Raw genomic sequence first — 72,089 nt, 5'->3', positions numbered from 1 at the left:
GGCATGCTATCAAAACAGGGAGGGTGTCTAACATCCTCTGGACAATCCAGCAGAAATAAACAACAATTTTCTGACCTTCTGGAGGCCATTCAAAGCCCTAAGTCACTGGCTGTTGTAAAATTTCCCATATAGTCTAAATAAGTTACCCCACAAAGCAGAGGTAATCATTTCACAGATGCTGTGGCCAAGAAGGCTGCCCTAAAAAATACACCCAACATGCAAACATAATATTTTACAATTTACAAATTAATTTCTCTTTTGAAGAAAGCCCAAATGGGTGCACCTTAAACTAAGCAGACCTTTTGGGAAACAAAAGGAAGAATTTATTCTCCTAAAGCCCAATTATGGTATGGACTTAATGAACAGTGAATCTTACCTATAGGACTTCAGTATACATTTTTACAATATGTCCATTAATGAACACTATGGGGCCCAGAAAAGTTGGTAGCCTGGGGAAAACAGTATTTCTGGAAACCTTCCTGTACAATAACTTAGCAGGTCTAGTCTCCTCATGCCACCTGTCCTAAACACAACTCAGGGAAACTGATACATGGTCTGCCTGGACATTTTCCTTTACCCCTACAGCCTTTTAGGTATAGCAAATACACTTTATCCAACTGTCACTATCTCAAAGCTAAAAATGTATTCTTGTTTTGATATGCACATTTTCTCACTGGGTGGATGCCTTTCAATGCACAAAGGCCACAACCTTGACAGTAGGAAAAATACTTTTGGAGAAAATTATTCCCACTTGGGGAATTCCACGTGAGCTTCACGGTGATCATAGAACTCACTTCATGGAAGAAATTATACAATTTATTTTTTATGTTTGACCTGTCTATCAGCATTTCCATTGTGCAATCTCTAGAATATCAGATTGCTAGAATGCACCAATGGCAAAATCAAACTCAAATGGTAATTTTAACCAAAGTATTTAGTCTTCTTGGGAAACATCAATCGTCTCCTCTTAAAATAGTCACTGGGATATTCATGCATTAAGAAGTAGAAAGGGACACTGGTCTCAAAAGAGGATATTACACATTTTTGTTAAGGCCTAATAAAATTTATTTAAAAAGTAAAACACTAACTAACAGTCCTTTCACAGTGTGTTCACAGGAGAACAGGATCAAATACATCATGATTTACAACACGGAGACTTTGTTTACTGGAAAAAACATCAAATAAGTGATTCCCTACAGGCACAATGGAAGGGATTTTATCAGGTATTATTAATCAATCCTTGCACAGCTAACCTCAAAGGCACTGACTCACAGATTCATATTTCTCTTTTAAAACAAGGCAAATTCACCTGAGTGGACTTATTCCATCGCTTGAGATCTTCAGATAAAGATAACTTCATCTTCCAACCAGGAAGACAAGTAAACAAAATCTGGGTAGATTGCTCTACCTCAAGATTCCAGACCATGTCTGTAAAATTTTAAGATGTTAGTTTCAATAAATCTTTACATTTCTTTTATACTTGCTATGCTTCTTGCAGTTTTAAGAATTTATGTATGCTAGATATGTGATGCCACCTGAATGTGAGCCTTTATATTTTTCAGACTTTTGTTACTAATTTGGGGAATATTTGTACTTATAGGTCTTTACCAGACTATAAGACTCATCGCCTAGCTAAAACTACAAAATGATGCTCATTTGCTTTTCTATCCTCACTTCCTGCCTCCCCAATCTTTGGATTAGGGTTAGGGTTAGGGCTAGAGTTAGGGTTAGGGCTAGGGTTAGGGCTAGGGTTAGGGTTAGGGTTAGGGCTATGGTTAGGGTTAGGGTTGGGGTTAGGGTTAGGGTTAGGGTTAGGGTTGAGGTTAGGTTTAGGGTTGGGGGTTAGGGTTGGGTTGTGGTTAGGGGTTTTGGTTAGGCATTAGGTGTTAAGGGTTACGGTTCCAATTCACTATTGGAGAATAGAAATGCTACTGACTTTTGTGTGTTAATTTGTATCCTGCTACTTTGCTGAAATCATTTATCAATTCCAAGAGTTTTTTTCAGAGAAGCTGCAGACTGTTCAATATATAGGATCATGTCATCTGCAAAGAGGGATTGTATGACTTCATCTTTTCCAATCTGGAAGAACTTTATTTTTTTCTCTTCTCTGATTGCTCTGGCTAGTACTTCCAACACTACATTGAATAGGAGGGGTGAGAGTGAGCATCCTTGTCTAGTTCCTGTTCTTAAAGGAAAAGCTTTCAACTTTTGCTCATTCAAGATGATATTAGCAGTGGGTTTATCATATATGGCTTTAATTATGTTGAGATACTTTCTATCTATACCTAACTTATAGAGAGTCTTTGTCATGAATAAGTGTTGAAACCGGGAGGGAGAAGAAGACATAACAATTACAATTCCTTGAAGTTGACACAAGCATATAGAAAGGACATTGTTGGGTGGGAGGGGAAAGAGGGAGGAGGGAGGGAGGTTTCGGTAATGGGCCACAATAATCAACCACATTGTATATCGACAAAATAAAATTAAGAAAAAAAATGAATAAGTGTTGAATTTTATCAAATGCTTTTTCAGCATCTATAGAGATGATCGTATGGTCCTTGTGTTTGATTTTATTGATATGGTGTATCACATTTATTGATTTGCATATGTTGAACCAACCTTGCATCCCTGGAATGAATCCCATTTTATCATGGTGTATAATTTTGCATGTGTGTTGCTGTATTCTGTTAGCATCTATATTCATCTATATTCATCAAGGATATTGGCCTGTAGTTTTCTTTTTTAGTTGTATTTGTACCTAGATTTGGTATCAGGGTGATGTTTGCTTCATATAATGAGTTTGGGAGAATTGCGTCTATTTCAATCTTTTGGAATAGTTTGTAGAGAATTGTTGTCACTTCCTCTTTGAATGTTTGGTAAAATTCTGCTGTGAATCCGTCTGGTCCTGTGCTTTCCTTTGTTGGGAGCCTTCTGATAACAGCTTCAATCTATTTTATCTTTATTGGTCTGTTCAGATTTTTCTACATCATCTTGGCTCAGTTTTGGTAGTTTGTGTGTGTCCAGAAATTTATCCATTTCCTCCAGATTTTCAAATTTGTTGGCATATAGTTGTTTATATTAGTCTCAAATGATTCCTTGTATTTCAGATATATCAGTTGTAATATCACCTATTTCATTTCTAATTTTTGTTATTTGGATCTTCTCTCTTCTCTTTTTAGTTAGCCGTGCTAATGGTTTGTCAATTTTATTTATCTTTTCAAAACCCCAACTTTTTGATTCATTGATCTTTTGTATTGTTTTTTGGGTTTCAATTTCATTAAGTTCTGCTCTGATCTTAATGACTTCTTTCCATCTGCTGACTTTGGGTTTGGATTGTTCTTGTTTTCTAGTTCTTTAAGGTGAAATATTAGGTTGTTCACTTGCGATCTTTTCATTCTCCTGAAGTAAGCATTTAATGTGATAAATTTCCCCCTTAATACTGCTTTTCCAGTATCCCACAGGTTTTGGTATGATGTATGATTATTTTCATTATTTTCAATAAATTTTTTGATTTCCTGTTTGATTTCTTCTTGGACCCATATGTCAGTAAGTAGAATGCTGTTTAATTTCCATGTGTTTGTATAGTTTCCAGAATTTAGTTTTTTATTGATTTCTAATTTTAATCCATTGTGGTCTGAAAAAATACATGGGATAATTCCAATTTCTTCAAATTTGTTGAGACTTGATTTGGGACCTAACATGTGATCTGTCCCAGAGAATGATCCATGTGCCGATGAGAAGAATGAATATTCTGAGGTTGTTGGGTGGAATGTTCTGTAGATATCTGCAAAGTCCAATTGGTCTAGAGTGTTGTTTAGATCTTGTGTTTCTCTACTTATTCTTTGCCTAGATGATCTGTCCAATATTGATAGTGGGGTGTTCAGGTCCCCTGCTATTATGGTATTAGTGTCTGTTTCCTTCTTTAGGTGTAACTGAGTTTGCTTTATAAATCGGGCTGCTCTGACATTGGATGTGTATATATTTATGATTGTTATGTCTTCTTCATGGATCAATCCTTTTATCATTAAAAGGAAGTAGTGGCCCTCATTATCTCTTTTTATGGTTTTTAGTTTCAAGTCTATCTTATCAGATATAAGAAAAGCTATTCCATCTCATTTTTCATTTCTGTTTGCATGGTAAATCTTTTTCCATCCTTTCACTCTTAGTCTATGTGAGTCTTTATGGTGAGGCGAGTGTCTTGAAAGCAGCATATAGCTGGGTCCTCCTTTTTAATCCAGTGAGCCAGTCTGTGCCTTTTGATTGGGGAATTTAATGCTTTTACATTAAGAGTTGTTATTGAGAGGTGTTGATTTACTCCTAGCATTTTATTGAGTTTGGATGTCTTAAGTGTCTTATGTTCCTTTCTTTCTGATTTGCTGTTGGTTTTCTGTATTTGTTGGTTCTCTGGATCATAGATAAACTTTTTTTTTCTCTTCATTGTTGCCATTTTTATTTTACTAGTGGGTTTTGATTTTTCCTGAGTTTTTATGGCAGTGGTAGTTATTTTTCAGGTACCAAACCCAGAACTCTTTTGAGGATTTCTTGTAAGGGTGGTTGTGTAGTAGTGAACTCCCACAGTTTTTGTTTGTCTGAGAAATTTACTATTTGCCCTTCATGTTGTAAGGATAGCCTTGAGGGGTGGAGTATTCTTAGCTGGCAATCTCTGCCTTTTAGTATTTTGAATATATTATCCCATTCCTTTCTGACTTTTAGGGTTTGTGATGAAAAGTCTGATGTTAGTCTGATTGGGACTCCCTTGTAGGTGATTTGATGCTTCTTGCTTGCAGCTTTGAGTTTTGCCAATTTGACTATGACATGACTTGGAGAGGATCTTTTTGGGTTGAATACATTTGGGGATCTTTGAGCTTCCTGAATCTGAAGATCTGTGTCTTTTCCTACACCTGGGAAGTTTTCTGCCACTATTATATTAAATATGTTGAATATTTTAAAATATGAATATTTTAAATATGAAAATATGAATATTTGAAAATATGTTGAAAAAATCTCCTTTTTTCCTCTCTTTCTGGAAAACCCATGACTCAGATATTTGAGCACTTAAGGTTGTCTGATATCTCTGTTAGATTTTCTTCAATGTTTTTCATTCTTTTTTCTTTTTCTTTTCTTTTTTTTGTCAGCCTGTGTTATTTCAAACAGCCCATCTTCAAGGTCAGAAGTGCTCTCTTCTGCTTCTGCAAGCCTGCTGGTTAAACTCTCTGTTGTGTTTTTTATTTCATTGAATGAATTCTTCAGCTTGGCAAGCTCTGCTACATTCTTTTTCAGGATATTGATTTCCTTGTACATTTCTTCTTTCAGGTCCTGTATACTTTTCCTCATTTCATCGTGTTGTCTAGCTGAGTTTTCTTGTATCTCATTTAGTTTCCTTAAAATTATCACTTGAAATTCCTTGTCAGACATTTCAAGAGCTTCTTGTTCTATAGGATCTAGAGCTTGAGAGTTATTACCCTTTGGTGGTGTACTTTCTTGATTTTTCATATTTCTGGTATCTTTTCTTTGATGTTTAGTTATTGTGGCAGGGGATTTCACAGTACACTGGTTTGACACTACTGTCTGCCTAGGATGCTGCTGGGGCTGACAATTTGGTATGGCTGCCTCAGTTTCTACTCGGTTGCCCATAGTGCCTTGGGTGTGTGGTCGCCTCGGGTCTTGGGCCTCTCCAGGGAGGTGCCTCTCTGGTCAGTGTGCACTCAGCTGGGTTGGGGATGGGGTCGGGCGGCAGCAGTGAGGCCTACCTGCTGGGTCACATGCTGGCACCGCAGGGCGTGTGCTCTCCATGGATCTTCCGCTTCTCTGGCTGGGCATCTCTCTGATCTGTGTGCCCTTGGCTGGGCTGGGGATCCCTTTTAATTTATTGATACTTACTTTATGGCCTATCATATAGTTTATCTTGGTGAATGTTCCATGTGTTCTGCTTTGGTTGGGTGGAGTGCTCTATAAATGTCAATTATCTCAAGATGGATTACAGTGCTAAGTACTCTATATTCCTATTGATTTTTCTGTCCACTTATTTTATCAATTACTGAGATATCGTGTAGAAGTATCCAAAGATAATTGTTGATTTTTCTATTTCTCTTTTTACTTCTGTCAGTTTTTGAATCATATACTTTTAAATTCTGTTATTTGATGTCTCCTTGATGAATTGTGCACTTCATATTATGAAATGCCCCTCTTTATCCTTCATATATCTTGGTATTTTTTTCTAAAAACTTTATTTATCTTTGATTATACATATTTATGGGGTACAGAGTTGACTCTCAGTATTTGTGTATAGTATGTGATGATCAAATCAAACTTATTAGCATATTCATCACTACAAATAGTAATTACTCTTTGTGTCTCTTATCCAGTTGCTCCCTAACTCCCCGTACCTCTTTTCCACCTCTAGTGACTTTAGGTCTGTTCTCTCCTTCTGAAAGTTCAACATATTATTGTAGTCTGTCTCTGTCTTTCTTTCTAAGTTCCCACTTATGAATGAGGAAATGCAGTATTTCTCTCTCTGTGCCTGGCTTATTTCATTTAACATAAGTTTCTCCAAGCTCATCCATGTTGCTGCAAATGGTAGAATTTCATTCTTTTTTATGGCTGCCTATTATTGCATTGTGTATACATACCACATTTTCCTTATCCAGTCACCCAATCGGTGGAAATTTAGGTTGGTTCCAAGTCTTGGAACTGCTATAATAGAGCTGCTATAAACATGGGAATGCAGATATCCCTTCAACATGATAATTTCCATTCCTTTGGGTATATATCCAGTAGTGGGACTGCTGGATCATATAGTACCTCTATCTGTAGTTGTTTGAGAAAACTCCATAGTGTTTTCCATAATGATTGCACAAGTTTACAGTCCCACCAACAGTGTAGAAGAGTTCCCTTTTCTCCACATCCTCACCAGAATTTGTTACTGTCAGTCTTTTTGATATTAGCCAAACTGGGGTGAGATGATATCTCAATGTGGATTTGACTTGCATTTCCCTGATGCTTATTGATGTTGAACATTTTTTCATTTGTATGTTCTTCCTGTTGTCCATTTGTATGTTCTCCTTTCAAAAATTTCTATTCAGCTCCTTTGCCCATTTTTTAAATAGGATTATTTGGGGGGGGTTTTGCTTTGTTTTGTTTTTTTACAGTGAAGTTGTTTGAGTTCCTTGTGTATTCTGTATATTAATCCCTTGTTGGATGTATAGTTCGGAAATATTTTCTCCAATTTTGTCGGTTGTCTTTTCACTTTGTTCATTGTTTCCTTTGCTGTTCAGATTTTGTTTGATATAATAACATTTGTCTATTTTTTCTTTTGTTGCTTGTGCTTTATTTTGAAGTGTTTGTCTGGTATAGATAAAACCACTCTAACTTACTTGTGACTAGCTAGTTCTTCATGTTATATTCTCTTCTATTCTTTTAGTTTAAATCTTTCTGTATATTTATACTTAATGGGTTTCTTGTAATAGCATATAGTTGAATCTTGCTTTTCTATCCAATCTTATACTATATGACTTTTAATTGAAGTGTTTAAACCACTTATACTTAATGTAATTACCAATGTGGTTAGGTTTAAATCTATCATGTGGCTACCTGTTTTATACTGATTTCTTCTTTGCTGTATCCTTTCTCAAACTAAACATTCTCTTTTTCTATATATTTTTCTAATACAATATACAAAATGATACTGAAATTTAGTTAGCTTTGGATCTTTTTTAATCAGTTAGAACCATTTCCCTTTTTATATGAGGTATTTGTACATGTTCACTTCATATTTACATTTTGAAACTGTTTTTCTTAGCTATTTGTCTGAACTCATTGCATAAAAGATGAACCTTTACTCACCAAATGTGTCTGTGCCTTTATATCATTTTCTTTTTATCTACAGAAGTTTTAAATTTTATGTAGTGATCATTTTTAATCTTTTCCTTTAACACTACAGGCCTTCAGTTTTACTTTTTTATAGTATTTCAGGGGTTTTATTCTTAAACTTAATTAATCTGGTATCTATTTTGAAATATGGTTTAAGATGCAGATCTCAATTTATCTTTTACTAATATACTTGTGTTTACAAAGACAACATTTGTAAAGGTGCTATACAGTGTCTATAGAAGGACTATTTTTCGAAGATGCCAGCATGCTTTGTAAATTATTTTGTTTTTTGTTCTATTTTGGATTAATATGATCTGTAATAATGATCATGATAATGGTACTGACAATGAAGAATAGCTGTTGATTATTAAGCACTTATTAATTCTTAAGCACTTTATAAATATTTTACATGCCATACTTCTTTTAAATCTGATAACATCACAAGGCAAGAATTATTATTGTTCTATATTTTACAGATAAGAAAACAAAATTTAATTTAACCAATTTGTTCAACATCATATAGCTGATAAGTAGCAGAGCAGTAATCAAAAGCTACAAAAACCTATATATGTAAGTAGTTTGGTCTATTGCCTCCGAGAGAGCTACCCCATACTTCCACACTTCAGACTTCTCTGTCCATTCAGAAGGATATCCATGTCATTTAAAATTATAGTCCAGAAAATTTATATTTGTTTTCATGCAAATATACGTTATGGCTACATATAAAAAAATTCAAAGTAGAAAGTAACCCGACGTGCTTAGGATGAGCTCTGTTTTATGCATTTGTGTGCCCCCCCCCACCATGCAGCAGGCAAAGTAGGTACACAAAGAAGGTGGTTTGTACAATACAAATTTGTTGTATAAATGATTGAATCAATTTTCCCAAGTGAGTGACTTAAAGTATAATTCATGGAATAGTTAATATGTGTAAATGACATAAATGATTCAGATACTCAGTTCAGCACCTGGCATATAATAAAGGTTAATATATTTGTTACTCTATAAACACAGTGGGATTGTGGGAAGTAAAACTGGTATTAAACTTGTTAAACTACCACTTAGCACCTTTAAAATAATATCTAAACTATAAAATAACTCTTGCTGTATCCAAGGAGCTTTTTGGTAGTTTGGCTAAGATATATCTTTATGAACACCCTAGCACCATTTCATTGATTATATGTGCTTACTCTTTAAAAACTGAGTTAATGTAAAATGTAACATTAAATGTTTTTATGTCTCAGTAGATTCATAAACTAAAAACTAACAAAAATGCAAGCATTTGTTCATTCACTGCAATTGTGTTCAGAACAAATGAGGGAATTTGTAAAATTAAAATTCTTACTAATGTCTTTGAAATGATAATGATTGTGAAAGTAAACCGTGAGAAAATATTTGTTTTAGTCATTAAGAATCATTGGCTTAAGTAATATCTTAAGACAGAAAGGAGAGTGCCGAATATTGAAGCTAGGTATATTTTTAAAAAAAAAGAAAGGAAGACAGTAATTATAAATAAAATCCAGTCATTTAGTTTTTAGGTTGTTAATAGTAGCTGGATATTTGCTGTTACTGGTGAGATCATTCTAACACTGATGTGCAGAAGGGACCACGTCTCCATGAAGAAATTTTTCTCTGACAGTCCTACAAGTACCTAAACCCTTGGAGAAGGTGGATGGGATGGGGGCTTGTGGGGAGGTGAGAGCAGTAGGACATGGTGGTTTGTTTGAAGAAGGTAAGTCAAAATCAAAAGTATAGCATCTTATAGAATCAAAGGTCATTTCAGTATTGGAAATGGTTTAAAATTGAAAAAAAGGAGACATGAGTGTGGAACAAATTTTCAGTTTGTGAAATCTTCATAGTAATTTCCTCTAAAGCAAGACATTTCTAAAATATATTATTATATTTTCTGTTAAACTTTCCAACCTGCTGGGAAAGTCTCTGTGAAGAAGAATGGCAGAAAAGAAAGGTGGTGAATGAATTGAGAGACAACATTACAGAATAATTTCTCACCTTTGGTGTAAAGGTTCACGTGTTTGTCCATTCACACTTGTTAAGTACTTACTTATCAAGTGACAATTATTTGACAGCCTCTATGCCAGACACTCCAGACAGAAATGTGGATATGAAAAGCACAGAGAGTCCCCAACCTGGCACAGGTGACTTACATAAGCTGCCAATTATAGTGCAGTGAGTCTGCTTCTATAATTAAGGTATGTACATGTTTTAAAGGGTGTACAGGGATAGGAGTGACTAATTCTGTGTGAAATGGTGTGGAGTACCAGAGAGAAATCAACAGGACTCAGGTCATGGATAAAAAAATGAGTAATAAAGAGTTGGACAAATAGGGCTTTGTCTGTAGTCCACATCTAGTGGGTCAGGAGCAGGTGAGGTGGCAGAAGCGTGGTGGACACACATAGACATGTCAGTCAGAGGAAATGGGCAACTGAAGCTTGGGGACCAGGACTGCAAAAAGAGGGAAAATTCCTGGAAAACAAGAGACCAGAGAAGGACTCCCAAATCTCTCTACCTGCACCTCTGACTTTCTGCTGACCTAAATTGCATGGAGTGGATCCAAAGCTCCTCAGACAGTGATGGAAACTCAAACTGTTACTGGAGCACAGTCCCCAAAGAGAACACACATGTCACATCCAGTCAAGACTATCCCCTGCTGAGATGGAAAAGACAACACAAATCAGAAAAATAAAGAACCTCTAGTCTCGAGACTTGACATTCATAATGGCCAGGTTAGAGTCAACATCACTCAACATGCAGAGATCTGGGGAAATGAGCACAATCTCAAGAATCAACTGAGATTGAACCCAAGGTGACCAAATGTTTTAACTCGTAGACAAGGATTTAAAATCAGCTATTATGACTGTCCTCAATGAAATAAAATATGTTCCAAATGAATACGACAATCTCATCAGAGAAGTAGAAACAAACAGAAACCCCAAATAGGAATTTTAAAAATAATAAAGAAAAATAATATTTGGAACAGAGCCTGAGGGACCTGTTAGGTAACTATAAGTGACTCAATTTATTCGTGGCCTAAATGAAGTCTCAAAGGAGAGAAGAGAGACAATGGGCAGAAAAAAAATCTGAAAAATTATGACCCAGCTATCCCACTGCTGGGAATATACCAAGAGGAATGGAAATCATCAAGTTGAAGGTATACCTGTTCCCCAATGTTCATCGCAGCACTTTTTACAATAGCCAAGAGTAGGAACCAGCCCAGATGTCCATCATCGGATGAGTGGATACAGAAAATGTGGTATATCTACAGAATGGAATACTACTCAGCTATAAAAACGAATGAAATACTGCCATTTGCAACAACATGGATGGACTTTGAGAGAATTATATTAAGTGAAACAAGTCAGGCACAGAGGGAGAAATACCATATGTTCTCACTTATTGGTGGGAGCTAAAAATAAAAATATTCACACACACACACACACACACACAAATTTGGGGGGAGGAAGAAAACATAACAACTACAATTACTTGAAGTTGATACGACAAGCAAACAGAAAGGACATTGTTGGGTGGGAGGGAGGAGAGGGAGGAGGGAGGGACGTTTCAGTAATTGGCCACAATAATCAACCACATTGTATATCGACAAAAAAAAAAAGAAAAAATAAAAAAAATTATGATTAAAATTTTCCTAAATTTGGTAAAAACCAGAAATTTAAGTTAAAAGATACTCAGTGAATACAGACCACTACAAATGAAGAAGCCAATAACAGGGCATATCACTGTCAATCTGTTGAAAGTCACAGATGAAGCAAAAACCTTGAAAGAGCAAGAGAAAAATTAACACATCACATACCGAGAGCAACTGAAATGATCCCAGATGGAAACACACAGAAGGAAATGAAAAGCACCAGAAATGGCAGATATCTTGGTAAATGCAGAACACCAGTTTCCATTTTTGTCCTAATTTCTTTATAAAATATGTGAATGTTTTAAACAAAAATTACAACTTCATTTTGTGGGGTTTATGGCACATGTGGATTGTAATTTAGAAAGCTTCTATAGCAACTACAGCAGAAAGGATTGAAGAGTTATGAAACTATGTGTTTGCCAGGTATCTACCTTTTAGTTGAACTCATACAATATTTAATGTTATTAGAGTAGAAAAATAACAAGTATTATTGTAATCCTAAGAGTAATCATCAAAAGATAAAATAAAATAAAATAAAATAATATGAAGGGGTATAGCTAAAAAACCAACAGAAAAATTTAAATGAAACTCTAAAAAACATTTGAATAATCAAAATAAAATTTGGGAAAGAAGGAAGAGATGTACAAAAACAGAGGGGACAAACAGAAAACAAATGATAAAACACAAATTTATGTAGATAAATAATTACATTAAATGTACCGGACTAAACATTTTATTTCAAGACAGAGATTATCAGAATGTATTTCAAAAATCAACTACATGCTGTATACAAGACATACACTTTAAATCTAAATATACAGCTGAGAGAACATAAATAGAAAGTTAGACCATGTAAAAATAAGCATAAAAAGGCTGGAGTATATATTTTAATTTCAAGCAGATGGATTTCAGGATAAAATGTTTTGCCAGTAATAAAAAAGCACTTTACATAATGATAACAGGTCAATTTATTAAAAAGCCATAACAATTACAATTATGTATGCACCTAATCACAAAGCTTCAAATGCATGAGGCAAAAACTGTCAATATTAATAGAAGAATGGACAATTCTACAACCATAGCAGAAGATTTATCATCCCTCTCAGCAATTGATAGAACACCTGCACAGTGAGCCAGCAAAGACACAGAATGTCCGGACAAAGCTATCAACCACCTTGACTTAATTAATAATTATATGTACTAGGATAGATTGTATACTAAGACAGAAAATAAATCCAAATAAAACTAAAAGGCTGAGATCATGCAAAGTACATTATCTGAGCATAGCATCCCGCTCCTGAGACCTAGCTGTTCCATTCCTAAAAATAATAAAATTAAAATAGAAAGCAATAATAATTACTAGGAAAGCCAAAATATTTGGAAAGTAAACAGCATACTTCTAAATAATGTATGGATCAAAGAAGAATCACAATGAAAATCTGAAACTATGTTGAACTGAGTAAAAATGAAAACATGACACCACAATTTGTGCGAGGCAGCTAAAGGCATTATTTAGAGACATATTTATAACATTAAATACTTACATTAGAAGATAGCAAAGATCCAAAATCAATTATACTCATATGATTTCTCATGATAGGACATTAGAAAAATAAATTAAACCCAAACTAAATAAGAGGATGAAAAGATTAAAAGTAAGAATGTCTTAGTTCATGTTGTGTTCCTATAGCAGAGTACCTGAAAGTGGGTAATTTACAAAGAAAAGAGGTTATTTAGCTCTTGGTTCTGCTGGCAGGGAAGCTTAAGACTGGGTGACTCCATCTGGGGCTTCTGGAGAGGGCCTCCTGCTGAGCTGAAATGTGGCAGAGAAACAGAAGGGAAAATGGGCACGTGTGAAAACTGCAAACAGGAGTGGCAACCTTGCTTTATAAAAACCTGCCCTCCTGGGAACTAACCATTCCCACAAGAAGCAATGAAGTCTCTTGAGAAAGACACTAACCCATCTTAATGACCTAATCACCTCTTAAAGGCATCACCCCCTAATGCTGCCACACTGGGGGCCAAGCCTCAACAAGAGTTTTGGTGGAGATGAACCATATTCAAACCACAGCAAAGAGGAAAAGTCAATTAAGTAGAAAATTTTTTAAATAGCTAATGTAATCTTTAGAAAGAAGAACAAAGCTGGAGGCATCACACTTCCTGATTTCAAAATATATTATAAAGCTGCAGTAATTAAGACAGTATGGTACTGGCATAAAAACAGACACAAAGACCAATGGAACAGAATAAAGAGCCCAGATGTAAACCTACACATCAACAGTCGGCTGTTCTTGTACCAAGAACACACAATGGAGAAAGGACAGTCTCTTAAACAAATTGTGCTGGGTAAATGAGATATCCACATGCAAAAGAATGGAATCGGACACTCTTCTTACACCATACACAAAGGTCAACTCAAAATGGATTAGAGATTTAAGTGTAATACCCGAAACTAAAACTAGAAGAAAACATAAAGGAAAAGCTTTATGATATTGGTTTAGGCAATGACTTTCTGATTATGACACCAAAAAGCACAAGCAACAAAAGCAAAAATAGACGAAAGAGACTAGATTAAACTAAACAGCTTCTGCACAGCAAAGGATCTGCCTTTATGTTTTGTTGATTGATCCTTTGCTGTGCAGAAGCTGTTTAGTTTAATCTAGTCTCTTTCATCTATTTTTGCTTTTGTTGCTTGTGCTTTTTGAAAGGCAGCCTAAAAATTGGAAGAAAATATTGTGAACCATATATTTATAAGGGATTAATATCCAGTATATATAAGTAACTCATATAACTCAATAAAAACAAACAATTCAACAACAACAAAACCCCAAATAACTTGATTAAAACACTAGGCAAAGAAATTGAATAGACATTCAAAGAAGACACACAAATCACCAAGTATATAAAAGAATGGCTGACATCACTAATCATTAGGAAAATGCAAATTAAAGCCACAATGAGATGTCACCTCCCACCTATTAGAATGGCTATCATCCAAAAGACAAGAGATAAAAAGAGCTGGCAGGATGTGGGGAAGCAGGAATCCTTGTGTACTGTTGGTGTGAATGTAAAATGATGTAGCTGCTGTGGAAAACAGTATGGAGGTTCCTCAAAAAGTGAAAATAGAGCTACCGTATGATCCAGCAATGACAATTCTAGGTATATATCCAAACTAATTAAAATCAGGATCTCAAAGAGGTATCTTCATTCCCATGTTCATTACAGCATTATTCTTAGTAGCCAAGATATGCAAACAACCTCAATGTCCATCGACAGATGAATGGATACAGAAAATGCAGTATATACACACAATGGAATACCATTCAGCCGAGAAAAGAAGGAAATCCTGCCATATGCGACAACATGGGTGAACCTTGAGGACATCATGATAAATGAAATAAGCCAGGAATAGAAAGACAAATACAGTATAATCTCACTTGTATGTGGAAGCTAAAAAACAGAGAGTAGAATGGTGGTTTCCAGCGACCGAGAGGGGGCAGAACACGGGGAGCAGCTGTTGCACAGGTGCGATGTTTCAGTCACTGAAGGTGAGCAAGTTCTAGAGACCTGCGGGACGGCACTGCGCCTACAGTCAACAGCTGTTTGTGTTGTTCACATAAAACCTTACAAGAGTAGATCTCACGTTGTATTCCTATCACAATAAAAAGAAGAAAATCATCGAAGTCAAAATTTGTTCTTTGAAATGACTAACAAGATGTATAAACTTGTAACCAAAATGATCAAGGGGAAAAGAGCAAACATAAAAATGATCAAAATCAGCAACATATACTGTACTTATATTAAAAGAATAATAAGAGAATATTTTATCAAAATTTATGCCATTAAATTTAATTACTGAAGATAATACCCCTCATGAATAAAAAACTAAAATTCGAAACAAAATTTTAGTCAATTGCATCCAGCAACATATAAAAGCAATAATTTCTTATGATGATCAAGATTCTAGCACTGCAAGCTTACTTTAACATCTGAAAAGCAAAGAATTTCATTCTGTTAATAGAATAAAGGAGAAAAGTGACTTATTCAACAGGTAAAATAAAAATTCAATTGCCAAAAAAAACAAAAACAAAAAACTTTTCACAAAATAGGAATCAGGAGCCAGGCAGGAATGTTCAGCCTCCTCAAACACTGCACCTGAGGTCCTTGCCAGTGTCGTACAAATAAAGAGAAAAGCATGATGATTGCATATGAAGGAGAAAAGGTGTCTTTATCTGCAGATGACATGATCACACATGTAGAAAACCTGATGGATTCTACTCTAAATACCAGAGGCACTGAGGGAGTTTAGCAGGATACACGCCACAAGTCCAGAACGTGAAAAGTGTTTCTGTATTTCTATACTTGTGCTAGTACAAACAATTGGAAAATGACACAAATAAAACCTTTTCATCCCCAATAGCACCACAAAATGTACAGTATTTTAAAATAAATTTAACAAGTCATGTGGAAGCTATGTTCACCAGAAATACAAAAATATTGTATGAGAAAGTCAGGAAGAACAAACCGCTCGTGCTCGCATGGACGTGGCGAGCCTCAAGGACGGCTGCTGAGGAGTCAGATGAGAGAGACTGCGGGAGTCACTCCGTGTGCACCTACGATTGTGCAATGTCAGAACCACAGAGAGGAGGCGGGTCGGTGGCTGTCAGGCCACATGTCCACGGAGGCCTCGCCTGCAAACGGGGTGAGGAAATGACCTAGGCTGGCTGCGGTATTCCACAGCGTGATGTCTCCTGACCGTGTAAAGCTGCCAAGGTCCATCCAACTGTGCATTTAAAATTGATGAGACTTCTTTATAAAGTACACCTCAATAAAGCTGAAAAGATTTAAAGGAGTAGAAAGTAACTTTTTGATTTCCACTCAATGAAAGCATTTTTCTGTTATTTAGTACCCTTCTTCATATAATATTCAGCTATTTAATATGAAAAATTGAAATTATAAATACTCCTCATATTAGAATTACAAAACTATACAGAAGATTTTTTTTTTTTTTTTGCAGATGGAAAAAGCATTAATAGGTAAAACCAATATAAATGGATTTAAAAAAATTTTTTGTTAAGGACAAAAAAATTCAAGCTTAGCAGAGAACAATGAGATGTGCATGGACATATTAAATTAAATAGACGATTATTGTGTGTGTGTCCTTTTTAAATAATTTAATTACAGTTTGATTCTTGAGCACCAGAAAGTATTTCCGGTTGTCACATCTAAGAAAACCACAAGAAGCTGCGAGACTGAACTGTCTTTGTTTGAGCCAATTTAACACTCTTTACTAAAATGTTCAATATTTTGCAAATCAATCTTTTGAACTTCACAGCATAAAACATGGCTCAAGCGCATGAAAACATGGGTACAGGGCATCACCCTCCTGATCCCACTGTCCACTTTGTGTGGATGGTTCCACCGTAGGTGGCTAAGTCTAGAGATGATGGAAACTAGAAAGTGAAGTAGTCTATGGAGATAAATGTGAAACTCGACATCGTAGAGGATCTCACGCAGCTGTCGCAGAGAGTGGGGCAGAAATGTGCCCTCAATCAAGGCAGACACACGCAAAAAATAACACACCAAAACTTCACATTAGATGGATGAAAATGCATAAATAATGTGATTTCTGTCTTGGGAAAACCCATTTAAATTTCTTGTATCATTAGCATCTACTAAGAATTGAATGGTTTCTTCCTAGGAGATCACAGGATTTTTGTCACTTTGATCTCTGCAGGACTATCTTTAAAGTTCCTGTACAACACTGAATAATCATGTAACTTATTTAAATTTTATTGAAAACCCTAAAATATTCTATTTGAGAAATGAGATTTTTTCCTTTTATATATGAATATTCCAATAGTACAACAGTACTCTAGCCTAAATTAGAAAATGGAACAATTGGGGTATTGTCTCCAAAATTTTGTTTAGTTAAAACAAAAGACATTTTATTTAATTAGCAGGCACACTAATTTGTAAATTGTAATCATACAAACGTGCTATCACTGACATTTCCAGGGTCACTTTATACTGGAAAGCATGACTGCAGTATTTCTAATTCCTGTATCGTATTTAAACAGAGGAAGCTCAGGGAAGATGCCACCTGGGCACCACTGAGCACTATCCAGATGCAGAAAGGGCCAAGGACAGACCACACAAAGGTGGTTGCCTTCTCTGACCCTGCCCAGCAGGGCCCGAGATGACCTCACAGGACCTTGCGGAGACACACAGGAGGATGGCCTCAGGCTCCTCCCTGGTTGGTGTGTCCTGTGCCTCTGTCCCACATTAGGAAATGCACTTGAGATGTCACCAGGTGGCAGGATCAGGCCAGGAGCCCTGTGACTGGCTCTACCTGCACTGTTGCTGCCTCGGGCCTATTTTCTTCACCAGTGACATGGTAAGAGGAAAGAGTTGGTAAGAGGAAGGAGTTGCGGGCTAGGGACACAACTAGCCACAGAATTGCGCTGCTCTGTGGTTCTGGCAGAGAACATCGAACTTTAACTTCTCTGGGCTTTCCTGACTGCTCTGATTTGTTTCAAGGACTTTGGCCAGAACACATGGCAGAGCAGAGCAAGGCCCTGGGGCGCCCTGCACATGTCCACCAGCCCACAGGGCCTTGGTGTGAGGCGTGGAAGATGTGGAAGGCTTTTGAGGGGCTAAGGGACTAAAATGCAATGTATTTCCATAATCATTGCATCACGTGTCTAGTTTAGTATGAGCTGAAATGTAGGACTGGTAATTTCAGCAAAATCACACTAGCTATTAATAGACCAGTTTTACAAAAAACGCCAGCATGAAACCTGCCCATCATCCTCTCCCTGACCCCATATCAAATTCAACGAGGAACTCGTAGTTTTTCCTAGGCCCTTGCCTTTGCCCAGAGCATGGGTTCTGGCCGTGCATCCTGAGTTTTCCTGACCCTGTGCTGCAACCCTCTTTATCTTGCACGCAGCCCACATGAGACCCCTTCCCTCTGCCAGGGCACTCCGGACCTGCTGGAAGAAAACCACCTCTTGTTGCCCACGTGCTCCTCCCCAGGGGCCTCACTGGCCCCCTTCCCTGCACAATTCGTCTGTGCTGGATACGCCAGGTGTCCATCCACCCCATTGCAGGGGTAGTCTCCCGGAGCTGTGTACCTGTAACAAAGTGAGCCAGAACATAAGAGAACGCCCTGTTTAAGAGTAGGTCAGGATCTCTCTGCACAGCCTCCCTGGCCGCAAGGGTCACCCAGCAAGCCACTGTGCATGGGGCGTCCCCTGCTCTGCAAGTGTGGAGATGTTCAACGTCCAACAGCTGGGACAGAGCTCCATGTGCAGACCTCGAGCAGTCCAGGTGAAGGAGGCACAGAGCGGCACTCGTGGGGCACCCAATCTCGAGACAGGCCTGGGACCACATCTCTAGTGTGATGAGCTCTATGAGCAGAGAGGGGGACACGTGCTTAAAGGGGACCTTTGAGGATGCAGGGAGTGTGGGCAGGGAAGGGACAGGAAGAAGTGACCTGGGAGAGGAAGCCCATGAACCCCACACAGAGGAAGCAGGTGGGGAGAGGTGGCACAGGTGGCCAAGAGGGGCCCAGAAAAATGGGAAAACAGGAAACCAGGACAAGACAGAAGGTCCAAGGGGTGATGAGATGCCCTGCGTGGCCACGGGGTGCAGGGCTGTGGGTTTGGAGGAGCCGAGGAGCCCTCAGCTGCTCAGGCCTGGACTCCGCCCTCCATCCTGCAACCATGGGAGCAGCACTGCTGGTAATGTCACTGCAGAATTTGACCGCACTTTAGTCAAAAAGAAACAAAGTCTTCTGGCTGGAGCAGTCGGGCTATTTTATGTTCATTTTTCTTTTTTGTAACATAAATTTACACAAACTCATAGCTGCTTCCTCTCCCCACCAGGGTCCTCCTGGTGTGCGTGCCCACTCCCCGCATGTGGCTTCCTTTGAGAGGCCTCTATGAGGGCGATGTGTCTACTGTTTCTGAAACAGGAGGGCTTTTCCAGAAGCATGGGCCTTTGGCTGCCCCGTGAGTCTGCATCCATCTGGAGGCCGTGGTGTTCTGAGAGCTGGAGGGCTCTGCCCCACCTGGCCATTTCGACACTGTCCTCCACATGCTTTGGGTAAAGTGCACGTTCCTGGGAACTGGCCACGTGACTGACCCTCCTTCCTTTCCAATTCCATGTCGGGGTGAGTCTCCCGGTCATGCAGAGAGACTCTGGCACAGACACCACACCCAATGCAGGTCCTCCAAGGCTTGGGTGGTGCTGCCCTGGCTTATCAGCTCTGGATGGAGAGAAACTTCCAGTTTCTGCCATGTGGTCTCATCCTCCGGGGCTGAGGACAGGTGGGAGCTGCCGTGAGCGCAACCATGGGTCAGGGGGCTGCTGTGGCCGTGCATAGCTCAGAAAGGGTGGGCTGGGTTAGTCCCCGCTCTTTCCTCCTCCCCCCAGCTTTTAATTTTGCTTCTTCCTATCCACTGAAAGAAGCGGTTAAGAATCCACCCGTAAGCCAAAATGTAAAGGTAGGAATTTGCCAATTGAGGAAAAATTTACTGTTTTTTAAAAAATTGAAAAATCAGCAGTATTATGACTAGTTTGAATCACATACAGTAGGTTTATATAGGAAAACATTATAATTTGTAAAATTTACTTCACTTAAAGCAATAAAGATTATACTTAAGAATGCAAATTACTTTAAAAATTTCAAATGATCCCTGAAACTGTGCCTCTTCAAGGCCAAATTCTGTTCTAGCAATTAATTCTTCAGAAATGAGCAGAGTTTCCAAAACGTGTGTACATTTGGTGTTTTTGTCAGTGATGTGTGTGACACTGGGATGCTGGAAGAGGCTAAGTGTGCAGCAGAGGGGCTGGCAGATGAATACCTGGCCAGGCTGGATGTAGGAGTGTGCTGGCCAGACTGCGGACAGGCTGTGGAGTCCAAAACACATGCATGTAAATGTGCAGGTCTGCAGCCACACACACACACAGGTACTAGAAAGAGACCTCTGAATGGGGCCGGGTGTCCTAGAGACTGGGCTGGAAGGACAGAGTAAGGTATGTGGATTTCAACTTCTTTATATTTACTGGCACTGACATTTTAAAAATGAATTCTATCACAAAAGCAGGCAGCCAATCAGTCTTACATTGTCCTCTATATTGCTTTAAAAGCTGTGCCTTTTAACCCAACAGAAAATGGGCTAAATTCTGAGAAAACTGTCATTGTAATAGTGAATCCCTTCTGGTGCCATAATCCTGTAAGGGTCTGTAGCAAGTCTGGAGCGTTCTTGTCCACATCTCGTGCTTTGGCGCAGCTCCCCCAGTGCCTCCCAGCCCAGGGCCCTGGGGGCTGTGAACGCATGGCTGTGGCCGTCTCGTCCCTTGATTCTGATCCCTGGACAGAGTGACTGGGGGCGGCCCCCGGGATCTGCACTTTTCCTGTAGCACAGTGCGATGTCATGATGTTGAGTGGAGACGGAGCTGCCTGTGGCTGACTCGGCAGGCACCGAGTTCTGTTTCTTTCCACCCCAATCCCTCCTGCCTCCGTGACCTGTTTTCTCTCCCCTGTGATTCAGGATTCTGGGCCTGCTCCTTCCTGCCAAGGCCTAAGTTTTCAGAGATGCTGCAGCCTGCACTGACCATCCTCACCTGCCCACCCACCCTCGTGTCTCCCATATGCTGTTCCGTCTTCCTGCCCCTCTGGCTTCATCACTTTCTTTCCCAACATTACCCACGACCTCTTTTCCAGCTCCTATCACCTGTCAGGGGAGGTCGGCATGCTGTGTCCCCCAGGGTGTCTCCACATGTGGGAACGGAGGCATCTGCTCATGAAGTCCCAGCACAGCTACAACTAATCGGGTGCAAGGTCTGTGACTGCCACAGCGAGGAAGGCTGTTGCCAGTGATGGGCTTAGTGGATGAGGGGAGCCACTGGGGACCACCTGCCTGCCACCATTCACCCTGTAAGTGACCTCAGGTTGTATAAGAAGCTTTCTGCAGACACAAGGTATCCAGGGCTAACGGGGAATGAGGATCCCCATGGGCGTGCCAGACGTGTTTCTCACCATGCACAAGTCTGTGGGTTCCTAAGAAGAAATTTGAACTGAGTTTGCTGGAAGATGGGTTCATGGTTCATGTTTTGATGACACTAGCAAAGTTGTCATTCCAAACAGCTTACTTTTAAAATAATAAACTGTGCGAAACAATGAGCAGAAAAGCCCAGGTCAAAAGGTCCCCTTCCCCAGGTCCCTGGTGACGCTCCTCAGAATCTCTTGATTCAGGGATGTGTCATCAAAGGGATGCACCTGGGGAAGGGAACCGCTCATGAGCTTTCCCCAAATGCTTGACAGTCTCGTAAGGATTTACAGGAGAGACTACAGAGTGTGTTGGGTCCCAATGTATTCATGTCTGCCAGCGCCCCCCGTCAAGCCCAGTGGATGGTCACAACCCAGTTATCCACGAGATGCTCCTGACAGAAAGCTGCACGTGCGGACACAAGGAGACAGACAGGGAGAGCTTGTGAAGCATTGTTACATCAACCAAAAGCTGCAGATATTTAGATGCCAGTTAAGGACGAGTGGAAAAGCAGAGCAGGTGCATCTCACAGCACGACATAGCACAACACAGCACGACACAGCACAGTGCAGCACAACAAAGCACAACCCAGCACGGTGCAGCACAACAAAGCACAACCCAGCACCGTGCAGCGCAACACAGCACGTCACAGTACAGTGCAGCACAGCACACATGACACAACACAGTGCAGTACAACATAGCACACTGCAGCACAACACAGCATGGCAGCACAGTGCAGTGCAACACAGCATAGTGCAGTGCAACACAGCATACTGCAGCACAACACAGCACAGTGTTGCACAACACAGCATGACAGAACAGTGCAGTGAAGCACAACACAGCACAACACAGCACGACACAGCACAGTACAGTACAACACAGCACAACAGCACAAGGCAGCGGAACGCAGCACAGTGCAGCACGATGCAACACGACACAGCACAGTACAGCACGACATAGTACAACACAGCACAGTGCTGTACAGTACAGTGTAATATGATATAGAACAACACAACACAGCACAGCACATGCAATACAGCACAGCATGGGCAGTACAGGACAGGATGATACAATATGGTGCAGTACAACACAGCACAGAACAGTGCCCTACAGTACCACACACAACACAACACAATGCAGGTTTGCCAGTACACGTGAGACTCCCCATACAGTGTATATAATACAGTACAGCTTACGTAATACAGAATTCATAAGATGATACCACCAAGGTCAAGTGTGTGGATCCCTGGACCATGGGGCATCAGGACAGCCCCAGGCTGAGACTGACCTCTGGGGAAAGGGCCAGGGAAGAGGGCCACCAGCAGCAGTAAACCACAGTCACATGTCTTGCTGTGCCCCACGGGGAGCTCTGGGCCAGGTCCTGCAGTTGCTGCCCATCAGCGGGATGGGTCTGGAGCAGACGTTGAACCCCGTCTGTAAAGTGGAAACACTTACTTCATTGAATTTTGGTGAGGAATGGATGAGTTAGTAGATAAGAGTTTCCATAAACACTAGGGAGCCTTGCAGGGTGGGTGCTGGGGCTCAGGAAGTCACTGCACCTGCCCCTGCACAGTGAACAGCACCCGTGGCTAGCAGAGGCGCCTGCACTGGACGGTGCCACCAGGACTGTGCCTTCCTCAGTGCCAGGCCCGGGCCCGAGTGAGTGGCCCTTCCCTGAGGCGGCCGCCCCCCAGGAACAAGAGGGCTGCGCTGCTGGCCGTAAGGGCAGAAAGCCCCAGGATCGTACTGCTGGTGCAGCAAGAATTCATGTTTTCTTGTTTCTATCATTTTAATTTTCCAAGATCCAAGAGACCAACGTAATTGTAATTTGTGTTGTTTTGGTGACTTGGGCTTGAAGACTCCTAATTACAATGTATGACAGTGGTTTGTGAAAGAACGCTGTGCATGAGCTGCCCTGGGATGTCCATTCTCACTGACATAAACAAAACTGAAAACAAACAAACAACTTCATGAAGATTGCCCACAATTTACACATGTACCCTGTGACCGTATGGAATAACAGGGCCGCATGGCTGAGTGGGTATCTGTCGTCTGGGGACCTCTGTCCTAAAGCTCTGCGCTGTCCCAGGGCCCTGTGGGGGGCACTGACTACTGAGTGTGGGGCTGTTCTCTGAGAGTCCCAAGTCCATGGCAGAGGGGAAGGGGTGGGCTGTGGTTGTCCTGGGCACTATTAGCTCAGGGAGGAGGGGTGGGAGCAGATGGCACCCCCCAGGCCAGGGGCGAGGACACATGCCCCATGCTGCAGCTCCCTGGCTTTCTGCAGACCCTTCTCCACTTTCCTGGGGGATGCGGCCCTGTACCCAGCGAGCTGACAACCACGAAGGCACCAGTTGTGGCTCGTGCGGGGTCATTAGCAGGGGCGGAGACCTCGGCTCCAGGGAACGGTCCCCATGGGTGGCGGTGGCCCCTCCCCAGGACGCGGTGGAAACTTCTGGGGCACAGTGGAGGCAGAATCCTGGGCCTCTGGGGGCTGCACCCGGAAAGCCTGGAGCTGTCGCCGCGTGGTCCCTCCTCCTCCCAGAGCAGTGCCACGTGGGGAGGCGCAGGCAGTGCTGGTTTCATGATTTTGGGGTCACAGGGCAGCTCGGGGGGGGGGTCCTCATGTCCTGCTCTTCTGTTTGCCCAGGGGTCAGGCCGGGAGCAGGTGAGCACTCACCCGACAGTGCTGTTCTGACAAGGCTCCCACCCAAGGTCCCGGCGATGCTCAAAGCCGCTCTCCAAACACCTCGCTGGAGCCTCGGTGGTCCCAGCCCCACTGCACACCCCGGCGAGCTCTCAGCTCCCTGGCGCTGGGCCTCCCCGACCCCTGCACAGAGACCTTGGGGTGGCTGCCCTGCTGCGGGGTCTGACGGCGCCGGGCCTCGGGCAGGTCTGCAAACAGGGTTAGGGTGTTGTCTTTACAACACCCAGCTCTTCGCTTTTCCTCCTAGTAGGACGAGGGGCACTATCTTGCGACCTGGGTCTGAGGCAGGCCTGAGGCCCCGGGGCTCCCAGCTGCTACCCTCAGACCCCACGGCAGAGCCCCTCTCAGATCCCCGCTGAGGCCGTTCCCACCTGAATTCTCATGGCCTGAGGACTCCACCACCTTCTCTGCTCACCCAGACGTGTCTCCTCCTTCGCACCACGTGGAAACACCACTTCATGATCTGAGCATCCAGTTACGATGTCAGCTGAGTCCCGCATCGTGTTCCCATGTGCGCACTCTCTCTCTTACAGATGTCTGTTGTCTTTACTGCTCACCTCTTTTTATTTCTTATTTCTTACTTCTCATAAATAAGATGCGAAGGACGCAGAAGGGGTGCTCCTGCCGTCCCAAGCAGACCCTGAATCTCCACAGCAAGGAGTTTGGTGCAAGCAGTTTATTGGGGAGGTGCTTCTTGGGAGCTACAAGAGAGAGGGGGACTCAGACAGAGAAGGCAGAAAGCCAGTAAACATCGCGTTCACAGGGGTTAGCGCTGTGGGCACCCAGGGCTCAGTCCTGCCAGGGGTCCACTGAGAAACTGGGACCCCAGCCCAGCCACGTCTGCTGTGCATGGAGGAGAGCAGGGCACTTATCCCCACACCCACCCCTCCCGGGCTGGGCACCACTTGAGGCCACCAAAGCCCATGCCCATCCCACCTGCCCCTCCAAGAAACAAATGCATTTGGTGGCCAAGACATGCCTCAGAGAGAGGGAGAAACGGGCCTGTCCTCTGTGTCCAGAATGGGCCGGGGGGTGGGGGGACCTTCAACAGCAGATCCATTTATGCCCCTTAACATGTCAGGAAGCTAACGTGACTCTGACTTGCCATGGATTCCTTAAGATGGTGACTCCAAACCAAAGCAATCAAATGCATCTCATCCCACGTCATGCGTGGGCTCCTCCAGGGGCTGGCGGGGCCTGCACTTGCATGGTCTGGGTTCCTGATCAGGGAGCTGCGCAGACTGTCCCTCCTGAGTCTGTGGTCACCTGGGGGCCTGCTCCAGGTCACCCTAAAACCACCAGGCATGCTCCAAGACGTGCCTTCCTGCCCTGCACACAGTAGCTCACCCAGAATATTGGGTGATTGAGCTCAGGAGCACAGTAACTCCCTTCCGGGACCTGGGCCATCCAGGATGTCCATGTAGCAACTGTGTCTGCAGGTCAGTGGGACACTTACCATGTTCCCTGGTGGAAGTTCAAGGAAGGGAGAAGGGAACACAACTCCCCACCTGGGCTTGGTGAGCAAACCCATCCCAGCCCTCTCAGTTCCAGGCCTGTGTGTTCAGCTGCCAGGCATAGCCCACACCCTTGCCACTGGCTCAGGAGCTTACGGGACAGCAGCTCTGTCCACAGCACATCGTCCCGTGGTGCCAGAGCTGTCACTTCTACAGATGGTCCAGGTGATAAACACTGTGGCAGACCCTATGGACTGCACGGCCACACGCCTGCTTTGCAGAGTGGCCTGTGGTCCTGTGTGGTGCAGGTGGGGCCCGGCAGGAAGGCTCCTCTGTGTACCGGTGTTTACAGTGTTCAGACGGTGCTCTCAATGTGTGTAAGTCCAAGGAGGAGGAAGCCTTGCCCCTCCAGGGAAGGAGGGGTTTACATGACCAATCTGCTACCCGTGGCTGGTGGTCTCCAGGGAAAACACCTGCCAAAGGTGAGCACAGGCATCTGCTGCTGCAGGCTGGACACGCCCCTGTCCTGGTCAGGTTGGCCTCCCTGCCCCGTGGCTGCACCACTCCTGAACCAACTGCCCAGGCATCGGCAGCATTAACAGCCTCCCTTCACCCCACCGGTGTGGGAGGGAGTCTTGCTCTGGGGCTGGAGGAGGACCACGCACACGGCCCCCTACCCTGGACACAGGAGGAGGCTTTTGCTACAGCTTCTTCCCATAGCAACCTGCGGCTCATACAGCGTCTCTTCTGAACAGGCCCCTTTTGTGACTGAGTCTCAGCTCCATCTTCTGTAAACTGGGATGATGGCATTATTCACTTCGTGGCTGTTTTGGGAGAACAAATGAGCTAATTCATGCTGAGTGCTTTCAACAGTGAATTCCTGATACATAGCGGGTACTTAAAATCCTGTTTTGGCAAATCATTTAATCATGTGAAAATTGTTGCAATAGGACGTTGAATCTAAACCCATGATACCCACTTGTGAAAAATTCAGATGTATGCACAGAAAAACAGATAGGAAAAGGAATGCACAAAAGAGCTGACAGAGGTTAAAATATTTGGCATAACTATAGGATTTTTCTTTATTTTTTTATTTTGTTTCATATTCTACATTTTCTGAATTGAACAGTATGATACTTACAATCAGGAAAAAAAAATACAGAAATACTAGTAAATGCCGTAGAACAGTCAAGTAAAAGGAGGACTGGAAGATTCGTTGACTTTAACAAGCAGATGATCTTTAAAACGCTTTTCAAAAATAAAAACCAGTAAAGTAATGGGGCAGAAAATAAATGAAATAGGATGAAGGGTGTGAGGAAGGGTGAAATGCCTAACTGGAGAGACCCATGGAGCTATGGACACGTGTGAAACATGTGTACAGACATGCAAACACAGCCATTCCTGCGGCACACACATGCAGTGTCCGTGTGTCCAAACATTCACACGTGCAGACACGTATGAGGTACTCAGGGATCACTGCTGATCAGGAATTTTAATTAACAGAAAGAGATGATAAAATCATTTTAATCAATATATTTACATAGGTGTAAAATAATTTATAACTGTTTCTATCTAAAATATTTATATATTTAGATTTAAACAAAGACATAAAATGAAAATACTCTAGAGACATCCATACACAGACATGATCTAGGTATGGTGCAGATATAGACAGAGAGAGGGGAGTCTGCTGGGTTCAATTTGGACAGATTTTATGGGGGGAAACAGGAGGCAGGGTCTGCATGGGGAACGGACAGAGGCAGCTGGACGTGCTGGGTGTGAAGACCTGGCAGAGCCCCCAGCAGTTGGCCGGCACCCCTCGCCCAGTAGGGGGCACAGCTACTCCCAGGATCTTGTGTGCTCTTCTGGAAGTCCCTGAGCTAGAGATGGAAGCAGCTGAGTGTGAAGAGTCTGGACAGCAAAGGCCAAATGTACGGTTTCTCTGCACTTAACGGGGAGATCACTGAGGCTTCAGGCAGGAGCCTGGGGTGATGAACAGCCATGCAGGCATGGCCAGGCCTCCTGGGCACCCATGCCACAGGGAAGCAGGTCATCCTGTCTAGTCACCAGCTGTCACTGAACTCTCAGTGCTGCAATGCCAGGCAGTGGTCACTCAAGGACAGTGATCTCTCCCTGGTGAGGATGGAGCCAGCCAATGGGGCCAGTGTTTGTGAACCACAGCCTGTGCACCAGAAAAGAGGAGTTGCTGGAGGAGGGGCAGGTACCCAAGAGCCATCACCTGCGATGCTGAGCCAGGAGCCCTCATCTATGACACTGAGGAGACAGGAACCTTCACCTGCGATGCTGAGTCAGGAGCCCTCACCTGTGATGCTGAGTCAGGAGCCCTTGCCCATATCACTGAGTGGCGCCTCTGGGCCAGGATAGCCGTGCCCCCATCTGTGATTTGTAGTGTGGCTATTTAACTGTGAGTAGGTCAATCTGTGAAGCTTGAACATTTTCTTTCTCTTTTTAAAGAAAATAAGGTGAAAATATCTGTCTTTTAGCTTTTAATTTGTATTCACCTTTTAGAAAAAATTACTTGAATTTCATATAGTTTTTTAACTTACAGAAAAGCCATAAGAAAGGTAGCAGGAACTGACGTGTATTGCATATTTACAAGCTGTTTGTGTGTGTGTTGGGTGGCCTGTGTGATCACATTTACACAGTAGAAGACACGTAACTTTTAAACAGAATTGGATATTGGTCTCAATATTTTTCTGTAAATGGACATGTGAACTTGAAGCAAGTGTACGATTCATTCCTTATTGCTCGTCAGCATGCCCTCCTGACATTACAATCCTGGTGCTTGGGCCGGCCCTATGGCTCACTCGGGAGAGTGCAGTGCTGATGGTGCCAAGGCCGTGGGTTTGGATCCCATATAGGGATGGTTGGTGCGCTCACTGGCTGAGCATGGTGTAGACGGCGCTGAGCCAAGGGTGGCAATCCCCTTACCGGTCAGAAGAAAAAAAGATCCTGGTGCTTCAAGGGAACATACACAGCACTTTAAGTGCTAAAGTGGTTTTTCAGATACTAAATAAATCACCCAGGTCACCAGTGGAAACAGTATTTATAATCACCATCCACCATTTCTGGGGAAACACAGGTTTGTCTCAGCAGAGCTGTTCATGACACAGGGAATGGGGGGGGACTGGCCGTGGACTTGTGAAGCGATTCCCTGAAGTTCTGTGATGGAACAGGGAAAATGGTCATCCCCTGCCCTGCAGCCTGCCAGGGACCGGGAAGGGAAGGCTCGTGGCAGGATCTCTAGTGTCACTGGCTTTAATCAAGCTTTTTGCTGCCATTGTTCACAGATGGGGAGACACATGTGAAGGGGAAAGTTTCTCCCCAGAGACTGTTGTCCCAATTCCTGGCCTGCCCTTTGTGTTCTCATCACTATGGGCGTCCCCTGGTGAGTCTCAAAGCCACTTCCCTTTTGCTGGTCTGAAGGCCAATCCTAACCTACTTAAATATGTTCCAGAACTGAAAGAAAACAGTGGATATACGGGGTGAAAGAAATGAGGATCTTAGCAGAGAAATGAAAAATTAAGGAAAGAAATAAAGAATCAAAGAGAAATTCTGGAATTTAAAAGTACAATGTTTGAATTAAACAATTCACTAGATGCTTTTAACAGCAACTGGAGACAGCAGATAAGAGGCCAGGGAACTTGAAGCCAATCTGCAGAAATTGTCCAAACTGAGTAAAAGAGGAAAACACAGGTAAAAATAGAATGGACAGAGCCTGTCAGACCACGATAAGCCATTTAACATACAGAACTGAATACACAGGAGGACAGAGGAGAGACAATGGGGCAGGAAAAAACCCACAACAGAACCAAAATTTCCCTCAGTTGGTGGAAAACATCAAGCCACAGAAGCAAGAAGCTGGGAAAGCTGCAGGAAGACAATGAACAGGCACACGTCAGACCCCGTGAGGAAAACCGAAAGTGAAAAAGTCCTCAAAGCAGCCAAGGAAAAGATGATTCCAAACCAGGGCTTCAGCGGTGCTGGTGATGAGTGGGAGACAAAGCGTCGAGTCCACAAAGCAAGAAAGGAGGAAAGTGAGCACAGAACGCGGTAACGTGACCACAGTCTTCACCATGGAGGAGCCTCACGGACACTCTCGGATAAACAGATACAAGGAGAACCTGGAACCCGCTCACTCACCTCGCGAGGACACTGCAGAACGCTCTTCAGGCTGACGGGCGATGACCAGAATGAAACAGCAGACCAGCGACGCCAACCACGACAGGAACGACGGCGTGTGCATGACATTAGTCCTCCACCGTCTGTAATAATTAAGAGTGAGTGTTGTAATCATTAGAACAACTACTAACCAAAAGAAAAACTGATGTAGTGCCCGGAAAAAATAGTTCACTCCAAAAAGAAGCAGAATAGAAGGAAAAAACAAAAACAGGAACATTTGAAAACTAACAGGAAGATGGAAGATGTAAAATCAACCATACCAAAGATATAATAAAACGTAAATCACCCAAAGGCTTCAATTATTAGCAATGATTTTCAGACTGGGTAGCAGATCTCACTACAAAAATCCACTTACACAAAGACACAGGAGGCCAAAGGGAAAAGAATGGGGGAGAATATGCCACGTGCTATGCACTGAGTGTCTGCGTCCCCACAATTTCTATGTTGAGCACCTAATTTCCAAGGTGATGTTATCAGGAGGTGATTAGGTCCTGAGGGTGGAGCTGACATGAACAGGATTAGTGCCCTGCAGTAAGGAACGAGGACTGACGCTGTCCCTCCCTGCTGTGTAAGGACACAGCGAGAAGAGAAGCTGCCCCTCTGCAAACCAGGGAGCCGGTCTTCCGGCAGCGGCTTATGTCCTGCACTCACCCGACAGCTGCCTCACTGTTGAGCCAATGCCCTGGCCGGGAGGCATCCAATAAAGGGCCATTTTGATTAGGAGAAAGAGGAGAGGGACATGGTGAAGAGGCAGCCCCTCCCTGGCCCTGTGGTTCCCTGCTCAGGACAGCTGACCTGGCTCAGGCTGCTCCCACCTCTCCAAGAGCCACCCCGGGCCTCTGCTTCTACACTTGGCTCCCTATGTGTCTGTCCCTAGAAATCTTTAACCCAGAACCAAACTGGGATCTCAATAAAGGAAAAAATTTCTATCAAGCAGAAGACAGGCTGTCTTGCTTTTTTCCTGGAAAAACATACCCCAATCCATCTTCCCACGAGCAGTTTCTACACCCTGTGTGTCCTCCCTCAAACCACGGCCCAGTCCTGTGCACAGCACTGAGACCCAGAGGCCATGAGAGTCTGCTAAAAACAGCTCTCAACATTCCCTGCTCTGAACTGGGTGCCCAAGGTGACCTCACTGTGACCTTGGAACACCTCAACTCCCCTCCCGGGCCTCAGTTTCCCCACTTGTAAAAGGATGAGGGTGGACTAGATGCCATCTTATTCTCTGCCCCCAAGTGAGACAAAATCAGAGAGAGCAACATGCATCAAACTCTGGGAGCTCCTGCCGCCCCGCACAGGCAGGGCCCTTCACTGGAGCCTGACATGGGATTCGTGTTGTGGAGGCAACCTGGCGCAGTACCATACTGGGGCAAGACGCTGGGGCTAAATCCCGTGAAGAATGATAAGGTCCAGGCTCCACGCCTGACCCTCTTGGGGGTCATTTACACACACTTGGTCCCAGCACCCACTGGAGGACAAGGGCACATTCTTCAAGCAGGACCAACCATGCCGGGCCCCAGGGAGTCCTAGGGTTGGGGGGAGAGTCTCTTGCCCTGACACCCAGCAGGCAGGGCATGCCACCACCCTGCCATGGTCCCTCCCTCGGGTCTCCTCCCCAGGCCCTGCAGGACCCAGTCCACAAGGGTGGGTTGAGCAGGCACTAGACAGGCCTCTGACCCCTGACTCCAGTCCAAAGGGAAAGTACAAGGACCAAGGCTTGGGGCCTCTCTCCCGCCGGCCGCAGGGAAGGGCAGGTGGGCCGCCTCCACGTGCCCTCACCCAGGGGTCAGGTTAGTTCCTTGATCCTCCACCTCAGCCAGGGACCCCCACCCCACCAGCAAGTCCAGGGCTTCACACTTACGGACGAGTCCAGGACAGAGGAACTTCAGGGGCACCTGGGGAACAGCTCTGCTTGGGAACCTGTAGGGCGCCCCCGAAACCTCGGGGACTTCACGCCCAAGCACTGCTGCCACCCCCAGGAACTCTCTAGGGCCATCCTCACACCTCCAGCACCACCCCTGCCCAGAAGGTCCCCCCGGGTCTGGGGCTGCTCACCCCCACGGCTCTCCCGCTCCTGGGCTTCGATCCCAAGGCCTTCGGGTTGAGACCCTACGAATCGGTGGCCTCACCCCGCTCATCCCCTGACCCCGGCTCCCTGGTCCCTCAACCTCCAGTCCCCCAGTCCCCCCAACCCCCGGCTCCCTGAACCCCAGCTCCCCAGTCCCCTCAACCACCGCCTCCCCAGTAAACCCACCCCCGGCTCCCAGGCTCCCCAGTCCCCCCATCCCCTGCTCCCTGTCCCCCGACCCCCGGCTCTCAGGCTCCCCAGTCACCCCAAACCCCCGGGTCCGCAGTCCCAGCCCCCTGCTCCCTGGCTCCCGGATTCCCTAGTCCCCCTGACTCCAGGCTCCCCGGCTCCCCAGTCCCCCCGGCTCCCCAGATCCCCAGTCCCCTCAACCCCCGGCTCCCCAGTCCCCCCGGCCCCCGGCTCCCAGGCTCCCCGGCTCCCCAGTCCCCCCGACTCCCGCCTCCCGGCTCCCGGCTCCCCTGTCCCCCCGGCTCCCGGCTTCCCAGTCCCCACGACCCCCGGCCCTCCTCACCGGTCCAGGAGTCTCCGAAGACGCAGGGCAGCACAAGCGCCAGCAGCACGAACAGCGGGGCCGCCACGTAGCCCTCCGCGTTCCGCCTCCAGTCGCCGCCATGGCCGCCGCCGCCGCCGTAAGAACCGCACTAGGGAGGCCGGGAGACCGCGGCGGCGGGCACTGCGGCACGTGACCACGGCGCGCGCGCTCCCAGCCTGGAGAGGCGAGTCCTGGCGTTGCTAGGATACGGGGGCGGGGCCTGCCAGGAAGGGCGGAGCCTGGTGCGTTTAACCGGGTTCTTTCAACAAGTTACAGAGTGACAGGGAACTTCACGCTGAGAGTCACACGTTGTCCTCTATTGTGTGAAGGTGAGAAAGGAAAATAAAAAATGATAGAAAACGGGTGGAAATGGTAAACTTTATTTATTTATTTTTTATTTTATTTCATTTTTTTTTAAAGATGACCGGTAAGGGGATCTTAACCCTTGACCTGGTGTTGTCAGCACCACTCTCTCCCAGGTGAGCCACGGGTCGGCCCCTGTAAACTTTATAGTACGTAAATTTTATCACAATTAAGAGAAAAAAATAATTAAGTCACGGAGAGGGAGCTAATAAAAATACCTGGATGGCAGTTAAAATTGAATCTCAGAGAACGAGGAGGTTTCACAGGATAAGCATCCTGTGCAATATTCACATATTTATAAAAAAAAGTTAACACCAAGGTCAAGGGTTCGAGTTCTGTACTGGCCAGCTGCCAGAAACAAAAATAATAAAATTATATATATAAAGAAAGTGTGTTAGTCCGTTTCTGTTGCTTATAACAGAATACCTGAAACTGGGTAATTTGCAATGAAACAATATTTATTGCCTGCATTTTTGGAGGCTGGGAAGTCAGGAGTCCAGGGAACAGATCTAGTCAGGGCCTTGTTCATGGTGACTCCACACAGTGACGCAGACTGTCACATGGCAAAATGGCAGAAGCAGAGAGACACTAACCTCCTCACTGGCTCTCCTTTTAAAGCCCTCAGAACCATGCCCATGACCACCAGTTAACCATCAATGGATTAATCTATTTACTAGGGCATGGTCCTCACAGTCTAATCACCTCTTCAAGGCCCCACCTTTCAATGACCATAATAGGATCTCCCACCCTCTGAACACTGTCAGTGGGGATTAAGCCTCAAGGAACTTTGAGGGGACATCCAATCCACAGCAGAAAGTGTTCACTATTCATCTGAAATTCCAGTTCAAGTGGTCACCAGTCCCGTATTTTTTCTGGCAACCCTACCCCACTTTTACAACAAATATTTAAACAAATGACAAAATAATTTCAAATGATAGTGCAAAAACAGGGTGATGGGGCTGGCCCATGGCTCACTTAGAAGAGTGTGGTGCTGATAACACCAAGGCGGCCATGGGTTCAGATCCCTATATAGGGATGGCTGATTAGCTCACTTGGGAGAGTGTGGTGCTGACAACACCAAGTCAAGGGTTAAGATCTCCTTACCGGTCATCTTTAAAAAAACAACAAAAACAACAAGAAAAACCAGGGTGATGTACCTTCGTGACCTTGGATTGGACAATGGTTTCTTAGATAACACCCCAGAAGCACAAGCAACAAATAAAAAATAAACTGGACTTCATCAAAATTATAAATTTTCGTCCTTCACAAGTTGAATTTCTGAAAACCAATTCATAGAATGAGAGAAAATATTTGCAAATCCTATATCTGATAAGAGATTTATATCTAGAATATATAAAGAACACTTACAAGTCAATAATAAAGACAACCCGATTAAAAAATGGACAAAGGATCTGAACACACATTTTGTCAAAGAAGATATAGGAATAGTGTGTAAGCTCATGAGAAGATGCTCAGCATCACTGGCCATCAGGGAAATGCAAATCAAAACCTCAGTGAGACACCACTTCACAGCACACACTGAAGCACAGAGAAGTTAAGTTACTTGACGAGGGTCACACAGCAGCAAAATCAAGACTCAGACTCGGGCAGTCTGGCCCCACAGAGTGTTGCCTCCGCCTTCTCCGTGCTCTGCTCAGAGTGCCCGGCTGGCCCCTTCCTCCTCAGCCAGCGTCCTTTGGGTCCTTTGGTCGTAACCCTCCCTCTGCACAGCATGAGTTTTAACCCTGGAGTCAGCCCCAGCCAAGCTCCACCTCCATCTCTGCTACTTACCGGCTGTGTAATCTTGGTCAAGTTATTCATTAGGTCTAGTCCTCAGTTTCCTCATCTGTAAGATAGGCTTAATTCTATTTCACAGACCTGCTGTGAGAATTAGTTGAGCTGATGTGGGTAAAATGCCTGACGTGTAGTAGGCACTTGATACCACTCCTTGTAGGTGTCTCATTACATATTGTTCATCTCTGAGACCCATAAGCCAGCACAGGGGGAGAGTTACTGGCAGGCAAATGTTTTGTGTGTAGATGTATCTTTTCTGGGGACAGAGTCCATAGCTTTTATCATATAGAAAGATTGTGACGCCAGATGCTGCCAAGCGTGTGGAGCAACTGCACCTCCTGTACTGTGACATGTGGGATGTAAATGGCACAACCGCTTCAGAAAAACATTTGACAGCTTTATGTAAACTACATTTCACTCCTAGGAGTTTACCCATGAGGAATAAAATCATGTCCATAAAAGGACTTGAAGAAGAATGCTAATAGCCGCTTTACTCATAAAGGTAGAAACTGGAAACAGCTCAGGTGTCTATCAATAGGAAAAGGACAGACAAGCTGCGTGTAGCCATATGGTGGCACAGGACTCACGAACACGCTGAGCCGGTGGCCTGTGGCCCCGCTGCTCCTGTCGGAGGCTGAGGGTCACTGGAGCCAGGAGTTCTGGGCTGCAGGGCGCTATGCTATCGGGGGTCCACAGTAGGTGACCTCCTCGGAGCAGGGACCACCCAGTTGACCAAAGAGGGGTGACCCGGCCTGGGTTAGAAGCAGAGCAGGTCAGAACTCCCAGGCACCCATGAATAGCCACTGCACTCCAGCCCGGGCAATACAGGTGACCCCTCTCTAAGAAAACACAAAACACAAAAAAAGCACCTCCCCACCCCAAAAAAAGGTGAGTAGAATGAAATTTACACAGAAGACTATATACTGCAATATTCCATTTACATGAAATTCTAGAACAGCTAGAAGACAAAACTAGTCCACGGTATAGAAAAAAGTCAGAGCAGCGGTTCCTTCTGGGCAGTGAGTGGGTAGAAGACAAAGGGTTGCCATGAAGGAACTTTCTGGGGTAACGAAAATGTTCTATATCTTGGTAACTGATTGAGTCACACAGGTCAAATTCAGTGATGACGCACTCAAGATTTGTGCATTTTGTACTTATTTAAAGAAAGAATTATATTAATGTTAATTAATTAATTTATTTATTTTCGGTAGGTAGCTGGCTGGTATGGGAATCCAAACCCTGGATTTACTTCATCAAAGCAAAAAAAAATATTGCAGTTAATTTATTTTTATTATTATTTTTCTGTTCTAAGATGTGGGTTGGGGTGAGGGAAGGGGGACAGGCCTGGCTCACAGGTGGCTCCTTTGCTGGCCTGGCTGTGGAGGGCAGGGGGGCCTGGCTGGGACCCACGGGACCACAACTCAGGAGCCCGGGGGCATCTGCAGCCGGCTGGGTCATCACTGGGCTACATGCGGACCCAGAAAAAGTTTTGTAAGCAGAGGATAGGATGTGAGAAATTCTGACATATCCTCCACATTTTTAACCTTCTTTTCTGTGTCTTTCATTTTAGGTGCTTATCTGAATGTTGCCGTGGGTCGTTTCCTCTGAGTGTCTGGTTTGCTGACCCTTTAAACTTGCTTAATCGACTGTTAAACCCTTTCATTGAGTTCTAAATTTCTATGACTTCATTTTTCATTTTTAGAAATTCTGTTTGTTTTTCAAATTACCTTGGCCACATTTTTGCAGTTTTCTCTTCTCTGGGGATGTTTATTAGCTCGTCTCTTCCTTAGCAGAGCAAGCCTCGTTCTTGATAATCTGTGTCCTCGGACCACATCGGCTGACGTCTGGGCGTGTGTTTCTGTTATCGGTGGTTCTGGTTTGTCCTCAGGCTGACTTGTTCCCACGTGTACTCGACAGTGCCACGACCACTGTGCTTGAGCAATTACCTGTGGGACACTCAGAATAAAGGTGGCTCTCTCCAGAGAGGATTTGTGTTTGCTTCTGCCAAGGGTCTCCTAGAACACTACTGACCTGAGCCAGTGTGGAAGCAAATTCACAGCCTGAGGTCTCTTGGCCCCGCCAGTGACAGGAATTCAGGCTTCAAATATGCAGGAGGACTGAGTGTGTTCACAATTTCCAAGAAGCCTGCACCCCACATGACCACCAACTTGTGGGATGGACAGATCCTGGAGTGTCAGTGTGGGGCAGGGTTGACTTCTGGTCTGCTCCTTCCTTCTTACCCGGTGCTGTAGACCTTCAGGGTCCTCGCTTCCTATCAGGAGGCCCCCGCTTTGCACAGCTGCCGTGCCCTGAGCGCAAGGTGGCTGGGACAAGAAAACACTCTCGGGGCAGGAGCCGCTTCCTGGACCGCTGCGGTCTGGCTTCTTTCAGATTTTGTCCTGGTCACTCTCGACTATCTGTCAACTTCTCCGTGCTTTTAAGATTTAAAAAATATTTTTTCCAGCCGTTTTAGCTGTTTTCAGTAGGAGTGTTCATCCCGAGAATTTAGCCTGCCATATTCCCTAAAAACAGAACTCATCCTCCCCTACTTCTCAAATTAGTCTTCACCCACCCCCGAAAAACAGTTCAAATCTCACATGTGGGCGTAAGGAATTTTGGCCCAAATTCAGCACCTTATTTTAAAGCTGCTGTCTTTTCCCTGTGTCTAAAAATGCCCTGAGGCTGAGAAGTTCCCCAGGGTGACAGGGCACCAGCTGGGAGGCCAAGGGGCCTGGAGCCCTTGCAGCCCAAAGCTACTGTGATGTGTGTCAGCGGAGATCAGCTAAACTGGGAAAAGGAAAGTGGTCAAAGTGATGAATCACACCACAGCCTCTGTGGTAGGGCGACTGGTGACAGGGGTTTTCCTGCCTTTCTAATACTTCAATGTTTCTTCCAGCTTTACTTGTTTAATGGATATGTGTCATACTAATATTAAAAACATGAAAACAAAACGCAAAACTGAATTCATAGCAGCAAAGAAAAGGCCCCACCAGCCAGCAGCCTTGAACTCTAATTCCAGTGGACAAGTTTGAGCAGATCCTTTCGCAGCTCCGCTGGTGAACAGAGGCCGCACTCCTGTGAAAGATGGGGGAGCTTGGGGGTTTGGGCTGGCAGGGGATCAGAGGACATAGTGTTGTGTCATGCACGATCCAAGGTAGCACATGCCGAGCAGAGCGGAGTCACTCTGTTCACTCTCTGCTCTGAGCTCCGAGTAGTCCAGGAGTCCGGGGTGCACTCGGCAGAGGTGGTGGGAGGGAAAACGTGGGGCCTGGGAGCTGAGTTCCAGTAGAGGCTGGCTCTGCCCAGGACATCGGGTTTCCATCGCCAATGCCATCTGCCCTGTCACTCCTCCAGGAGAGGTAACAGGGAGAGGGCAGAGAGGCTGCTCCCTCCGCAGGACCAGGGAGTGAGCTGGGAGAAGGGACAGTTTCCCTGAGAAGTTCTGGAAAGGTCTCCTTTCCACTGTCCCCTTCCTAAGCCCCAGAGCTGAGAATCCTCCCTCCTTCTGCCCTGTCCTTTCCCCAGCATGTGTTTATTGAATGTCTCTGCGCTGATGGGCAGGGTGGGGGAGGCGGGAGGCCAGGGAGGGGGACCCAGCCTGTGCAGACCCTCCGGTGCTGAGTGTCTGTCTGTTCTTCAGTCTCAGAGCCCTGGAAAGCCACTGCTATGTTGTTAGCAGAGAGAGACAGAGACAGAGACAGAGAGAAACAGACAGAGTACGACAGAGACACACACATACTCAGAGACAGAGATACAGAGACAGAGAGAGACAAAGACAGACACAGACAGAGACAGAAAGACAGAGACAGAAAGAGACAGAGAGAGACACACACACAGAGACAGAAAGGTCTCAATGACACTCGGGTCTCTGAACCCCACATGTGGGAGTCACTGAGCATCGCCTTTCCGGGGCTTTGGCTGGGGTGGGGACCAGGCAGATGCCTGCCCTGGGGAAGGGGCAGGTGGTGTGAGGTGGGAGCAGGCTGGGCCTGAGATGGGGGTGCAGCCTGGGTCTCAGCATCTTCACCTCCTCTCTGTCATCACAGCCTTGGGGCTGGCAGGGACAGTCATTAGAACTGGAATGTTCTCTGCAGAAAACCCAAGAAGACGGCTGGGGAAGGAGAGTCTGTGCTGTGCTGGCGTTTCCTCCCGTTTCACTCACTGACTAGGGAATGTGAGACTGTGGCCGAGCCTTGGAGGCACCTGCCTTCCAGCCCTGCTTGACCAGCCTCTGCCCGGGGGGAGGGGAGGCCCTGGAGGGACATGGGAGGGGAGGGAGGCCTGCAGCTGTCCCAGAGCCCACCTCTGCCTCCATTTATATCAGCGCCTGCTCATGTCTGACTCATTAGATAAGCCATGGCTTCCAGCTGGTGGGGAGATACCTGATAGCACAGGATGAGGACCGAGGGAATCATTCATGAGTCTGGACAGGAATTATAAAGCCATTGTGCTCTCTTATTGGGGTTCCTCACCTGTTTCATTGCCAGGCACTTGTGCAGCTGCAGGCAAGGTGTGAGGCCTTGCAGGGAGGGGAGTGGGCCAGGGTGATACCAGGGCCCTGGCACCGGGCAGGGATAGCCGCAGGCAGGGCTGTGAAGCCACGCTAATGGGCACTTATACGGGACACCTGCAGAACAAGCTCCCAGACGTGCGCCCCGGAGCTGGAGAGCCACCAATCTCACTCTCCTCATTGGTGACGGGTGATGTGCCGGGTTTGCAGTTTGCAGGACCAGCAGCCTGGCCAGAGAGGTCAGGGCCCACATCAGCTGTGCAGAGGAGCTGGCAGGCACAGTTCTCCCAGGTGCATTTTGAGCAGACCCCTCCCCACGTCTTCCAGAGAGTTAGTGCTGCCCGTTCTTTGGTCTGAGATGGGCACAGAAGCCTTTTGGGGTCACTGAGAGGGGTCAAGGGCAAGAGGTGCTCTGCTGTGTCCCTTAGTCAAAGCTTTGAGCCCCTCCAGAGTTCAGCCCCTTTACCTAGCAAAAGAAGACACTGGGAAATCTCCAAGATGACAGCCACTGTCTTCCAAGGATCTGTGTACGGTTCAGACACTTGGATGTTGGGTGCCTCCACAGCAGAGGCTGCTCTGGCCCTGAGTGGAGATGTTGACAAGGTGAGCACTGACAATGTTAATCTCATTGCCCTGGATGGTCTCAGAAGAGGAGAGGAACTCAGGGGGAGCTGGGAGCCACGCACCACCCTTCCTGCCTGCTCTGTGGAAGGATGGACGGCCCGAGGTGACCTGTGCCCCGGGTCGCCAGGAAGCACACAGCATTCTGTGCTCTCCCAACTCCTGGGCCTGCTGGAGAAGAGCCACCAGCAGGTGTGGTCTGTCCTCAGGAAGACCCATGTTCAGAGCAAGATGCTGGGGACCCAGCCCACATGCTGCGGCAGAGGGCCCAAGGTCATGTCTATGGCCGCTGCCGGCACGGGCCTCTCCTGTCTGAAGGCTCCGGGGTAGGCAGCTGTCTTCTCCTTCACACACTCTGCCTGACTCTAGAAGGAAGCAGAGGGACACTGACAATTGGCCTGTTCTTCTTTCCCTTCTTCTTGGGCACCCAAACATTGCTTGTGGCTCTGGTGGGCACCTACCGTGGGAGAGAGACAAGAGCCTCCAGGCCTGCTGGGAAGACTTAAGAGCCAGACAGGCTCAGGCCAGAGCTGTCCCCTCCTCCCATCCCCTTGCCCCTCCTCGTGGACACTGTCTCTCAGTGCTCAGGTACCAGCTCCAGGCCGGCCAGGGAGTTCAGTCCACACCTTGCCCTCCAATGCTCCCGGGCAGGTCTCCGACTGTCTCGCCTCTACTGAACACATGCATGTCGCTTATGTGGGGAAAACGGGGGCCTTGCCTGGAACTGCTTGGACACTCTCCTCTGGGCTCCAAATCCCTGACTTCGGTCTTGATACTCTCAGGTGCTCAGTGAGAGCAGTGACCAAGTTTCTTATCATGAAGCTGTGGGAGCCCACACAGTGGGTCTCATGGCATCACTGCCCATCATGAACTGGGTTCAGGGCTATTTCTTCTGTGGCCAGGTACTTAAGGAGCCATCTGCTCAGGAGAAGAGTGAGAAATATTCCCATTTAGCAGATGTGAACAGTGAGGCTGACCGCCTATGATGAAGTCACAGGCTGCTGCTGTGTCAAGGAGCCTGGGTCGCTAGCCTGCTGCTTTCTCCTGAGACATGGAAGGCTAGAGGGTTTCTGGTGGTGGGAAGGTGGGCAGGTCTCGGGCAGGTTCCCTCCTGGGAGAGTGATAAAAGGGGACATTTCCCCCTAGTTCCCCGCATGAGATCAGCGTTGGGGATACCTCCACCTTCCTCAAGCAGGTTTCCAGCTTTTCTCTCCTCCGAGTGGCCTCCTGCTGTTCTGGTTCATGCACGCAGGCCTGCCTGGTCCTCCTGACTGAACAGAAGTGCAGGGCTGGTCAGAGCCAGGGCGTGAAGGAGGCTGTGGGCTGTCAGGTGCCTGGGCTGGGCTCCCCTGACAGCTGGGCCACATGCCCACCGTTCCCCGTGGCATGCTCATCCTCTCAATGTCGGGGCTGCGGGCACGCCCAGGTGCCGGGCTAGGCTCGGGGGCAGCGGGATTGCCAAGGGCAGGCTCAGTTTTCCCTGTCCTTGCATGCCCAGGGCCTGTGGCCTGCCTGCTGATTTGTGTGTCTTATTAGGTCCCAGGGACTCCTGTGGCCCGGGTGAACCTCAGGGGTGGGGTCCACCCCACTCTGCAGAGGGACCTTATCCCTGAACCTGGGCTGTGCTGGGAGGTCTCAGCCTGGCTGGGAGAGATCAGGCCACTGTTGCCTCCAGAAGAAATGAGGATGGGCCTTCCTGGGTGTACCCCCTGCCCTTGAGCCCACCCAGCCCCCTCCTGCACCCTGCACCTCTCTGTTCTGTGAATTTGCCCAGTTTGTGGTGGGGGTGGGGGCTGAATTTTTCTCTCCCCTTGGCAACCCGGGGCATGTTTACCAGGATGGGCAGCTCCTAACTCAACAGGGAGGGTTAATCTGGTGATGGGCACGCTGGCCCTGGAGGGGTGGGTGGGGACCCATGCCAGAACCACCTCATCCCCCTCGCAGTGCCCCATTGAGCTGAGCTTTTGGCTGGAGGAACACGCTCCTTTCTCCTCATCCAGCCGAACTGTGTGATTGTGGCTCCACCGTGTGTGTGCACATGTGTGTGATGGGAACTGCAGGCATCTTCAGGCAGGAGACCCCTTCACTCGCCACAGTCACAGGATGGAGTGACCCCTGCCCAGGGTTCGGAGCTGGAGCTGACTCCACAGAGGCAGGTGGGGCAGGTCTGCGCCACCTTGGTACCCACCTCCCCATGCCTCCGAGCCCAGGCCAGGCGTAGGGAGCAGGGCTGATGGGGTTCACCCTTATTTCATCCTGTGTGACTCCTGAGCAGCGGCACGCCACCTGCACGCCCTCCACACCTCATCTCCACAGCTCCATGGCAGGGATGGCCCTGCCATGACTAGAGCTCCCCCTGGGGCCTTGGCTTCAGCTGCAAAGCAAGGAGAACCTTAGGCATCTCCAGGGTCCCTCTTTGCCCCCAGCTCTGAAATCCTGCCTGCAGTCACCAATGCATAGCTGATCCTGGGCCTCTCTTGTGTGCCAGGGCTGTTCCATTTGAACTTTGCTGCTTGAGGGACTCCAGTCTCAGGCCATGTCTATGTTTCCATTGTGAAAAAGAGCCAGTTGCAAAAAACTTCTCCCCCATGGCATGGACAGGGTAGAAGGTAGTAAATGAGAGAAGAGACAACCTTGGCAAGAGCTATACCCAGGAACTGGGGTGGGAGGGAGGGTGGGGAGAGGGGCCGGGGCCAGGCACCCCTCCTGGTGGAGGTGATCCAGACACTACTTCTGAAAGGCCAGAGACTTCCGACACTCACCTCAGGACTTGGTTCTGTGATGTTCAAACATCCCATTCCTCCAATTTTGGTTAAGCCTGCCCTGCCAATAAGGGCCCTCCCTCAAATGGCTTACCCCAGGGCCCCCTTGGCCTGCCCTCCCACTAAGAGTGCCCCTGCCCTTTCCTGGCCTACCACTATGGGCTGCCCTGGCCAGATCTGCTGCTAAGGACCCCACTGCCACTAAGGGCAGGCCTGTCCAGGCCTACACAAGAGACCCACTGGCCTGGCCTGCCTCAGGGCCCCTGTTTTAGTCCATTTTGTGTTGCTATAACAGAATACTTGGAACTGGGTAATTTATAAAGAAAAATTGATTGCTTATAGTTTCTGAGGCTAGGAAGTACAAAGTCCATCAGGTGGTGGCAACAGTGACCCGGGGGTCTCACATTGCAAGATGCTGGAAGCAGAGAAAGCAGAGACAGACAGACTCCCATGTGCTCTTCTTTTAAAGCCCTCAGAACCATACACCTGACCACCATTTTTAATCGAAACAATTGGGCATGGTCTGTCCCTGGCCCCCCAGAATTCAAGTCCTTTTCACATGCAAATACAGTCATTTCATCCCCACAGTCTTAACTTGTTTCAACTCAAGAGTCCCAAGTTCAAAGGCCTATCTGTGAAATCAATACAATTTATCTATTTTCAAGATACAATGGTGAGACAAACATAGGGTACACAGTCCCATTACAAAAGGGACACATAGGCCAAAAGAAAGGGGTATTGGGTTCTGAGCAAGTCCAAAACCCAGCAAGGCAGGCATTAAATCTCAAAGACGGTGAATCATCTACCTTGAGTCCATGTTCCATGTCCTCTGCACGCTGGTGTGGAGGTTGGGTCCCTAAGTCCTTGGGCAGCTCTGCTCCTATGGCTTTCCTGCTTGCAGGCCACACTACAGCAATCTCAGGCTGTCATTCCACCCTGTAGCTCCACAGGTCTGGGGTCTCCATGGCAGTCCTGCTATCATGGCCCCACTGGACATGGTGCTGATAGAGTTTCTCTGCTGCAACTCCGACCCCACGTTTCCACTTGGCATTGCTCTAGCAAAGTCTGTTTGCAGTGACTCAGACTTTTCCATACATCCTTTGAAATCTGGGTGGAGGCTCCCAAGCCTTCTGAGCTCAGGCATTCTGTGAGCCTGAAGACCTAACACCACGTGAACCCCACCAAGGCTTCTGGCTTGTATTCTCCAAAGCTGTGGGTCCAGCCACACCTGGAGTCAGTTTAGCCACAGCTGGAGCAGCGAAAGCAGCTAGGGTGCTGGTGCTAGAAGCAGTTTCCCAAGGTGGCCCCGAGCAGTGAGCCCATGGAGGGCCCCTCAAGCCAGTTCCCCAAGACAATTCTGTCTCCCTAGGCCTCTGGGCTTGTAATGGAAGAGGTGGCCCCAGAGCCTTCTGCAATGCCTTCAGGGCCTTTTTCTCCTTCTCTTGATAATCCCATTCTTTTGTGTTAATCTTCTTAGTACCATTGAATTTTCCTTCTGAAAATGCTCTCTTCTTCTCTACCACATGGCCGGGCTGCAAATTTTCCAAATCATTACCCTCTGCTTCCCTTTGAAGTTCTGGCTTTATGTCACGCCTTTGCTGCCATAACTCAGAGCAGACTCTTACAAGTAGCCATGCAGCTCCCTTATGCTTTGTTGCTTAGAAATTTCTTCCACCAAATACTCTGGTTCACAACTCCTAAGTTCCAACTTCCACACAGTCCTAGGGCACAGACACAATGCAGCCACATTCTTTGCCAGTTCACAGCAAGGGTGATCTTGGCCCCAGTTTCCAATCAACTCCTTATTTCTATTTATTTCTATCAGAGACCTCCTTCGAATGGTCCTTACTGTCCATATTTCCATAAGCGTTCTGCTCACCACCATTTAAACAGTCTCTAAGACATTCCAAGTATTCCCTCCTCTTTTTGTCTTCTTCTGAGTCCTCCAACTCCTCCAAACTCTGAACACCCAGTTCTGAAGCCATTTCCACATTTTCAAGTGTCTGTTACAAGCAACAGCCCACTCCTGGTACCAATTTTCTGTGGCTATAACAGAATATTTGGCACTAAGGGCCTCCATGGCCATGTCTACTATTCTGGGCCCCCTTGCTGCTAACAGCCCCCTTCTGCTAAGGGCCTCCCTGGCCTGGCCTGGCACTGAGAGGCCCAGTGGCCTTGCCTGTCCCTAGGGTCCCCTGCCCTGGCCTGTGACTAGGGACCCTATAGGATGGGCTGGCCTGCCATTACGGCTCCCCTGGCCAGGCAGGCCTACCCCAAGTGCCCCCAAACCTGGCATGGCCTGCTTGTAGGGAAGCCCTGGACCTGCCTGGCCTGCCCCAAGAGCTTCCCTAGCATGGCCTGGGCTGTCACTTGGACACTGCTGGCCTGGCCCAGCCTGGTTCAGAGCCAAGGACCCCCTGATCTCTCTTGGGCTGTCCCAAGGGAACTGTTGGCTTGTCCTGGCCTGGCACTTTGGGCCACTTCTGTCCTGGCCTGATATGCCACTAAGGGAACCCAAGGCCTGCGCTGACCCTAGGGCCCCTGTGCACTCGCCTGCCACTAAGGGCTGCCCTGGCTCCTAGGCTGCAAAGGGCTTCCTACGGCTATGGGGCAACCTGGTCTGTCCTGCCCAAGAAACCCACTGGTTGTTCTGCCATATGGCCACCATTAACTAGTCTGCCCCTATCAGGCCACAGCCATAAGGGCCACCCTACCAATAAGGGCACCATGCCACTAAGTGCCCCAATTGACTGGCCTGTCCGTGGGCCACCTTGGCCTATCTTGGTGCTAAGAGCCCCTCGGCTTGCCTCTAAGTGATCCCCTGCCATGGCTTGCCCTGCCAATAAGGGCCCTCATTGAACGGCCTGGCCCATGGTCCTCTTGGCCTGCTTACTGCTATGGCCCCACTGGCCTTGCCTGCCTGCATGTAAGAGACCCCCTAGACTGGCATGGCATGACCTGGGGGTCTCTTACTGGCAGGCCAGGTCAGGCCCAACCAGTGGGTCTCTTCGCTACACCTGGTCAGGCTCACCCATAGTGGCAATGGGGCCTTTAGCAGGCCTGGCCAGGGACCATTAATGGCAGGCCAGGAAAGTCCAGGGGCACTCTTAGTGGCAGGACAGGCCAAGTGAGGCCAGGGTGTCTCTTAGAGGCAGGCCAGCCTGGGGGTGCCCTGGGGGGTGCCTTTCTTTCTTTCTTGGGGGCGCAAAGGGAGGTCAGGCCAGGGCCTCCTGCCTGTTAGTGGCAGGGCAGGCCAGGAGGGACATAGGTGGGCTAGAAGAAAGAAGAAACATAGAAAGAAAGGAGAGAGAGAGAGAGAAAGAGAGAGAGAGAAACAAACCCCAAAGAAGGAAGGAAGGAAGGAAGGAAGGAAGGAAGGAAGGAAGGAAGGAAACAAAGAAAGAGCCCCCAAAGAAAAAAATGAAGAAGGAAGGACGCAAGGAAGGAAAGAAAGAAAGAAAAGACAGGCAAGAAGGAAGGAAGGAAGAAAAGAGCCCCCTAGTCCCCCCTGGCCTGGACTGACCTGCCTCTAAGTAGCCCCCTGTTCTGGCCTGGCCTAGCCTGGCCTTCCAGTAAGGGCTCTCCTGGCCTTCCAGTAAGGGCTCTCTCCAGAGAGAGAGAGAGAAAGAGACAGAGAAAGAAAGAGAGAGAAAGGAAAGAAAGGAAAAGAAAAGAAAGGAAGGAAGGAAAGAAGGAAGGAAGGAAGGAAGGAAGGAAGGAAGGAAGGAAGGAAGGAAGGAAGGAAGGAAGGAAGGAAGGAAGGAAGGAAGGAAAGAAAGAGCCCCAAATAAATAAAGAAAGAAAGAAGGAAACAGGGCAGGGGAAGGGAGGGTTAAGGGAAGGTTAAGGGAGGGTTTAAGGAACGTTAGGGAATGTTAGGGAAAGTTAAAGGAAGGTTAAGGGAGGGATAAGGGTGGGTTAAGGGAAGGTTAGTGAAGGTTAGTGAAGAGAGGAGGGAGGGAGGAAGGAAGAAAAAGAAAGAGGCCCCCTAGGGTCCCCTTGGTCTGGCCTGGTCTTCCTCTAAGAGAGCCCCTGACCTCACCTGTCCTGCCACTAAGGGCACCTCTGGCGTTTCCTGGCCTGCCACTAAGGGCTTCCCTGGCCAGGCCTTTTAATGGCCCCATTGCCACTAAGGGTAGGCCTAGCCAGGCTTGCACTTGAGACCCACTGCCTCAGACCCACCCTTGCCTGGCCTGGCCTATCCTTAGGCTCCTGCAGGCCTGACCTGACATGGCACTATGGGCCTGTCTGGCCCAGCCTGGCCCAGAGCCAGGGACCACCCTGGCCTGTCCTGGGTTGTCCCCAGGGCCCTTCTGGCCTGTCCTGGCTCAGCACTATGGGCCACCTTTGTCCTGGCCTGGTGCTACGGGCACCCCGGCCCTAGGCCTTGCCTTCCACTAAGTGCTCCCATGGCCTGACCGGAACCAAGGTCCCCTGTGCCCTCTCCTGCCACTAAGGGCTTCCCTGGCCAGGCCTTTTAATGGCCCCATTGCCACTAAGGGTGGGCCTAGCCCAGCCTACACCAGAGACCCACTGCCTCAGACCCACCCTGGCCTGGCCTGGCCTATCCTTAGGCTCCTGCAGGCCTGACCTGGCCTGGCACTTTGTGCCTGTCTGGCCAAGCCTGGCCTAGAGCTAAGGATCTGGACTGTCCCCAGGACTCTTCTGGCTTGGCACTATGGGCCACCTCTGTCCTGGACTGCTATGGGCGCCCCTGCCTGGGCTTCCCTTCCACTAAGTGCTCCCATGACCTGGCCTGACCCTAGGGTCCTTGTGCTCTTGCCTGCCACTGAGAGATGCCCAGGCCAAGCATGCTGACAAGGGACTCCTACCACTAAGGGCCAGCCTGGCCTTTCCTGCCCAAGGAACCCATTGGCCTGGCCTGCCACATGGCCTCCCTTTGCTGGTCTGCCCCTAGTGGACCACTGCCATAACAGTCACCCTGCCACTAAGGGCAGCCCTACATGCCCTAAATGCCCCCTTGACTGGTCTTTCCAGGGACCAGTTGGCCTGTCTTTATGCTAAGCATCCCCCTGGCCTGCCCTGGCTCTAAGACTAACCTGGCTTTGCCTGGCCTGGCTGGCCTGCCCTAAGTGCTTCCTTGGCCTGCCCTGGCTCTAAAGGCCCCCGGCCCTGGCCTGACCATAGGGACCCCTGGCCTGGCATGCCCAAGGGACCAATTGCACTGGTCTTCCCCTACAGGCCACTGAGACTGGACTACTGGTAAGGGCACCCTGCTGCTTTCTTTTTTTCCTTTTCTTTTTCTTTCTTTTTTTCTTTTCTTTCTTTTTTTTTTTTTTGTTGTTGTTGGTTTTTCTCTGTTTTTTCTTGTTGTCCTTTTTTAATTTTAATTTTTATTTTTGATTTCTCTTTTATGGCATGTTTTCTTTCTTTTTTCTTGATTCCTTTTCTCTGGTTTTTTTTTTTTTTTTCTTCTTCTATTTTTCTTCTTTGTTGTGTTTTTTCCGTTTTTTTAAAAATTTGTTTTTTGTATTATTCTGTACTCTCCCCCCCCCCCTTTTGGCAGTCTTCTTTTGGTTTTCTTCTTTTTGTTGGGGTTTTGTTTTGTGGGGATTTTCTTTTGAGGCTTTGTGGGATGTTTTCTTGTTTTCATGGACGTATTTTTTCTTTTCGGGGGCTTTTCTTTTTTTGATGGGTGGTTTTCTTCTTTCTGTTGGAGTTTTGTTTGTTTTTTATTCCTTTCCTTTTTTAAAAATTTTTTTTCTAAAAAGATGACCGGTAAGTGGATCTTAATCCTTGACCTGGTGTTGTCAGCACCACACGCTCCCAAGTGAGCCACAGGTGGAACTGGAGTTTTCTCTTTGTTAGGTTTTTGTTCTGTTTGGGTTTTTTTTTTTTTTTTTTTTCCTTTTATGGGGGTTTTCTTCTTTTTGTTGGGGTTTGCTTGTTTGGGGGGATTTTTCCTTCCTTTTCTTGCATTCTTTCTGGTGGGGCTGTCTTCTGGGGATTTATTCTTTGGAGAGGTTTCTGCTTCATGTTGTGTTCTCTTCTCTTTGATGGGATTTTCCTGTTTGGGGTGTTTCCTTCTTGTTACGTGTTTTCTACGTCTTTGGTGTGTTTTCTTAATTTTTGAGGTGTTTTCTACTTCTTTTGGGTGATTTCCTCTTTGAGGTGTTTTCCTATTTGGTGTGTTTTCTTCTGTTTGGAGTTTTGTTCCTTTTGGAGGTTGTTTTCTCCTTGTTCTGGGTGTTTTCTTCCTATGTTGGGTATTTTCTTCATTTATGGGTGTTTTGTTCTTCTTTTGGGTGTTTTCTCCTTCATCTTGGTGTTTTCTCCTTCTTCTTCGTAGTTTCTTTTCCTTTTTTTTTTTTTTTTTTTTGTTTTCTGATTTTCATTTTTTCTTTTCTGACCCAATTTCTCTGCCAAATCCGTCTTCTCATGCTGCCCCTACTGCAGTGGACTGGGGACCTCCACATTCTAATTTGTCTGGACGGAGAGAAGCAATCGGCGGCCCCCTGATGCCACTGGACATCCACGGCACAGGGAATGGGGCACAGGGCACTGGCTCACACGTGCCTTCCCAGGTACCATTTCATGTGAGGTCTCCAGCACCCCAGTTTACAGGTGGGGAAACAACGGCCCAGGGGACGAGTGTGGAGGCAGGATGTCAGGGCGGGTGGCACACCAGGCTGATGAAGCCAGTCTACAGCTCAGCCAGCTGCTCCTGGAGCTCATGGGCCCAGGACAGCACAGAGTTGGTGGTGGCATGGTGGCACTGTGTGCCCTCCAGCACCTGCCTGTGCTTCTTGGCTCAGAACCCAGCAGCTGCTCCAGCTCCAGCAGCTGCTCCTCCTGCTCCTGGTTCAGGTGGCTCAGATCCTCGTAGTCCTTTCCCTGAGCCTAGAACTGACCCGCCAGGCTCTCCAGCTGCTTCTGCAGCTCCTCAGCCTCCACTTGCAGCCCCCGTTCTTCCTCGCTGGTCCCTGCTGGAGGCTCCGGGGGTGGAGGCTCAGCTGAGAAATGAAAAGGATGATGAGGGATTCTGGACTCTGGAGTTGCACAAAACCCTCTTCTTGACCCACAGCTCCTGCTGCAGCCTCACCCAGACCATGGCTTCATGTCTAATTATTCCTCGTGCCCAGATGATGGTCAATCATTCAAACCACTTTCAAATAGAGTTCTTCACATTCTGTGCTCAAGACAAATGTGGGTGGCTGACAATGGGCAACCCACCCCTTTGCAGATGGGGACACTGAGGCTAAGGTGAGCAGACTTGCCGTCTGCTGGTGCACACCTCTTTCTCTCCCCCTACCTGCTCCCAGGACACACCAGCCCCAGCTTACCTGTCCACCTGCTTACATCGGCGTAACAGGTCTCTGGCTCCTGGACGTGACTCAGGCCAGACTCCTCCCCTAAATCGTGCGCCTGCCCAGAGCATAGGTGGTTAGCCATGGAGGGAGCAGCTGTAGAATGGACAGGCTGTCACCTCCCTCTCTACCCTGTAAAACCAAAATCCTGTGCTGCAGCCACTCACTTGCTGTGGCAGGAGCTTGGATGTCTCAAGCTTCTTCATCTGGAGCTGCAAGCCTGCTTTCTCCATCACAAGGACCATGATGCTTCCTCTTCAGTTGGGACTGGTGACACTTGAGGTCCACATCGTTGTTCCTGTGGCCAGAGGTGGTGGAGAAAGGAAAGATGAGGAACAGAAAAGACTACTTTGGTGATCAATGCACTGACTTTGCCACACAACGAGAGGACCATGGCATGGGATGGGGGCCTGACGAACCAAGAGGCACAAGTGCCAGTCCAGAGAGTGGACATGAATTGCCTGAGGCCACACATGAGTCATTGGCATAGCTGGGGCCAGAGCTTGGCTCTGCACATGTGCAAACCTGTGCGTCCCCCTCATCGTGCTCACCTGTACCCTGCCACCTCCTACCACATTGACCGTGCTGAGACCCCCAGACCTGCCATCCACCGTCCCCCTCCTTCTTGTCCTCCAAGTGCAGGTGGAGAGCATCTCACTCTTTCTTCAGGTCACTGTAGGACTGCAAATGCAGAAAGGTAAAGTCAGGATTGGGCAGGGAGAAGATGTAGTCGGGGCACATGAACACCGACACCTACAGGAGCGATCCCGCAGTGACATTTCCTCCCCTGAATCACACTTGACATCTTTTTCAAGGCATTTCCAAGCCCATGTTCTCAGTTGGTTTTACTAAGAACTCAGTACGGGTGGAAGAGGCAGGGAAAGAGATCTGATTTACAGCTGGCTGACAGAGGCCCAGGGATATCGGGTCATGTTGCCATTGTTATGACTGTCATCACCATTGTTTGACTATATATTGAGCGCATCACCAGGCACCATGCTAACAATGCACTGAATCCTCACAACCACCATAGGAGGCAGTTACCATTACTATCTCCATTTTGTAGATGAAATAAAGTATTAGAGGTTGACTGCTAAGATCACTTACAGCTGGGATGTGAACATATGGGTCTATCTAATTCTCTAAGGCCATTTTTCCCCCGGGGGTGGAGGTGCAAGTGTGAGAGCAGGTGGCTGGACTCACCCTCTCTGCCTCCTTCTGTTGTACAGAGACAGTGGTCAGACTCCACTGCAGCTCTTTTATCTGCACTCACGTGAGCACAGGCAGCTCGCCACATGTTCACACTCCCCTGGAATGACAGAGGTCAGGATGGAGCCCAAAGGACTCCCCGGACGGCCTGCCAAGGCATCAGGTTGAGGGAGGAAGGGTGCCCAGATCCACACCTGCTTTCTGCCAGACACCATGGTGAGTGTCAGCCAGGGCTCTCTCTAACTGTGCCTTTTCAGACATTAAGACGTCAGTGGTCCGAATCTGAGCCTTTGGGAGAAAAGCCAAATGGGTGCTGAGAGGGGGAAAGGAAGGTTCTCCAGGGGACATGAGGGATGCCATACAGTCCACTCACCTGCAGTTGTTCCTGTAGGGAGTTCACCTGCTGACACCTACTCTCCTGTGGTAGGAAGAGGAAAGAAACATCTCTTTGCAGGGAGGCAGAGATGTAGCAGCAAGAGACAGGACCCATGAATGCCAACAATGGCCCAGGCCAGGCCCACCAGTGAGGCCAGATTCTCAGGGACCTTGTGGGACTGAGGGTGGGGTGCAGGGCTGGAGCCTTCTCCAGGTTGGGAGTGGGCAAGACAAGCCTGTGGCCTCTCCATCTGAGTCCCAAACCCATCAGACAAGGAATGAGAAATCATTTTCCTCTTTCCTGTTGATCCAGAGTTTCTGGCTGCTGTTTTTTCTGTGTGGAGAATCATAGGAAATTGACTGAGGTTGTCCCTCTCTGCTCCATTCCCCAGACCAGAGTGGTGGGCCCGGGATAGGAATGGATTTTCAAGGAAAAGCTCTCACACCCTATGGGGACTCAAATTGACAAACTTTCCTCGAACTCCCAAGGAAAGAGAATTTGGATCTTTGTTGGTTTTCACTCACAGCTACAGAGCTGAACATCTGAATCTGGATTCTGTTTAAAGGACAGCCATGGAAACTTCTAGAAATGGAAGCTGAGAAAGGAAAGACTACCCTTCTCCCAGCTTGTGATTGACAACGGTGCATGTGTTCACCACAAACCACACACTACGGGACTGGAACTGCTCTTAATAGCAGGGATCCAGGTATGAAAAGGACAGGCAAGATTCCAGTCTCCCTGGTGTTTCAAGTGTGCCTAGAGATCTTTCATTCTTAGAGCTGAAAGGGGCCTTTGACACCCTCTATGTCTATCTCAGGACACTCATGCCCTGGCAGGAGAGGTGGCTTGTCCAAAACCAAAGACAAAGCGAAGCAGGAACTAAGTCAGGGTGGGAACACAGGACTTCTGACAACAGTCAGCCTAGTGTTTCCAGCAAAGGGACAGCCAAGGGCACAGGTGGCTAGGAGTCAAGCAGGGGTGTCTGGAAAAGAGAGAGTGGGCAGACAGGGCAGCAACAGAAAGAGCCATGCCGCATGGTCTGGGGTCCCTCCTGCTGAGAACTAGGCTCCAGAGCACCCCATTCTCCCTTGGCACAGGAACCCCCAGCCTGTTCTTCAGATCCCCAAGGCAAAATTGCAGCCCAGGACTGGTAGTGCGGAAGCAGGGGACCCCACCACACTCTTACCAATTCCTGGATCATGCTCCTTAGACATTTGTTTCCTACGTAGCTGGAGTCCCTGGCTACTGCTAGATCTAGGCATATGCTCTGAGGCACGTGCAGAGAGGAGAAGGTGGAGGAGGTCTGGGGGGAGAGGTAGAGAGAGTAACCATTAGGGGTGGGTGTGGGGGCTGTCTCAGCTGGCAGAGGGGCATGCAGCCCCCACCGTGGGATGTGGTCAAGAGGCTGGCCCACAGGGCACTTACCTCCAGCTTCTTCATGTAAACTGATGTCACAGAGGCCTCCCCACTGATGTCACCAAGGCCTCTCCACTGATGTCACAAAGGCTTCCCCACTGGTATAGGATGTGGGCTAGAAGAGATGAGAGTGCACATGGAGATGCTCTGTCCCCCTCAATGGTTAAGCCCTCTGCTGTCCTTTCTTCCCCATCAGCAATCTCTTAACTGTGAAAGGGAAAAGCAGTGATATTCAGGAGACCTATAAGACCCTATACTCCCATCCTACTTTACAGTTTTTCCAAAACATTCTTCCTTATACTGTCTGATTTAATGCCACCAGCAGCCCTACAAGGGGTTGTAATCATCACTAAATGGTTGAAGGAATGGACTGATAACATGACTAAAAAAAGGCAATAATGGAATTTAACTTCAGTCTTCTGGGGCTTTGTCATGAATCAGCAGCTGCCAGGTAGCAAAATACAAATCAGACATTGGGGTCCTCTCTCACAGAGTTGTGAGAAGTGCACACTAGTGCTTCGTAAATGTTTATGTCAATGTATCCTAATGGCAGAAGTCATGAGGGCACACCCCTAGGGATCGGGGGACCTAACAGAAAGAGGACAACCCAAGCATCATTTCAGAGAGAAGTCTGTTACGATTTTACAAATGTAGATGAATGTCACACCTGAGTTCATTAATAGATTTTTCCTCTCTCAAAAGAATCGAGCAAATCTCATTCTTTAGAAAGATGCCCCCTATGAATCCTGTGGCACCTCAGATTGAGATGATCTGGGCAAGATTCAAGCTGTGAAGTTCAGTTGCCCAGGATTTATCCCACAGAAGATAAGGACATCTCCCTCCAGAAGGCCCTGACTGACAGGTGCTCTGGTCCCAGAATCCTAGGGAATTCTAATGTGAGCTACAGACTCAGAAATAAGATCTAAAGTGTCTCTAGAGGGTAGAAACCTGGGAGAAAACCAAACCAAACCCATTCTCCCAATTGGCACCCAAAGATATTGTCAACATTTCAAGCTCAATGGTGGTATGTAGGCTTTTCAGGTAGTAAGTGTCTAAGTAAAGGGAGTGAAGGAGACAGAAACCTCTCGGTCCTGGTTCCCCTAGTCCTGAGTGCCCTTTCAAATGGAAATTTGTGTCACGACCAGAGAAGCTGGAATGAGGGTGGAAACACTTACGGGACTGGGCCATCAGGTCAAAGGACAGGCTCCAGGCAGTAATGACAGGGGACAGCTGGCGAGGGCACAGGCTGGGATGGCTGAGGGCACAGGGATGGCTGAGAAGACTTTGGTGAGGAGAGTCAATAGGCTCAGAGGGACAAGCCCCATGTACCTCAGAAGTGACACCGAGTCCTGCCCCTTTCCCACCATCAGAGGAGCCTCAGGCTAGGTCTGGGTCCTGCAACCCAACATGCTATACCTTATTTTGGGTCACAGCCAATTTCCTCTGTCAGGTTTCCTCCAACATCTCGAGGTGGGGAAAAGGTAAGGGAGGCCGCTTCACCACCATCCAGGCACTGGGGACTTGCTTCCTTCAGCTGACAGCACAGATGTGCAACTGAGTCAGAGCTGGTGGGAGCGGGCAGTGCTAGGCAACACTGCAGTAGGTGTGTCCTCAATGCTCACAGCTCATTGGTGAATGAGAAAGATGAAACAAATGGGTGCATGGCCAGGACACAGGGAAGGATGGAGTCACAATGAGAGCTGCTGGTCACTGGCCCTGCCCACCCCAGGGAGAGACCCCCCTTGGGGAAATAGGTGAGGCTCTCACTTGGTGTCCAAGCAGCTCCTGTGTGACCCTTCATGGTAGTTGTCAGAGAATTCAAGGCACCTGGCAGAGCAGAGAGGCCACTCTCCAGCCCCAGCCATGGCCCCTCCTGTGCCAGTTTAACCCCTGACCCAGGGCGTAGACCTCCAGGGCTCTGGAGGTGGGCCAGGAATGGACAGCAGGGGAGAGTGCATCACTTTACAGTCCCTTTCCAGACTCCTCACAGCTCTGCCCCGGACTTTCTTATCCCAGAAACCACCTCCAAAGACCCCCATCCAGTCCTCCAGGTGCTACTCCACTTGCCCCCTTCCCCGAGGGTCCCTTCACTGATCCCGGGAGCGTAGCTGCTGCCTCCAAGCTGGGTCCCTGCTTGCCAGATGCTCCTCCTCTCACACCCCACAGCACCCCCTTCCACCCAGCATGGGCTCTGGGTCCCATCAGCCTTTCCCCTTGGGTGCCTCAAGACCAAACTGGGGGAGCTAAAACTGTAAAACTCTCAGAAGAACCCATAAGTGTAAATCTTCATGATCTTAGATTAGGCAATGAATGGTTTTCTAGGCGTGACATCAAAAGCACAAGCGACGAAAGAGAAAATGGATAAACTGAACATCATCAAATTTAAAGCTGTTCCAATTCAAAGAATGCCACAGAGAAAGTGAACAGAAAACCACAGAATTGGAGAAAAATTTTACATATCTTATATCTTATCAGTTTTTTGTTTTTTTCTTAAAGATGACCGGTAAGGGTATCTCTACCCTTGGCTTGGTGCCATCAGCACCACACTCACCCAGTGAGCTAACCGGCCATCCCTATATGGGATCTGAACCCGTGGTCTTGGTGTTATCAGCACCGCACTCTCCCCAGTGAGCCACGGGCCAGCCCAATCTTATATCTTAGAAGAAGCTTGTATCCAGAATATATAAAAAACGATTAGAACTTGATAATAAAAAATAAATATCCCATTTTTTTTAATTGGCAAAAAATCTGAATACATAGTTTTTTAAAGAAAATATACAAATGACTGATAAGCACATAAAAAGATGTTTGACACCAGTAGACATCAGAGAAATGCAAATCAAATCCTCAATGAGGTATCACTTCACACCCACTACCATGGCTATAGTCACAAAGATGCATAAAAACAGTGTTGTAAGAATATGGAGAAGTTAAAATCCTCACACACGGCTGGGAAAACTGTACAGTGGTGCAGCCACTTTGGAAATGGCCTGAAAGTTCCTCAAATGATTCAGTGTAGAGTTACCATATGATCCAGCAATTCCACTTCTAGTTATATGGCAAGAGAAATAAAACTATGCATCCACACAAAACCTTGAATATAAATGGTCATAACAGCATTATTCATAACAGTCCAAAGGTGGCACTAGCCAAGTGTCCATGAACTGATGAATGAATAAACAAAATGTGGGATATCCATGTAAATAAACATTATTCAGTCATAAAAAGCATTGGTGTGTTGACACATGCTACAACTTCACATGAACCTTGAAAACATTATGCTAAGTGAAAGAGGCCAGTCACAAAGGACCACATAATGTGTGATACCCTTTTTATTAAATGTCCAAAATGAGGAGATTTGTAGGAAACTAAAGCATATTAATGGTTGCCTAGGGTTGGAGGGGATGGAGTAATTGGGGATGATGGCCAAGGGATTTAGTTTTGGAGTAACGAAAGTGTTGTACAATTGCTGTGATGATTGCAAAACTCTGAGTGTACTAAAATCCATCGAATCACTTTAAATGGGTGAGTTGTATGGCATGGACATTATATCTCAATAGAAGATGTTCGAAAACAAATGTGGGGCCAGCCCGGGGCTCACTTGGAGAGTGCGGTGCTGATGACACCAAGGCCACGGGCTCAGATCCCTATATAGGCTGGCCTGTGGCTCACTTGGAGAGTATGGTGCTGATGACACCAAGGCCATGGGTTCGGATCACTATGTAGGGCTGGCCCGTGGCTCACTTGGAGAGTGTGTTGCTGATGACACCAAGGCCACGAGTTCGGATCTTTATATAGGGCTGGCCCATGGCTCACTTGGAGAGTGTGGTGCTGACAACACCAGGTCAAGGGTTAAGATCCCCTTACCAGTCATCTTTTGAAAACAAAAACAAAAGCAAAAACAACACATGTGCCTCCAGCTTCTCGTCAGGATATAGATGTTGCAACAGCCCAATGCCCAGCACATGACCAGAAAAAAGCCAGATAAAGCATAAAAATCCCATATTGGAGGCATAACAGTGTTGTGGAAACGACAATCAGATGACCTTGAATGTCACAGCGGGTTGCGTCCCTGGAGGCCCTGCGTCAGCAGCTGCACAGAGGCCACCCATTGTCCAGCGTCGCTAACCGCTGCATCTGCCAGATTCAAACCGAGATGGAGATTCGAATTCTGGTGCCGAGCCCTGTGATTGGGCAGGAGGCGCGGTGGAGGCCAATGGGAAGGCGCGGAGGGCGGGGCGGGGGCGGGGCCGGGCCGGCTTCTTTCTCGCGCTCTGAAGGGCAGGCGGGTGGGCACGAGCCCTGAGGCCGTCCCCGCCCCGGCCGCGCCAGCCTCGCTCTGGTCCCTCCCGGCGCTCTGGGCTCCCCCTGCAGCCTCCTGCCCAAGCCCCCAGCCCCACCTGCACCCTGGGCAGGGGCCTCCTTGTCTCCCTCCGGGCCCCTGCAAAGCAGGCCTGTCTGTCGCTGTGGCAGGAATGAGCTGTCTCTGACCTACAATGAGGTGACCTGGGGCTTGGCCAGGACTCAGCTGTGCGTGGGGGTATGACGTGGCACAGCCACACTGCCGTGGGCACTGACCCTGTGGTTTTCCATTGGAGGTGCGTCTGTGACCAGCAGAGATCCTTTGCCCTGGGGATCCGGTGGATCGTAGTTAGGACACTAGGTAGATCATGCACAGTCGTGCGGTGTGTTCACTGCACAAGGGCCGGGGCAGGGGTCTACTCCCGGCACCAGTGCGCATCTCCACGGGAGGCTATGCCCACCCGGGGACAGCACCATTCCCTAACTGTGCCCTAGAGGGACCTATCGTCATTTACGTGCCCAGAGAGTTGTTCCACAGAAGAACACGGGCTGTGGGTCCCATCAGACCAGACGCTTTCCCCTCAGACGCCTCTCCAGGACTGATCCAGGACTTAGCCGAAGCTGCCCGCGGCTTTCTGACCCCCCGTGAGTATGTTGCTGCCCCCAGCCCTCTCCTGTGGAAGTCACTGCTGTCCCCAGCCCTTTTCTCCATCCCAACAGCAACCAACACACCACCCCAGCCCTCTTCAAGGGCTTGTCCCAGCAAAACGACTCTGCCGAGAACCTGCAGGTCATTTCTCAATCCCTCCCTCCCTTTCCTCCTGCCCTACAATCTTCACAGAAGAAGTGGCGTCCTGGCTTGTCCCTGGTCACCTCGTCCACCTCCTGCTGCTCCTTTTGTAAATGTGGGTGTTTCTGGCAGCTTCTGCTCTTCTCTCTACACTGCTCTCTTTCTATATGCCCCTCAAAGGTCTCACGCCCCTCGTAATACCAAGGTCAAGGGTTCGGTTCCGAGTACCAGCCACAGGCTGCAAAACAAAGGGGGGGAAAAAGCCTCACAGCCATGCCTTCAACTCAGCCCAGTGCCCACAACCCTCCCCTCTCTCTCCAGTCTGGCCTTTCTCTGGACGCTCAGAGCTGCCTACAGAATAGCTTTCCCTTCCCACTTGCCAAGTCTACAGCCACACCCGCACCCTCACCAGGACCACGAGCCAGCTCCTCACACCTGCCGCTGGTGCCCCGGGCCCTGGACGTGGGCTCTGCCGCCCTCTGCTCTAACAGCACCACGAGGGCTTGCTTTTGTCTTTTTCCCACCACCATTTCCCACTCATTCCCCCAACACATGTGCCACTTCTGCATTAGGGCACTTGGATATGCGTACTGTCCCCTGTGTCTGTAATACCTTCCTCTAACTTTCTGCCAAGCTAACGCTTCTCATCCTTTAGAGCTCAGCCTGCTCGGAGAAGCCTGACCCCCCTCCTGACTCAGTCCCGGTGCCCCGTTAGACACCCCCTTAGCACACTGTCCCTCACCTTCAAAGCACTTTTCAGACTTAGGATTAGTGGATTAGTTATCATTCACCCATTTATTTGGCAAATATTTCTTTAGTGCCTACTACGTGCCAGGTACCGTTGCAGACACTGTGCAATCTGCAGCAAACAAAACAGTCCCTGCCCCCACGGAGTATACCCTCCAGTGGTGGAAGACAGACAATGAAAATAATAATAATAAAATGTGTAACATGTCAGGTGGTGAGAATGAGATAATACATCGGGACAGAGGGACAGAGGCGTTACCGTGTTAGACGGTGTGGTCAGGGAAGGCCCTTCTGATGAGGCGACATGTGAGCAGAGCTTTAAACGGAGATATCTGGAGGAAGAACATAACTGTGGCATGTTTTCTCTTTGGGGCCAGCTCGATGTCTTGGCTGTGCTGGCCCCCTGGAGCCTTTGCCAGGGCCTGGCAGATGGCACTCACTTGCTATTCGTTGAGGGTCTGGTTACGAGCTACTGACCTAAGAACGGGAACTGCGTGTGCCTGGGTCTCTCCTTGTATCGCGTGTGGACAGCTCATCCAGCATACGTGTCCTGAAGATGAGCTGTGCACCAGGCACTGGCCTTTGCAGCTTTTAGAGGCAGAAAGTGTGAAGAGAACTGCAGCCCTGAGAAGGGTTCTGCTATCTAGTGCGATCATAAACCCAGGGACACCACAGACCTGAGAGGAGGATGCAGGAAGGACACCTGCGGTGGACTCTCTGGGGTTTGGTGGGGGGCCAGGGCTGACCTGTTAGTTAGGACTGGGTTTGGCTGGCAGTGAAAGAAAACCCCAAATAGCAGTGGCTTAAACTGTTCTCAGGAACCCAGGCCCCCGTCTTGTTCCACCACCTCCTTGGCGTGTGGCTTCCACCTTATTGCCCAAGACAGCTGTGCAGCTCCAGTGTCACATCCACATTCCCACCAGCAGAAAGGCGGAAGGCCAGTGACAGGCATGCCCTGTCCCTGGAAGGACAGTCTTCACACGTTCATACACCGTTCCTAAGTTCACTTGCCAGAACTTCCTCAGAGGGCCACACCCAGTTCCAAGGGATGCTGGGAGATAATATCTCATTCTGTGGGGTGGGGGCCTGTGACCAGGCAGCAGCAGGGAGTGTCAACTGGGGGACAACAGGTAGGTTCTGAACTGTGGCTAGCTGCTCAGTCCGGCAGATGCCTTTTTCTGCCCCTCAGCGGCCAGGCTGATGGGACCAGCGAGGAGAATCTGCAACTTGACATTCAGAAACTGAAGGAGGAGAGGGACACGCTGGACCAGGAGATCTCCTGACTCATGTCTGAGTAAGTTCCCTTGGGCTCGTCAGCGTGGTTAACATTTACCCAGTGCCCACTGACTGAAACCCAGTCGCACTAACTGCATCAAAACAGGACTGTGCTATCGGATTCAGGTGCCTCAGCAGCCTCTCGGGTAGGGAGGTGTCAGCCTGGGGAGGGCCTAGGACTAGGAACTGGGAAGCTGTTGGGAATGGAGGCTGTCACTGTCCCGGTCTCTCTCCAGAGCCATGCCCTGCCTCTGCTCTCATGTGCACACAGACTCCCTTCTCTCTGCAGATGGGGCGTCAGTCTGCAGGGGAAGCTGGCTTTTCCACAGCTCCTGGAGTTCCCGATGCCCCTCGTTCCATCCACATGGCCGAGACTGAGCAGCCTTTGAATGTGCATTTCACTCTTTATTAGTCTGTTTCTGTTGTTTTGACAAAATACACGGAACTGGGTAATTTATAAGAAAAATGAAATTTGTTGCTTATGGTTTCTGAGGCAGTGAAGTCCAAAGTCCAAGGAACACGTCTGGTGGTGGTGACAGTGACCCCTTACATTACAAGATGGTAGAAGCAGAGAAAGCAGAGAAACTCTACATGTTCCACCTTTAAAGCCCTCAGAACCACACCCCTGACCCCCATTATTAATCCATTCACTATGGCAGAATCCTACAATCTAATCACCTCTTCAAGGCCCCACCTTTCAATAACCATAATCGGATTTCCCACCCTCAGCAGTTACCGTGCAAATTAAGTTTTGGGGGACATTCAGCCCAAGGAAACACTTGAGGGACTCTGCCTGTCTGCTTGGATCATGTGCCCATCCCTGAGTCCCTTAGCTGTGGCCAGGGTCACATAGAACCAATGTGGCTGTGGACCCCTCTGTAAGGGGACAAGGTGCATTTGCCAGGGGTGAGGAGCTGAGCAGATCCCTGCTGGGATCTTCGTGAGGACTGGGTTTTGCCATCACTACATCCCCAGTGCCTGGCACCTAGTAGGCCCTTACTGAACATTAGTTGAACAGATGCCACATTACTGGGTTTTTGTTTTGTTTTGTTTCGTTTTTTGTGACTGGCTGGTACAGGGATCTGAACACTTGACCTCGGAGTTGTCAGCACCATGCTCTTATCAAGTGAGCTAACTAACCAGCCTGAGATGCCTCATTGGTAAGGAGATCTTAACCCTTGACTTGGTGTTGTCAGCACCACGCTCTCCCAAGTGAGCCAACCGGCCATCCCTATATAGGATCTGAACCTGTGACCTTGGTGTCACCAGCACCACACTCTCCCAAGTGAGCCACGGGCCGGCCCCTCTCATCAGCTTTCTTAACAGTCTGTGTTTCCCTCTCTCTCCATCCCTCACCCCAGGAGCTAGTGTGGATGAACTGGGGGGCCACATTTCCCAGCCCCATGAATATAATGACATCAAGGACATGCGGCAGATGCTCTTGGGCAAACCAGGTGAGCAGCAGGACTCCAGAGGAGCAACCAGGCCTTGGAGCGTGTCATTTCCCCTAGGAGTGTTGGATTTTGTTCTTGAGCCTCCTCACTTGTCAACCCCGCTGCCCCTCTCAGCTGCCTGCTCCTGGAATGCCCCAGCCCCTCTGCTCACAGCAAAGCGGCTGTACAGCTCTTCCCTGAGTTCCTGGGGTCTCTCCTCAAGTACTGAGCCTGCTTTGGAGCTGCAGGTGTGTTTGAGCAGAGCTTGTCCACCTGCTCGGCTGAGGACTAAGGGTGCCCTGTCTTCTGGGGCCTCCTCAGAGTGATTGTGATACCATTCTTGCCTCCAGTGGCTGACTTGCTAAAGAGTCAGAAAGTGCAAGCGTGACCGTTTGTGATTTAAAGGGGTATTTGTTCCTCCTTGAACAAAATCTCACTATCTGGAGGGCTTTAGCCAAAGCACAGACACCTGTGTGTGGGCTGGTCAGAACAGCCCACCTTGGAGGTAGGGAAATGTGAAGATGGATTCGTACAAACTTCAGTCCACCAGCTGTCTTGGAGTGGTGGGCACTCTGAGGTTCTGCAGCCAGGGGCCACTGGGACAGTGTGCAGAGCTGGGGCTGTCTGCCCAGCTGCTGCCTGAGTTTTAGCACGTGTTGCAGAGGTGCCTGTCAGCATCCAGGATTCCACAGCAGGGAGGGCGTCTCTGTGTTTCCTTAGAAAATGGGACCCAGAGGAGGGGAAGTAGAGAACAGGAGACAAATATACACAGATGAAGAGACGAGGGTGATCAGGTCCAAGGAGAAAGGAATGTGAGGGAAGTGTAGCCTGGTGGTTAGGAGCATAGGCTCTTGTGAGCTGGATTCAGACCCAGAGTGGTGGCCTATCCTTTCTTATTTACTCAGTGAATACTTACTGAGCACCTACTCTGTGCTGGGCCCTCTCCAGAGTACTGAGGACACTTCGGCAAACCAGATACTTGAAGGTCTCTGTTCTCCTATGGCTTATGCTTTGGTGTTGGGGGTGGGGGAGGGGAATGGGCAATAAATAAATGAACAAAATAAATTAGTTATAAAATGTGTTAAGTGCTATGAGAAGAGGGCATGCTGCAGGCATCTGGAGAGGAGACACCAGGAATACTGGCAGACATCCTACAGTACACAGAATATGTCCCAGAACAAAGAATTATCTTTCTTTGTTTTTTTTTCTTGCAGCTGGCAGGTATGGGGATCCGGACCCTTGACCTTGGTGTTATAACACGACACTTCTAACCACCTGCGTGGGAGGTTGTTATTCTGAAACAGCCAGGTGTTCCCTGCCCTGACATTGGGGGGCTGCCTGAGCCCCATTTCCTACCTGTCCACAGGGACAAATGGCCTCTGAGGGCCAGTCACTTGCACCCCTTCAAGATGTCATGTACTGTCACCTCTCCCTCAGGGTGATGGAGGCGCAAAGGATTTCTCAAAGCCCATTTCTTCTGAGCAGTGAGAAACCCCAAAGGGGTTAATTTCCAGGAACCCTCAAGACCCTGAACTCTGGTCTTCTCTCCATATTTATTCTTCAGGCAGGAAAGTTACAGAAAAGGAACATAGGTGGTTACAAAAGGACAGTAAGATAATTGTCACAGCAGCAGTCATTAGGTTTAGTTGCACCAAGGACATCTGCCCTTGGAGCCAGCAATTTTGCTGTGTTACAATTCTTTATCTACAACAGACTTTAGCCTGGGGAAAGTTTCCTGTCTTTTGCAAGCTTAACATTACTATGTGTAATTTTAAAAAGTTAGATCCTGTGAAATACATTTGTTTCATTAATGTTAGTACTCCCCACATTTCCCCCTATTTTATTTTATTTTTTTTAAAGAAAAAGCAAAAGCTATAGATCAAGGTTTCACAGTCAAGACAAAAACATTTTGTTAAAGAAAAGTTAGTATCATTTAGCATGGTAGGTCCTTTTTAATTGATCCCAGGTGGGGACTGATGATGTCGTTGTCTCTCTGGGCTGTTGCATTGGCATCATTCCTGGTGGTGTGAATTGGGGTGTCATTGTCAGTTGTTGAAACTCTGTTCCATGTAATTGTTGATTTTGAGTCCAGAGAGTTTGTAGATATTCACCCATCCAGGATACTGCTGCTTCCAAAGCATCTAATCTTTGTAAAATTTCTTGATCAATTAGAGATCTTTTGCTTAGGAACAGGATGTCTTATCCAAGTCATAAGCACCCCCTTTAAGACCATGAAACTTTAGAAAACTGCTTTTGTAGACAAGATATTAACGTACTTTAACAAAAAAATAAAATAAAATGAAAGAAGGAAACAGAAGACATCATGTACATGTACGTTTTGGCTCCTCTCTCGTGGCTCTTGTATTTGGCATTCAGTGGGGCATCTTCCAGGTGACTTTCCCCAGCACGGTGTCCACCCCTTTGTCCCCAGGGAAATCTCTCAGGCCACCAGTGCTCACATGCTCTGTCTCCTGCTGTCCTTCCAGAGAAAAGCTCTCTGTGTGGTTCTGATTCCAGCCTGCCCCTTCTTTCTGGGTGGGGGCCTCAGGTTGCACTTGAAAAGCCAGTGAGCTGGGGGGGGGGTCCACCAGCCTCTTGCTCCCCTCTGATTGTCTGGGTCATTCTCAGGAGAGAGGCAGGAGATGGCACTTGGGCGTAGGATGGTGGATCTCACCTGGGGTGATTCTGCTCCCAGGGGACACTGGGTCATGTTTGGGGACATCCGTGGTTGTCACAACTGGGGAAAGCTCCTGGCATGGGGCAGGTTGGGGCCAGGGATGCTGGTCAGCACCTGCAGTGCCCAGGATGGCCCCATTATAGAGCATGATCTGGACTTGAATATCCACAGTGTGGAAAGGGAGATCCTGGTGTGTCTGGAACTTTCTGAGGGGCCATGGGAGGGCCTTTGGCTTTTGCTCATTTGCTCAGCTGGTGGTCAGTGCTGGGGATATACAGCTGGGAACAGATCTCCTGCTCACAGGAGACCCTAGTCTAGTTAGGGAGGTCAACACCTATGTATTGTAGGTTTTGTGCTATGGTTACCACGGGCCTTACCAAAAAAAAGTTATAACAGATTATTTTCAACTAATAATAACTTAACTTTGATCACAAAGATGAGAAAAAAACAAAGCAGACTCTATGCTTTGACATCATTACATAGACACACACACACACACACACACACACACACATACCCCTTAGATATTTTGTTGTTTCAAGTTACATCTTTTAATGTTGCCTATCTCTTATAGTTGTATTTGGCTATTATCATCAATAGGTGTCTTGGTTTTCACACTAAATACATAAGTAGTTTATTCACCACCCTTACAGCATTGGAGGATTCTGAATTAGTCTGTGTATTTGCAAGTGAGTTTTGTACCCTTAAATGTTTTCTTGTTGCAGTTTAGCATCTTCTTCTTTCAGGTTGAAGAACTCTCTTTAGCATTTCTTGTAAGGCCGGTCTGTGTTGATAAATTCCCTTAGATTTTGTTTGTCTAGGAAAGTCTTAATTTCTCCTTCATATATTTGAAGTTTACAGAATTCCTGGTTGACAGTCTTTTTCCTTCAGTACTTTGAATATATCATCCCACTGTCTTCTGGCCTGTAGGATTTCTGCTGAGAAATTCAATAAAAGCTGTATTAGGGTTCTGTTGAGTGTCATGTGTTTCTTTTCTTTTGCTGCTTTCCGTATTCTTCCTTTGTCTTCGGTTTTTGATAATTTGATTGTGATGTGCCATGGGAAATTCCTCTATGGGTTGAATTCGACAGGCAACATCTAAGCTTCCTGTTTCTAGATCCACTCTTGGGAAATTTTCAATCATTATTTCTTTAAATATGCTTACCATGTCTTTTACTGTCTCATCTCCTTTGGCTACTCCAATTATGTTAGGTTATTTCACTTAATGGTGTCTAATAACTTCTGCAGGCCTGTTTGATTTTTTCTTATGTTTTTTTTCTTTCTGCTCCTCTGATTGGGAAATTTCATATGTTCTGTCTCTGAGCCCACTGATTCTCTCCTGTTTGATCAAGTCCACTGTCACAGCTTTCTATTGAGTGTTTCAGTTGAGAAATTGTATTATTTCTAGAATTTCTATTCTTTTTTAAAATTAATTCTTTTTCTTAGTATAGTTTCTCCTTCTGCTCCTGGATTGTTTTCCAAATGTCATTTAGTTTCTATCCATATTTTATTGTGATTCCCTGAACTTCTTTAAGAGGGTTACTCTGAATTCTCTGTCAGACATTTTATAAATCTTCCATTCTTCTGTGTCCACTGATAGGACTTTGTTGGTTTCATTTGGTGGTGTCATATTTCTCTGTTCTTTCTCAATCTTTGTGTTTTTACATTGATGCATTTGAGGGGAAGGCTACCTCCTCCAACTTTTGCAAGTGTTCTTCTGTGGTGTTAGAACTTTACTGCTCAATATCAGAATTTATCTCTGGCCTTCAGTTGTTTTCCATTCTGTGAGGATTTATAGCAACCACCACCACTTTACTGCACTGGAGCTAACTTACTGTCCTGCCATTAATTCCTGGGCTGAGAAAGAATTAGTACAGAGACCAAAATTCAATTATTGGTCTTTTAGTCTCTTCCAGGTCATGAGAAGACTCCGCAGGAGTAACTGGGCTGCGTGGAAAATTTGACCCAGGATTGAGTCCTTCCCATGAATTGTGTCCAGTACAGCACTGTGTTGTGAGTCTGTCTCCACTGTGTGATGCCCATGCTGACAGGGACATGGATAAGCTGCCAATATCATACCTCAATGCATCCCTAGTGGATCAGTACCCCAGCCTTCAAATGCTTCCTGTGGCACAGGCCCCAGATGAGTCCCTCCTGAAGACTCGCAGACCACTGGCAAATCCAACACACTCTTCTTACACTCTCCTCTCACCTCTGACACTGCGGTTCCAGTGGCCTTCTCCATGTATAGTGCCATGCCAGCTTGAGACAAGAGGGATCCTTTTCTCCCACTGCTTGAGGCCCCTCCCAACTATGCAGGCACAGAGGAAATTCACGAGCAGCTGTCAACTTGGGGGATAGGATGTGGCAATCTTGAGTCACAGCACTTTTTTCCCTGCAGGCTCCATGTAGCTTCACATGAACAGTGATGCACAGGCCTTGAAGACCACAGGGAGCTTCTCTGTGCAGTGCACCATGTTGGCTTGGGGAGCAGCTGGGCTGTTTGAAGTGATCCTTCCTCCTGCCTGTGTGGCTTTCCACACCTTCGAGGCTCAGCAGTCCTCTCTGCCTCTCCCCCTGAGTTCTTGATTTCAGGATGGCAATTTTGTGTTCTAATAGTGGCTAGTTGATTTCTTGTCTAAGAGAGCAATGCTGGGAATCATTTGCTGTGCCATCTTAGTGACACAATCTCTTCCAACTCTCCTTCTTTTTCTGATTCTTTTTCTAGATTCTTAAGACAGAAACTTAGGTAATTATTTCAGCCTTTCTTCTTATTCAATGAATTTATTTAAGGTAAAAATTTTCCTTCAAGCAATAATCTAGCTGTATCCTGAAAGTTTGGGTATGTCACATATCATTTTACTCAGTTCAATAGCAATGGCTTGTGGAGTTTCATTAAATATGCTTAAAATATATGACAAAAATAGTAAATAATTGGGGATGGAAGTGAGCTTAAATGTTTTGAGATTCTTGCTTTACCAGGAAAGTGGTAGCTATTATTGCTCTGTGTCCTCAGTATTCAGTTAATGTCAGTGTTTGCTGACACATATTGATCCTCCCTGTTTCTCCTTATTCACAGTGTTCTGGTTGTCTCTCCATAATCAATATCCTGTTTGAAGAACTCATGTGAGTATTTCTTTTAGTTCAGGTGCACTGGTGCCACATGTTCTGAGTTTTAGTTTCTTAACAGTGACTCACCACAATTTCCCTGGGAATAATGCTCGAGACTGACCATGTCTCCATAAAAATTCTGGGCATTGCCTGTCCCCCTTCAGTGGGTCTCTGCTTGTGCAAAGTTATTTTCAGCCTTCTCCTTCCTTTTCTAAAATAACATGCCTTCTTGTTCTTAACTCTCAGCTCCCCTCGGATGGCCTCAGGTGACACCCACATTTTGTCCAGCTTTTCTGATCATCCTCAAGAGGGATGTTGATACATGTCAAGCTTCATCCTCCCACGTGGAGATTTGAAACACAGTATTTGAAAAGCTACAAGATACTCATATCTGGTTTCTCAATGTCTCCTGAAATCATCCTTATGTTCCAAACAGCTGCTCTTCTAACAAACAGCTTTCCTTTTTAAAGAATCACATGATATGCACTGCCTAAGAGAATTCAAACAATGAACCTAAAACCAAGAAGTGTACAACAGTCTCAAACTGATGACAGCCACCAGCATCGTTAGGCTGCAGGAAGTTAAGTGGTCTACACACCTTAGATTCTTACCTTGTTATCTTTAGATACGCCAATCCTAACACTCCAACATATGCACTTAGAAAAGCTCGCTCTGGAGTTTTAAAGTTTAAAATTGGTCCTACTGGTGGGATCATCCAGCCAGACCAAGTGCAATTCCATTGTTAAAAGATGGGATGTTTTTTCACACAACATGGTTCATTAATGCAAACCTACTGTATCAGTTTGTTTCTGTTGCTTATGACAAAACACCTGAAACTGGGTACTTTTTAAGAAAATGAAATTTATTTCTTAGTTTCTGTGGCTGGTAAGTCCAACATCCAGCGAACAGCCCTGGGAACGACCCTGGCTGAGGGGATGTGAGTGGGGCCAGTGCTGTGCGGGGGCCCTCGCCCTGACCCTTAGCCAGGAGGGGGTCCCACTTGGAAACCAAGGAAGCCTTGTCTGGCTCTTAAGGGCCCTGCAGCCGCCCACCTGGCCACCTGTGCCCATGGGCACAGCTTCCCTCTCAGGATGGCTTGTCGGGGTAGACCCACTGCCTTCAGCCAGCCCTGACTGCTGAGCCGGGCTCCCTTCCATTCCCAGAAATGGGAGACCCCCCTTCACTTCAGCCTCACAACCCCCACCCAGCAAACTCAGAAGAAAATGCAAATCTCTTGGGTGAGGCTGGTGTCATGTTCAGCTCCCCGTGGCCCCCTCACCACAGAGGATGCTGTCCCAGCCCCCAGGACACAGGATCTGTGGGATGGGGCCATGCTCTGCTCTCCTCTTGGCCCCCTGCCAGGAGCCCGGGTCCATCTAGAGGCAGCAGGGTAGGTGGTCATGGATGCCTGCAGGGGCCGGAGCCTCCTGTGTGTGTCTCTCTCTCATCAGGGCTGGGTCCTTCTCAGGGGTCTACCTGGAGAGGCTATGGCAGGTATGCTAAAAGCAATGGCAAGAAGGACGAGGGGCCTCTGCCTTGCACCTTAGTCTCCCAGAAGGTCGGCTTCCCCATATGTTAGATGGGTCTTGAGGAGGGGCTCTGTTCTTATAGACAGGGAAGAGGGGAGAGGAGGATGCTAGAAAAGGTCACAGACTAAATGAGAGAGGCGGAGGTGACCCTGGGCTCTGTGATCAGGAGCCAGTTGACCAGCAGGTGAACAAGACTAGTGAAAGCAGGAGATGAGGCTGCAAAGGTCTTGTGGGTCCCACCATGGGGTGCCTTCCAGACCAGGTGGAGAGGTTGGACCTGAATGGGCAGGCACTGGGGAGATGTGGAAGGGTTTGGGCAGAGAAGCGAGCATCTCGCACCCTTGGAAATCTTGGACCGTACGTGGCCTGTGAGCGGGAAGGTACCCTTGAGGTGCGGCCTCTGGATGGCTGTGTGGAGGAAGAATGCACTTCCTGGGTAGTTCCTGCCATGTGGTCAGCCTGGCGGATGCCCAACAGTTCCTTATCCCTATTCTAGGTCACAGAGTGCAGTGGGGCTGTGGGGGTCCTGCCAGAGCCAGTGCAGAGCAAGATTGTGAGAGGGGGATTCAGCCTGTCCTGATCAGAGCCCACCAGTGGTGGGAGCCACATACCTCCCTCCAGGCCATCCGGCGCTCCTACCTGGGATGGTCATGTGCCAGACAAGGACAGTGTGGAGGAAGCAGGCTGCCAACAACAGCATGTAGGCCAGAAACTTCTGGAAGCAGCCCAGCCAGTGGGCCTTCTCCCTTGCGGCTGAGACCTGTGGGGAGGGAGTCCAGGGCTAGCAGGAAGTGCCCCAGGAAAGCCCCAGCCACATGGGAGGCCATCAGAGGCTGGGGTGCTCTCTCTGCATGGTCCCTGGTCAACACCCAATAGGGGCTGGAGTCCTGGAGGTCCCAGGGGTCCTCACTGTGGGCTCTGTGATTAGGCGCTTGCCTGAGTCCCACCACAGGGACTGCAATTTTTCTAAAAGTCTGCCCAGCCCCGCCTGTCTGGTCGAGGGTGGAAGGAAGGTAAATACTCTCAGGATGCTGCAAGAGGCAGTGACAAGGACAGTGCTCAAGTACACAGTGGAGCAGAGGTGAGCAGTACAGGAGCCACATGGCAGGGACAGTCGTGGGGGTAGTGCACTGCACAAGGGTCCTGGCCAGGAGGTGAGCAGGCTGGAATACAGCTGCGTCCTACTCTCTGGGCCTTGCCTAGGGAGCATTGGCCCAGAGGGGCTTCTTTCCCAACTGGCATTCAGGGACCACAGATGGCCCTGGCAGAGGCCTAATGCTGAATAGGTTTCTTCAGGGGTGCTGCCTCCAGGCTTCAAAGGAGAAAAGCACCTGCCTTTAGACCCATCCCCTTCATCTTCCAAACTGGCCTAGGTCGGGAGCTCTGCATTGCTGCATCCTGCCCGGGCTAGCTTTGGGGGAATAGTGTAGGCGTCAGGCCTGTGGAGGTGGCCCAGAGCATTTCTCTCCGCCCACACTGGGCGGCCTTGGCTGCCGTGGCTCACCAGTGCCCTCTGGTGGTCACTCATGTATCTCGTGTGTGTGTGTGTGTGTGTGTGTGTGTGTGTGTGTGTGTGGGTGTGTGTGTGTGTGTGTGTGGTTGTGTGTGTGTGTGTGTGTTCTTTCTTCCCTATCTCCTTTCCCTCACCTACCCTCCCCACCCAGCCCCCCTCCCACCCAGTAGTTTCAATGACCCCTTGGCTGTGGAATTAGCAGAAAGTGGGAAAGTCTGCTGGGTTAGGGTTAGGGTCAGGGTCAGGGTTAGAGGGTTAGGGTCAGGGTCAGGGTCAGGGTCAGGGTTAGGGTTAGGGGTCAGGGTCAGGGTTAGAGGGTTAGGGTCAGGGTCAGGGTTAGGGTTAGGGTTAGGGTTAGGTTAGGTTAGGTTAGGTTAGGGTTAGGGTTGGGTTAGGGTTAGGGTTAGGGTTAGGGGTTAGGGGTTAGGGTTAGGGTTTGGGGTTAGGGGTTAGGGTTAGGGTTAGGAGGATTCCTAGAATGTCTTTGATTGTGTAGTAGGGGTGGAATGGGATTTTGTCTGAGTTTGATGGGATTCCTGAGGGGTTGTTAGATCCTGTTTCGTGCAGGAATAGAAGATGTACGATAGCTAAAGTTAGGATAACAAATGGGAGGATGAAGTGAAGAGCAAAGAAGCGTGTGAGAGTGGCTTTGTCCACTGAGAATCTGCCTCTGATTCATTCTACTATGTCTGTGCCGATGTATGGAATGGCAGATAGTAGGTTCGTGATTACTGTTGCTCCTCAGAATGACATTTGTCCTCAGGGTAGAATATAACCTATGAATGCTGTTGCTATAGTTGTGAGAAGTAAGATGATGCCGATGTTTCATGTTTCTGAGTAGGTGTAGGATCCGTAATAGAGGCTTCGGCCTACATGAATGAAGAGGCAAATGAAGAATATGGATGCTCCTTTGGCATGGGCATGTCGGATGATTCAGCCGTAGTTGACGTCTCGGCAGATGTGGGCGATGGAGGAAAATGCTGTTGTTGTGTCTGCTGTGTAGTGTATGGCTAGGGAAAGTCCTGTGATAATTTGGAGTACTAGGCACGTGCCTAATAGTGAGCCGAAATTCCATCACACTGAGATATTTGATGGTGTGGGGAGGTCAATGAATGAGTGGTTCATAATTTTTAGGAGGGGGTGAGATTTTCGGATGTTGGTCATTAGGTTCTTGTAGTTGAAATAAAATGGTGGTTTTTCATATCATTGGTCATGGTTACAGTCCATGTGAGAATTATGATATATGTCACATTTTTATTAAGTGTTGCTTTTGTTATTGGTTTTGTGGGGTTTTTCTCAAAGCCTTCTCCTATTTAGGGTGGGATGGGGTTGCTTATTAGTGGCGGGATTGGTTGTGGTATTGTGGTTGGTCTTGGGGGTTCTTTTTTAGGGTTGATGGTGTTTTTGGTCTATTTGGGGGGGATAATAGTGGTGTTTGGATATACCACTGCTATGGCGATTGAGGAGTATCCTGAGGCTTGGGGGTCAAGTGTTGTGGTTTGGGGGGCTTTATTGCTGGGGTTAATAATGGAGTTATTTGTGGTCTTGTGGATAGCGTGTTATGATGAGGTGTAGATTGTTGTTAGTTTTAAGAATATGGGTTATTGAGTAATTTTTGAGGGGGAGGGGATGGGTTATTTTCATGGGGATTCTACGGGTGTAGCTGCGTTGTATAGTTATGGGTGTTGATTGGTGGTAGTGGCTGGGTGGTCCTTGTTTATGGGGGTTGTTGTTGTTTTTGAAGTCACTCAGGGTGGTTAAAT

The 72,089-nt window shown here is 47.5% G+C and overlaps 1 long non-coding RNA gene across 1 annotated transcript; it reads right to left on the bottom strand.

Annotated features, from left to right (window-relative positions):
* Nucleotides 1-29,320: 29,320 nt before the first annotated feature.
* LOC134364929 (uncharacterized) lies at nucleotides 29,321-32,657 on the bottom strand. The gene is made up of 3 exons (XR_010021911.1): nucleotides 32,550-32,657; nucleotides 29,911-30,032; nucleotides 29,321-29,440 (listed from the first exon to the last, which is right to left on the bottom strand). It is a non-coding gene; the product is annotated as an uncharacterized LOC134364929 (long non-coding RNA).
* Between the last annotated feature and the right edge of the window lie 39,432 nt (nucleotides 32,658-72,089).

The sequence above is a fragment of the Cynocephalus volans genome, chromosome 16 (genome assembly GCF_027409185.1).
Source record: "Cynocephalus volans isolate mCynVol1 chromosome 16, mCynVol1.pri, whole genome shotgun sequence".
NCBI lineage: Eukaryota > Metazoa > Chordata > Mammalia > Dermoptera > Cynocephalidae > Cynocephalus > Cynocephalus volans.
The sequence above is the reverse complement of the archived record's forward strand: the minus strand, read 5'-3'. Positions and strand labels throughout refer to the sequence as shown.